Here is a 72089-nt window from a genome sequence, read left to right on the forward strand (position 1 = left end):
CGAGTATAACTAATAAAATACTGATCATGAGATCGTCATAAAATTATTAGCGTTCGAATCTGGAATTATGATCCTTGGACTTAGAAACCCTAACTCGATCAATTGATGACCAATTAATGGTTTATTGAAAATTAACCATGGAATGAAGGAGGGATCGGCTACATGGGCTCATGGGTCGACCATGCATCGCCCATATGCTCGAGTGAGCAAATACCAAGATCTCTTGAAGAGTTGGTGAAAGGATGATCAAATGCTGGTTTAATCATTTATTAAAATAATGCTCGTTTGAGCCTTAGGTGATAAAACCTAATTAATTGTGAAGAGGTGAGAGACCGACCAAGGGGTCATGAAACCAGCCATGGTTGGTCAAGGGATCGAATGACGATCATCCTATGAAATTCCAAAATTATTTGGAAGAGTTTTGGACCTTATACGTGCAATCGCGCAAATTAGGTCAAATCATGAAAATATATGGGACCGGATCCTTGCGGGCCAAAGAGCTAACCTTGGTCGGTCAAGGTAACATGCTCATGTCTTCAGGGTGTCCGTGTCTCAGTCCTGAGAAATTTGATATTTTCTGGCGTTGGTTTGAGCAACATTTTGAGAAAATATGACGAAATCAAGGTTTTTGCTGAAACTGAGGAAACTTCATGAGATGAAGGAAAATAATTATAAAATGAAGGAATCATGAAGTGTGGGACCGTCTGAGGCTAAGGAATGGCTGGCCATCCAATGACCACGGTCCCACGGTTCTTTTCCTTATTTTATATTATTTTTTCATGATTTTATGGAAATATCATGAAATCGAGGAGTTTGTTGAAATTAAGGAGTTTCCTTGAAGTGAAGAAGTTTCATGGGATCAAGGAAACAAAAATAACATTAATAATAATAAAATAAGGGCGTGTGGGACCGGCTTTGAGCATGGTAGGCCGGCTAGGGCCATGTCCCGTGCGTTTTCCTTAATTTTATGTATTATTTCATGATTTGAAGGAATTTTCATAATCTGAGAGAAATACCATGAGATCAAGGAATTTCATGGGATCAAGGAGATTTAAAAAATTATAATAATAAAATAAGGGGCATATGGGACCGGCTAGGGCATGATCGGCCGGCTGGGGCCCGGTCTCACGAGTTTCCCTAATTTTATATTATTTTTCATGGGTTTAAGAAAATACCATGAGATTAAGGAGTTTTCATGAGATTAGAGAAATATTAATAAAATAATGAGGAACCATGAGGTGTGGGGCCGATCAGGATCAAGACATAACCGGTTAGCTAATGAACGCGGTCCCACGATATTTTTCCCAATTTTATATTATTTCCTTGATGCGAAGGAAACACCATGAAACTGAGGAGTTCCTCTAATACGAAAGATATTTGTTCAAATGAAAGGGTTTTCATAAGATCAAGGAAAATAACAAAAATATGATAAAATATAAAATTGAGCGTGGGATTGGTCACGGCACGACCGGCCGGCCGGTGACTCAGTTCCCCAGCGCCTTGGTCAATATTTTATTATTTATTATTTTCTCTCCTATTTTGCATAGGTTCATCGTCTCGTCGTATTTTGAAATACTCGTTCGTGCGTTCAGGTGCTCGTTAGTGCATTGAATACACTTGCACCATTTGGTCGTGGCTTACTCGACAGTGTTCAGATGCGCGTGTGGTAAATATTTATTACTAACCCATGAAATTCTACTGGGAAGAACCACGAATTGAAGTAACGAAATATTACGAAAATATTGAATATTTTCCAGAGATTCAGTGGATGAATCTAATGATTTTAAGAATAATTAATTGATGGCTCTATACTAGTACGACCGTCTAGGAGCATTAATTATCCATGAATTGAGTGGTATGAGCTTGTCGAAGCGTCATATTTCTTTTATATAGTCAGGGAAAACTATTGTTACATCCTGAAGACATTATATTGCTCTATACTAGCAGGCAAGTTGTCTAGGAGTCGTATAATCTTGTGATTCTATATAGAAGAGATTACTGAAATTGCTCAGTATTCATGATATATGTTGTTGCCTCAGCTGAGAGACTACATATCTACATATACTTTGAGAGACAATATTCTCAGTCAGAGATTTGATGAGAGATATGAATCTCAATACTCGTCTGATTGCTGGATCAAAAATTCGTACAATTATGGGTTTACGATTTTATCCCTTGTCAAAAATCCACCATCTACACTTTGGGACGGTGTCCTCCTCTACTTCCTTTTCGATGTCGTTATTAACCACTTGTTGTTGATATTGTTGTGGTTCTTCAGTTTGCCTCCCACTTCTTAGAGTTACTGAATTAACATGCTCTCTTGGGTTCACAAAAGGTTGTGATGGCAACTTTGTCGAAGCTTGTGCTTTCATTTGATTCATCTCTGTCGCCAATTGCCCCATTTGAGTTTGTAGATCTCTAATAACATTATCAGTTTTTAACTGATTTTGTTCGGCTTTCTGTTGACTTTGTTGGAACATAGATGAAAGACCTTGCATCATGGTAATCATCTTCTCAGAGGCATCCTCCTTTGGAGATTGTGGTTGCGGTTGTGGTTGGAATTGTTGTTGGAAACCACCTTGCCTCGCATAAGGATTAGGAGCTGCAGCTTGCTTGTTTGCATAACTAAAATTATGATGATCTTTCCAACCCAGATTATAAGTGTTAGAATATGGATCATACCTTGGCCTTGGATTATGAAATAGAGAATTAACCTCGGCTTCTTCTTCATATGGTGGATCTATTACAGAAGCTATACGATGAATCGCCTTCTCAATTGTAATTAACTGGTGCTCTGTATTCGGAGACTCCCCCATCTCGCTAACCCTTTTGACATTTGAGTCATGTCTTGTATAAAACTGTTATGCATTTGAGGCCATACTCTCAATCAGACTAGTTGCTTGCGAGATTTTTTTCTCAGTGAGTGAACCACCGGCTGCTGCATCAATCAAATTCCTATGTTCTGGTAGTAATCCTTCGTAGAAGTATTGAATGATAAGTGTTGAGGATATATTGTGGTGAAGGAAACTCGCCAGTAACCTCTTGTATCTCTCCCAGTATTCATAAAGAGATTTCCCAGTAATCTGTAAAATACCACTAATCTCTTTACGAGCAGCGGCCGCCTTAGAAGCAGGAAAGTACTTCTCCAGAAATGACTTTTTCATCTGAATCCATGTTGTAACACTCCCTTAAGGAAGATAATACAACCATTATTCTTCTAAGTCTTGTAAGGAGAATGAAAAGGCTTGTAACAAAGTTGTATCCCTATCTTCTTCAGTACTTTGCCTAAGACTTGTCATCTTGTGTTGAAATACTTGAAGATGATGGTTCGGATCTTCACCAGGATGTCCCTTGAACTTCGGAAGATGATGAAGTAGATTCGGCTTCAGCTCCACTGAGTTAGTGATTGTAATGCACAGTGGTTGCAAATCTAAGCATGGAGATGTCAATTCTCCTAACTTCCTCTCCAGAGGTGGAGGTGGTGGATTAGTGCCTCCGACCATCTCTGTTGTAGACGATTCTGGTTGCAACTTCTTACTTGCTTGAAGTACCGTTCCTTTACGAGTTTGAATTCCGCACTTCTCGTAATTCCAATCCTTCGATGCCAGAGATTAAGTACCTAAAACAAAAATATAGAAAACAAAGTTAAAAAACTAAAAAATAATAATAATCCAAAAACGAAATAAAACTAAAAGAAACAACTAAAGCTACCGACTGCTCCCCGGCAGCGGCGCCTAAAATTTGATGCGTGTCGTGAGTGCAATCAAATTAAATCACTTATTTCCACACAATTAACTGGTAATATAATGGAAGCAAGGATCGTTCCCACGAAGAGCAGGGATTTTAATTGTCAAAAAGATCACAATTGGGGGGTTTTGTTTTTAGATTGTAAAAAAGTAAATAAAGCAATTGAACATTGAGTTGCAAGCAATAGGGAGATATATGATCAGGGAATCCTTCTTCGTTACTAAATAATCATCAAAGTAGCATATTCATCTATTCTTTATCATTCACAGATTATTATCAACCGTAGGAAAGTAGCTAGCGTAGTGCTATCCTCAAAATTCCTTAAGTCACTGGACACTGAAGCGCTCGAGTGCCAGATTCTATTCTATAAACCACCTAGAAGTAACGCACTCTATGTGTAATTTGGTCGAATGTTTTATATTTTTGAATTTAGGTCAATCCTAGTAGTTAAACTCTTAGCGCAAGGCTCACTTTCTAGTGTTGTTTCTACTTGCGATTGCTCCACAGAATCCCACTGCAAGGTTTCACAATTTCTGCTCGTGAAGAGAATTATTCAACAATTACGGATATCTTAATTCTCTACTAGCATTAGGTTAACTAATAAACTAGTTCAGTTGGCCACCTAAAAAATTTATCAATCAAACATAAAATTAACTATTGTAAAAAAAAAAAAAAAATCGTGTGAAGAGTTAAAATAGATTTATATGCTAAATTGAATCATATATTAGAATTTAGAATTCATCCCCAATCACTAAGAAGTTTAGCTACTCATGGGATTAGTGAAATCCATGAGATACATATGATAAAAGTAAGAGAAATAATTACGGTGATGAAAATAGCTCCAAAACCCTAGGTTTCTCCTCTTTTGTTCTTCTCCCCCAAAAGATTGATAAAAGATTAAAAGATAATTCCCAAAAATATTAGAAGAGTCTCTTATATCGGTAACCAAGTTGTAAGTGCGCCCGTGTGCCAAATCCCGGTCAAATGGTTGCCAAAACTCGCCAGAATCCCAAGTTTGGAAGTCTGGCCGTGTTAAAATCCCGGTGAAAACACAAACGGGCATGCTATAAGAATTGAGAAGTCCAGTCCATTTCAATTCTCAACTTCATTTGGCTTGTCAGTCTTCCGGAACTGACAGCCTATTCTTCTTCTCTTATTACGGCCGGAACATCCTATACGCAACTTCTCCTGTATGTTTTTCTTAAAATTCTTCTTTCCAATAACGGTTGGGACTTCCCGTACGTGAGTTCTCCCGGATGTTTCGTCAAAATTCTCTTTTCAATCACGGCTGGGTTTTCCCGTACGCAAACTCTCCTGGAAGTTTTACTATTTTTCTCTATAGTTTTGCGGCTGAAACTTTCCAGCCGTAATTTGAACTGTAACTTCTTCCCAACTTACTAACTCTACCACCCCGCTGATGTCATATTAGGGATGAAGATTAGAAAAACTTCTAATGGCTATAGTCTGAGTCAGTCTCATTATGTTGAATCCATACTTAAGAAATATAATCAGTTTGACTGTAAACCTGTTTGCACTCCATATGATTCTTCTTGCAAACTCATGAAGAATAAGGGTGTAGGTGTTAACCAACTTGAATACTCGAGAGTCATAGGAAGTCTGATGTATTTGATGAATTGTACGAGACCAGACATTGCTTATGTTGTGAGTAGGTTAAGAAGGTATACTTGTAATCCAGGGCAGAAACATTGGGATGCACTTAATAGAGTGCTAAAGTACTTGAAGTACACAATGACCTTTTGTTTGAATTACGAAGGGTATCCGGCCGTCCTTGAGGGATTTTGCGATGCGAACTGGATAGCAGACTCAGAGGAGTCTAAGTCTACGATTGGATATGTATTCACTCTAGCAGGTGCGTCTGTATCTTGGAAGAGTTCCAAACAGACATGTATAGCTCGCTCAACTATGGAGTCGGAGTTTATTGCGTTAGATAAAGCAGGAGAGGAGGCCGAATGGCTAAGAAACTTTTTAGAAGATATTCCTCTCTGGCATAGGCCTGTGCCAGCTATATCTATACATTGTGACAGCAAATCTGCAATATGATGAGTGCTAAAAAGTGCATACTTCTATATATTTTTCTTGGCATTTAACTCATCTTTTGTGCATTAATTCTACATTTTATCCCATATTCTGTGTTTTCGTTGTTTTCAAGAATAAATACTTTTCTTAATTAATTTTGCATTTTTAGGTAATAAATAAAGTCTGGATGACTTGCGGAGCGGAAAAGAGCTGAAGAGTGATGAAAAGCCGGAAGAAATTACGCAAGGAAGCCGCGAAGAACGTTGTGCACAAAACCAAGAGGCTAGGAATGGTCTTGAAGAAGAATAATTGTCCTTAAAGAAGATATGGGCTTGGCATACCCAAGGCCCAAAACCCTTACTCAAACACATTTCCACTATCCAAGCCCGTCTCGGATTTCAGCCGTCAGATCGAAGCATTTCAGCATCCTACGGTCGCTCCATCATCGCACATCAAACTCCGAAGCCCCCGCTTTACATCACAACGCCCATCTCCATCTTGGGTCGTCCGTTTTGCTACATCCCTTCATCCGACGGTCGCTCCACGCTTACCTCCGTATCGCCGTTGGATCCACCTACCATCTTCCCATCCATCGCTCCTTGTCGCAGATCATCAAAGTTCGCTACACCCGCCTCACACCCTAGCAACCGAACACCTACACCCCAAACAAACAGACCCTAATCTCATTATCCATCGAGCTCTCTTCTCCCCAAATCCTCTGCAACAACCATCCCCCAACAGAGCTCTGCTCTCTGCCTCCCCTCGAGCTTCACCACTTCCATCTTCTTCCCCGACCACAAGGACACCACCACCATCACCTCCCCTACCTCAAACCCATCGCCCTAGCCTAGTTATTTTCCCCATCTCACAACCACTGAAACCCTAGGTTTTGGGGTGAGTAAAATAACTCGAACTAGGGAACAATTAGAGCAGCAGAGGCGTCAATTGAAGGCATAGAAGGACCAGAAGAGGCAGAGAAGAAATGGGTCGGCCGTTTTGAGTGATTTGTCACATCAAATTAGGTAAAATATCTAACCCTAATTTTGAGAATTTGGGGGAAAACATTGTAAACCCTAATTGAATGTTTTGGGTATAAATAGAGATGTAGGATGAGTGTAGAAATCATCTCTGGACTAGCCAGTAGACATTTGTTCTGTTTCATTGCAATTCCAATTTCAGTTCTTCTTATGCAGTTAACAGTGAATGTGTGCATGTTGTTTTCAATTATCTTGAATGTTGAATGTTGCTTGAATTATCATACTCAATGAATGTTATTGCTAGTTACATGTTTAGCATGAGCTAAACTGCATTAGGCTGAGGCTCAGTTGAAGGCTTATGCACTGTCAAATGACAAGTTGCTAGGATAGTTAACTCCTTGCCCTGTTTTGCTTGAGCACTGGGAAGAGATTAATGCTCATAGTGCCTGTGATTGATTGTTCTGTCAAAAGACAGTCAATGCTAGGGGCAAACTAGGGAGCAAATTAGTTTTCCTCCCATTCTAGATGTATGCATAGGATTTTCAACTCAACCTAGAAATATGTTGTTTGATTAGGGCACAAGGTGGATCCTAAGCCTTGGCTTAACCACAAACCCTTTGCAATCACTTATAATTTCAGTTCTGTTTTGGTTCCATGCTAAATTTACCTTCCTTCACTGTTTTTCTTGCATTTTGAAGTTGTTGTGCACTGAAATCAGTGCACAAACTCCCCCTCCCTTGGCTTACAGCCTTGGTTCCCTGCTATTGTTATTTTATATCCTCTGCCATTTAATCTTTGATGTGCTGCCATCTTGTGTTAATTGCTTTGCTTTGCTAACTGTTTTAGTGCTATTCACTTCCTTCATCCATCACTGCTCACTGCCATAGTGCCTTGTCTCCATTGCTAGCTTAGGAAAACTTCTTGTATGCTCCCACTCCCTGTGGACTAACCCCTACTCATCCCTATACTATAAAACTTGGCCTTGTATACTTGCAAGTTCTGTGTGCAACCCCATTTTCACACCAAGTTTTTGGCGCCGCTGCCGGGGAGCTGGCTGCCATATTTTTGAAGTTTTCATTGCTGTTCTGTGGCCTTGCTGTGCTTGAAGCTGTTGTTGCCTTGCTGTGCTTGAAGCTGTCTCCTGAGATCATTGCACTCTTGTTCACTTGCAGGTGCCACTGAGTTGCTGCTGCTGCTGCTGTTGCTGGAGCTGGTGAACCAAGCCTGCTGCTGCCAAGCCAAAGCAACTGGGCTGCCAACTGAAGCTGCTGGGCTCTGCCTTCTACTGGTGGGCTTGCACTTCTCTGAACTGGGCTTCACCAACTTCAACTGAACTGGGCTTGCCAAGTGCTGCTGGGCTCTGCCTTCTTTTGTTGCTGGGCTCGTGGTCTTCTGTTGCTGGGCTTCGTTGATGCTGTTGCTGGGCTCTGTTCCACCTGTTGTTGCTGGGCTTGAGCGTGAGCTGCTAGGACGATCCTAAAGCCCAACTGGGCTGTGCAACTAAAAGGGGACTAAAAGCCTATTTTTGGGCTTCCCTCCAAAAACAAGTAAGCCTAACCCATGAGTTAACCCACTTGGGCCTCATTTAAATTCAAATTCGGGCTTGTAATAATTAATTTAATTATTTATTTGGGATTGTAATAATTTTTATTTTATTTATTTTCTTTTTTTTTTTTTATTTGGGACTGTAATTATTTTTTTTTTTTTTTTATTTTTTCTTTTTTTTTCTTTTCTTTTATGGGCTTGTCTTAATTAATTATTGTTTTTATTTTCTTTTATGAGTTGTGCTAATTTATGCTAGGTTTAGTTCAAAAAATTTTCCAAAGCCCAATTTTAAACCAAAATCCCTTGTTAGTCCAACACCCATTCAAAACCAAATCTTCATAACCCTTGTGGGCCAAATTGTTTCCGATTGCTCTGTCTGACCAACATGTTAGTTAAGGTACCTACTAGGACATGATTGTGACCTAGAGACCAACAAACAGACTTGTTAGAATTAACCCAGACGAACCTATCGAAATTCTAAGTTCTGAGGGAGACAGTCCAGATCAACCAGAAACAATGGGAGAACCCCGTACCCTCAAGGATTATATGTACCCAACTAGAGCCAGTCAACCTTCTTGTATTGTGCTACCCGAGGCTAATGGCCATTATGAGCTGAAATCAAGCACAATACAGATGCTTCCTATTTTTAGAGGTGTTGAGAATGAAAACCCGTACCACCACGTGAGAGAATTCGAGGAAATTTGTGGAACTCTGCGTTTCACTCAAATGTCCGACGAAACCCTAAAGTTAAGGCTTTTTCCTTTCTCCCTGAAAGATAAGGCAAAGGCCTGGCTCTATGCTTTACAGCCTCAATCCATCATGACATGGGATGACCTCATAAAGGAGTTTTTCAAAAAGTTTTTCCCGAACCACAAGACTGCGACAATTCGTCAAAGTCTGAATAGCTTTGTGCAATTAGAAGGTGAGACCTTAGCTAGATACTGGAGAGATTCAATGAATTATTGCTCCAATGTCCCCATCATGGTTTTGAAAAATGGAGACTTGTGCAAATTTTGTATGAAGGTCTAGATGTGTCCACCCGAACAACGGTTGAGTCGATGTGTAATGGTCTATTCGTAGACAAAACTGCTGATGCGTCTTGGGACTTCTTGATTGAAGTAGCTGAAAAGACGCAACAGTGGGAATCCATCCGTGAACCAGAAAGACTACATCCGAAGCAAAGGCTTTTAGGATTGAAGCGGATTTCGAGGGAAGAGCAAACATGGCATCAATAGTTAGGAGATTAGAAGAGTTAGAACTACATAAAAATTCAAAACCTTCCACCACTACTCTCCGAGAACATGTCGCTTCGTCTGTGTGCCGCTTGTAACGATCCCAACCATCAATTCCAAAATTGTCCCGATTTGCTTGCAGTCCAGGAATCTAGGCTTGAACAGGCACATGCCATGTTTCAAAAACCAGAGCATAACCCTTATTCACAGACCTACAATCCAGGATGGAGAAACCACCCTAACTTTTCATGGTCAAAGGACCCACTCAGGGAGGACCATCTCAACCCAATCAGAGCTATCAAAACAATCAGGGATATCAGAACAATCAAGGTTATCAACACCCGAGAAACCCTCAACAACAATCAAACTCTCAACAACAATCATATCCTCAACACAATACCGACAAGAGATTATCCACCCTAGAGGAAATGTTCCAGAGTTTGATGCAAAGTCAGAAAAATCTAGATCAAAAGATGGTCAATGATATGTGAGAGAGAAAAGGGTAAACTTCCGAGCCAACCCCAACAAAATCCAAAGAGGATATTTCAAACAGGCACAACATCCTGCACTGAAACCTCACCCGATCAAGTCCATGCCATTACCACCCTCCGAAGTGGTAAAGTCATCGAGAACAACGTGGGCGAACCAAATCTGATACAATTCCATGCCTCCACAACCCCAGAAAACCAAAGAACCTGAGCAAGTTGGAAAATCTGACAATTCTACTGCTGTGAATGTCCCTTTGCCAACTCATTCTCCTGTTGCCCCATTTCCTCAAAGATTGATCTATCAACAGAAAAGTACCCATTACAATGAGATGTTAGATCTGTTCAAGAGAGTCAACATCAACATTCCTTTTCTTGAAGCAATCAAGCAAATCCCTGCTTATGCCAAATTCCTCAAAGACTTGTGTACTCAAAAGCGCAAGCTCAATGTGCAAAACGTGCTTTCTTAGCTGAGCAGGTGAGTTCCATCATTCTGAACAAAACTCCACCCAAGTTTAGGGATCCAGGATGTCCAACAATTTCTTGCACTATAGGAGAACACACGGTCAATAAAGCGTTATTAGACCTAGGTGCAAGTGTTAACCTACTGCCATATTCTGTTTATGAGCAGTTAGGTCTTGGGGAGTTGAAACCAACATCTATCACTCTACAACTGGCAGACCGATCTGTCAAGATTCCTCGTGGAGTGGTCGAAGACGTTTTGATCAAGGTTGACAAATTCTATTTTCCCGTAGACTTCATTGTCTTAGACACTCAACCTGTACAAAACCCAGACTGTCACATTCCTGTCATCTTAGGACGTCCTTTCTTGGCTACGTCCAACGCGATCATTAATTGTAATGGAGTGTTGAAACTGTCTTTTGGCAACATGACGGTAGAATTGAATGTGTTCGATATTAGTCAACAACCTGTGAATCTTGATGATGATGATGTGCATGAAGTTAATATGATTGAAGGATTAATGCAAGATTCGTTGACTAACATTCTATCCGTCGACCCCTTTCAAGCATGTATGGAGAACTTTAACTCAGATTCCTATGATGATGCATACTGTAGTGACGTCCTATCTCTGCTCGAATCTGTACCTCAAATGGACGTCACTGAAAGGAAATATGAAGTGGAACCACCCTTACTCTCTGATTCCAAGCTTATTCCATCCATTGTTGAGCCACCCAAGCTTGAATTGAAAACATTGCCTAGTACGTTGAAGTACGCATTCCTAGGTTCTTCTGATACTTTACCTGTCATTATTTCATCATGTTTAGACACGGAACAGGAAAGTAAGCTTTTAGAAGTACTTAAGGAACACAAAGAGGCCTTAGGATGGACCATCTCAGATCTCAAAGGAATTAGTCCCACCATTTGCATGCACCACATTAACCTTGAAGAGAATGCCAAACCATCTAGGGAAATGCAAAGGAGACTTAATCCTAACATGAGAGATGTAGTCAAAGGAGAGATCCTGAAACTACTTGATGCGGGTATCATATACCCAATTGATAGCAAATGGGTTAGTCCCATTCAAGTTGTGCCTAAGAAGTCAGGCATTACTGTAGTTCAGAACGACAAGAATGAATTAGTCCCTACTCGTACAACCACAGGATGGCGAGTATGCATCGACTACAGGAAGTTGAACACAGTAACAAGGAAGGATCACTTCCCGCTCCCTTTCATTGACCAAATGCTAGAACGTGTGTCTGGACACAGTCACTACTGTTTTCTAGATGGCTTTTCCGGTTATAACCAAATTCACATTGCTCCAGAAGATCAGGAAAAAACTACATTCACGTGTCCATTTGGGACGTTTGCTTATAGACGTATGCCCTTCGGGTTGTGTAATGCACCTGCTACTTTTCAGCGTTGCATGATGAGCATTTTTTCTGACATGATAGATAGTTTTCTCGAGATCTTTATGGATGATTTCTCTGTTGGTTCCTCGTTTGACGAATGTTTGAAGCATCTTGCCCTCGTGATATCCAGATGTAAAGAAAAGAACCTTGTTCTAAATTGGGAAAAATGCCATTTTATGGTGAATTCAGGAATAGTTCTAGGACACATCATCTCAGAAAAAGGAATTGAAGTGGATAAAGCTAAAGTTGACCTCATTCAACATCTACCACAACCGCTCTGTGAAGGAGATCAGATCATTTCTAGGTCATGCTGGTTTTTACCGGCGATTCATCAAAGATTTCAGCAAAATCTCCAGACCTCTGTGCAGTCTTCTCTCCAAAGATGTTGCCTTCAATTTCGATGGCTTGTGTGAAGGCATGGGAGGAATTAAAAACCCTTCTCACCACCGCTCCTATAGTCCGACCACCCGATGGGAACTACCTTTTGAACTCATGTGTGATCCTCTGATTATGCTGTTGGTGCTGTTTTAGGACAGCGTGTTGATAGACTACCATACGTGATATACTACGCTAGCAAACCCTTAATGATACTCAACTCAATTACACAACTACCGAGAAGGAATTGCTTGCTGTCGTTTTCGCATTAGACAAGTTTAGATCTTATCTCATAGGATCTAAGATCATCATATACACTGACCATGCGGCTTTGAAGTATCTTCTTTCCAAGAAGGATGCTAAAGCTCGCCTTATTCGATGGATACTCTTATTACAGGAATTCGATCTCGAAATCCGTGATAAGAAAGGTTGTGAGAATGTGGTTGCTGATCATTTGTCTAGATTAACCATTGAGTCTATTGATGAGTCCATGCTAATCAGAGAATCATTTCCTGATGAGCAATTGATGTCTGTATCAGACCTCCTTGGTTTGCCGACATTGTTAACTACCTCTGCTACAGGTAGATGCCCTCACGTTGGTCGAGACAAGACCGCTATAAGTTCTTGGCTGAAGTTAAACATTTCCTTTGGGATGACCCATATTTGTTTAAGTACTGCCCGGACCAAATCATTAGGAGATGTGTCCCCAACACTGAACAGAAAGATGTGATATCTTTCTGTCATGACCAAGCATGTGGAGGCCATTTCAGTGCCAAGAAAACCGCTGCAAAGATCTTGCAGTGTGGATTCTATTGGCCATCATTGTTCAAGGATTGCCATGATTATTGTGTTGCTTGTGAACGCTGTCAAAAGCTAGGAAGCATTTCGAGGAGAAACATGATGCCATTGAACCCCATTTTGATTGTGGAGATTTTTGATGTTTGGGGGATCGACTTCATGGGTCCATTCCCTATTTCTGACGGTAGATTGTACATCCTAGTCGCAGTTGATTACGTTTCTAAGTGGGTAGAAGCCATAGCAACCAGAACAAATGACCACAAGGTGGTACTTTCATTTCTAAAGGAAAACATATTTGCACGTTTTGGTACCCCTAGAGCTATCATCAGTGACGGCGGTTCACATTTTCGTAACAAGTACTTTGAGTCTTTAGTACGCAAGTATGGCATAACTCACAAGGTTGCTACTCCGTACCACCCTCAGACGGTGGACAAGTAGAAGTTTCTAATAGGGAAATTAAGCACATTCTGGAAAGACGGTCAACCCGTCTAGGAAAGATTGGTCATTGAGATTGAATGATGCTTTGTGGGCCTATAGAACAGCTTATAAGACACCAATTGGCATGTCCCCCTATCGTCTAGTGTATGGAAAGCCGTGCCATCTACCTGTGGAATTAGAACATCGTGCCTACTGGGCAATCAAAGAGCTGAACTTCTCTCTGACGAAGCTGGAATTCAAAGAAACTTAACTCAACGAGTTGGAAGAATTGAGTAATGAGCTTATGATTAGTGCCAGTTATATAAGCAAAGATGAAGATTTTTCATTGATAAGCGTATTCTGCGCAAATCCTTCAACTCCTGGCAGAAAGGTTTTGCTGTATGACTCCCGGTTACATCTTTTCCGGAAAAACTGCGTTCCAGATGGAAGGGTCCGTACCTAGTACGCACAGTTTTTCCTCATGGAGCTGTAGAGCTGGAGGATGTTTCCAACAAGAACGTTTTCAAAGTCAACGGGCAGAGATTAAAACCATTCCTTGAACCATTCCCACCCGACATTGAAACAACCAACCTAGAGGACCCGGTCTATGTGGACTAAACTGGTCCACTCTTTCCCTAAATAACCAAAAAGTTTTCCAAATGTTTCCCTAAAACCCAAAATTTTTCTTTTTCCCATCAAAACCAAATGTCTCCCGACAAAACCAAATTTTTCCCAAAAAGTCCAATCCCATTAAAAACCAAATTTTCTTGTAGATAATGTGTTAGTTAAATTTCCTTTTGTATATATTTTGTGCTCATCCATTGTGACTCCGAATATGTTGGAGTTTTGCCTTGGATAACGGAGTTTTAATTCTGCTTTCGCCGAAATCGGGTATTGTCTTTCCTTTTTTCTCTACTTAGCATGTTCCTCTTCATATATTGCATTATAATTTTGTTATCTTTTGAAACATTGAGGACAATGTTTAGTTTAGGTTTGGGGGTATAGAGTAGATACCACGATAATATGTCATAATTGAAAACAAAACTCCATCTTTTTGAAAAAATTGAAAAATTCCAAAAAAATTGAAAAATCAAAATAAAAAATTAAAAAATCATAAAAATGGAGCTCATTTACCTTGAAATGTTGACTCTTGTGCAAATATGTAATTATTAGGAGTCTTAGTCTAGATATTTAGGCACCCTGATTCTAGCACAATTCACATAGTGATAAGAAATTTGCACGCGCACGATCTACCAATACATGTATAGCCTCGATCTTCAAGGTGTTTGATAGGAAGTCACGATTTCCAATCACTTTAAAATACTGAACGAAACTTGACTAGCTTGTTCTTTGGTTGGTTGGGATAGAAGGTGGAGGTTACATCAAGAAAGACAACCATCGAATTTAACTGGGTGCATCAAAAAGGGCTACCTCTTGCAAAGTGTCATGTAATTTTTTGTTTCCTTTTGTATTTGTATCAAAAGTGTTTCTTTATCAAAAAAAAAAAAAAAAAAAAAAAAAAAAAAAAAAAAAAAAAAAAAAAAAACGATGTATATATTCAGAAAAAAAAATATCAGAAAAATACAAAAAAAACAAGTATTTATCAATTCCATTCTCTCTTGTTCCAAAAAAAAAAGAGTGTAGTCAATGTAAATAAGAGTCATGTAAATAGTCATTTTGTTGTTTCATTGTAATAAGCAAGGAAGGGTGTATGCCATTGATGTACAACGCGAGTAATTGTGAAATACCTCCAACTCATTCACAATTCTCGTAAAGTCCGGACAGCTAGCTAGATTTCGACCTTGGTTATTAGCCTGAGAAACTATCTCTTGGTGATTAGTAGTCATAACATCCGATCTTTCTTTACACATGTGTAGATACACTTTACACTCTTATCACATGTCTTTATTTGTTATCAGTGCTAGGATTGTGCCTTCGATAGCTAGATTGACATCTCCATTTTGTTGTGAGCTTAAACTGTCTTGCACATGTCACATTTGATGGAATCTGAGCTTATATTTTGACCTAGAACTTTGTAGGTACGTTCTAAGCAAACCTTCACGAGACTTCAACTCGTCCACTAGGGACACTTAGTGGTTTAAAAGGCTTAGTGCATACGCTAAATGCATTCGAGAGACCAGCGACAGTGGTATAGGTAGGATTTCCTTAGTTTTGTTTTACTTGAGGACAAGTAAAATTCAGGTTTGGGGGTATTTGATGAGTGCTAAAAAGTGCATACTTCTATATATTTTTCTTGGCATTTAACTCATCTTTTGTGCATTAATTCTACATTTTATCCCATATTCTGTGTTTTCGTTGTTTTCAAGAATAAATACTTTTCTTAATTAATTTTGCATTTTTAGGTAATAAATAAAGTCTGGATGACTTGCGGAGCGGAAAAGAGCTGAAGAGTGATGAAAAGCCGGAATAAATTACGCAAGGAAGCCGCGAAGAACGTTGTGCACAAAACCAAGAGGCTAGGAATGGTCTTGAAGAAGAAGAATTGTCCTTAAAGAAGATATGGGCTTGGCATACCCAAGGCCCAAAACCCTTACTCAAACACATTTCCACTATCCAAGCCCGTCTCGGATTTCAGCCGTCAGATCGAAGCATTTCAGCATCCTACGGTCGTTCCATCATCGCACATCAAACTCCGAAGCCCCCGCTTTACATCGCAACGCCCATCTCCATCTTGGGTCGTCCGTTTTGCTACATCCCTTCATCCGACGGTCGCTCCACGCTTACCTCCGTATCGCCGTTGGATCCACCTACCATCTTCCCATCCATCGCTCCTTGTCGCAGATCATCAAAGTTCGCTACACCCGCCTCACACCCTAGCAACCGAACACCTACACCCCAAACAAACAGACCCTAATCTCATTATCCATCGAGCTCTCTTCTCCCCAAATCCTCTGCAACAACCATCCCCCAACAGAGCTCTGCTCTCTGCCTCCCCTCGAGCTTCACCACTTCCATCTTCTTCCCCGACCACAAGGACACCACCACCATCACCTCCCCTACCTCAAACCCATCGCCCTAGCCTAGTTATTTTCCCCATCTCACAACCACTGAAACCCTAGGTTTTGGGGTGAGTAAAATAACTCGAACTAGGGAACAATTAGAGCAGCAGAGGCGTCAATTGAAGGCATAGAAGGACCAGAAGAGGCAGAGAAGAAATGGGTCGGCCGTTTTGAGTGATTTGTCACATCAAATTAGGTAAAATATCTAACCCTAATTTTGAGAATTTGGGGGAAAACATTGTAAACCCTAATTGAATGTTTTGGGTATAAATAGAGATGTAGGATGAGTGTAGAAATCATCTCTGGACTAACCAGTAGACATTTGTTCTGTTTCATTGCAATTCCAATTTCAGTTCTTCTTATGCAGTTAACAGTGAATGTGTGCATGTTGTTTTCAATTATCTTGAATGTTGAATGTTGCTTGAATTATCATACTCAATGAATGTTATTGCTAGTTACATGTTTAGCATGAGCTAAACTGCATTAGGCTGAGGCTCAGTTGAAGGCTTATGCACTGTCAAATGACAAGTTGCTAGGATAGTTAACTCCTTGCCCTGTTTTGCTTGAGCATTGGGAAGAGATTAATGCTCATAGTGCCTGTGATTGATTGTTCTGTCAAAAGACAGTCAATGCTAGGGGCAAACTAGGGAGCAAATTAGTTTTCCTCCCATTCTAGATGTATGCATAGGATTTTCAACTCAACCTAGAAATATGTTGTTTGATTAGGGCACAAGGTGGATCCTAAGCCTTGGCTTAACCACAAACCCTTTGAAATCACTTATAATTTCAGTTCTGTTTTGGTTCCCTGCTAAATTTACCTTCCTTCACTGTTTTTCTTGCATTTTGAAGTTGTTGTGCACTGAAATCAGTGCACAAACTCCCCATGCCCTTGGCTTACAGCCTTGGTTCCCTGCTATTGTTATTTTATATCCTCTGCCATTTAATCTTTGCTGTGCTGCCATCTTGTGTTAATTGCTTTGCTTTGCTAACTGTTTTAGTGCTATTCACTGCCTTCATCCATCACTGCTCACTTCCATAGTGCCTTGTCTCCATTGCTAGCTTAGGAAAACTTCTTGTATGCTCCCACTCCCTGTGGACTAACCCCTACTCATCCCTATACTATAAAACTTGGCCTTGTATACTTGCAAGTTTTGTGTGCAACCCCATTTTCACACCACAATAGGTAGAGCTAAAAATAGCTTCTACAATGGAAAGTATATACATATGCGTAGAAGACATGATTCTTTGAAATTACTAATCTCAACAGGCGTTATTTCCATAGATTGGACAAGGTCGAAGGAGAATATCGCGGACCCTTTGACGAAAGGCTTGTCCAAGGAGATAGTTAGTAAAGCATCGAAGGGGATGGGGCTTAGGCTCAAATAATTAAACTTGCCATGAAGGATACTCAACCTTGCTGACTGGAGATTCCAAGATCAAGGTTTCGAATGAGACAACTAATTTGTGGTAGTTAAAGGTAAACACTATCAGATAATTTTATTATCTGTCCCTTCCCTATGGTGTTGATGTGATAGTGTGACTGCATGTGGAGGATGACTTTTAATTAAGTCTTAATGAGTTCTATAGTTTCAATTTAAGATTGAAGTGGGGTGTAGCAGTAAACACTCTTGATGGAACTCACCTATCTGAATGAGGAAGTGGGTCGCTTTCTATGAGAATGGAGCCAATTCTTTAGAGCATTCTGAGAAACAGGATATGTCCAGGGCCAAAATGGACAAAACGACACGAACTTAGCAACACTTGGAGGATATCATGCGTGGATATTATTTGAACTACACCAAACGCTAGCAGTTCAAGACATCGCGTTCACTGTTTAGCTAGTAGTTCCGGTAACTTCTCACTAAGCAAGGTTCAAGACCTCATGGACACCTTTGCCTAAATGGTATTTTCCTTACTCTGATTTTTTCGTTTTCCGACATTTCATTCATGTGGGGGATTGTTGGAGAAAATGAGTTTTAATTAAAAAGATTTTATGGTCTTGGTATGGTTTGATCTAATGACCTAAGGGTCTAAGGATACTCACTCATTTTTGGGTGAATGAAGTGGAACCTTTAGTCCGACATTGTGGAAAACTAAAGAGGAGCTCCACTATATAATCATACACTTATGTATGAATTGTAAAACGTGGGTGGAGCGGGTGGGCAAAAATACATATTTTGACCCATGCGATATACGCGTATACCATGCACCAAGTCCCTTTCCTACACGGATTTATTTTTGGGAGAATTTTTTCTTTAGGAATTTAATTCCAAAATTATTTTTTAAGAGTTTTATTTGTGGGAAATTCCTTTTACGAGTTTTACTTGTTTTTGAAGAAAACAAAAAACCTAACTTGATTTGCAAGTATCTCATCCTATAAATATGACTCGAAATTCTGTTTTAAAAACACACAAGCAGCGACTATCTCTAGGTCTACTTTTCTTCTTCTTCTTATATTTTGTGCGGCGTTTTGCTTCCATCCATGTTGCTGAGTTCAAGAGTGGGTAACTTGCGTTGTGCTAACTCAAGTTATATCGGGCAGTCTTATCCTGGACACATCTTCGCACGTTGGGGTTTAGCATTACTTCAGAGTATACCCGCGAACTAATGTGTTAAGGACAGCTTGTTGAACCTGTGATTCTGCCCTCATCAATTTGTTCGTGGTAGAGTTGTTTGATACTGTTCTTTATATTTATTGTTTGATACATCTGACGTTTCTTCAATTGTTGCAAGATTCCAACACCATTAACCTCAACAACGTCGATATTCCAAATCCTTCCCTGAAATATACGGCTCATCGACCTGTGAAGGAAGAAGATGGTTCGCCCCAAGTAAAAAGGCCTACAGTGATTAGCAGTTCCTTTGAAAATGTGTCTGCCCCTTGGTAAAGTGGATGCCCCTTAGCAATCTTCATTCCAGCTTCATTCTTGTTTCGCGCATAACTTCTTCGTATGACATCGGATTGACCCCATTCTTTTGTCGTCGGCTTCGCTTTTTCGTCCTCTCCGAGATGATAGCAAAAACTCCTATATTCGAACGAGTTCCACTTGGTCTTTGGCCCTTCTCCGCTTGTAGCTAACTTCTTTTGTTGCACAATAAAGTGCAAATACACTTTTTTTGGATGATTCACCTACTAAAACACAAATAGAGAAAAACAAACGTAATATACAATAATTTGCAAGAAAAATAAGCAATTACCTCTAGTACAAATCTTCACAAATGTCACACTTTATCACCGTGTCTATAGGCTTTTGGTCATGGATTTTTTTCACTCCAAAAATGTGGCATCAGGTGCCATCACAAAAAGATATCTTTAGAGCAAGTCTTATGGTGGAAGAATTCCATCTTCCATCTTCCATGCCACCTCAGCATTTGGAATCGTTCATGGAAGTCAAGTGTAATGGTGGAACCATAAAAACGCCAATGAAAATGGCGTTTGACGCGAATGAAAATAGCGTAAATAAAACGCCAATACGAATAGCGTATAATATATTCCGTTCTTTTTTCTGTTTTGACGAATCTGGAAATTTATCGGTGGGACCTACATGTTTTTAACCTAATTAGTACTTGAAAGTCGGATAAGGAAACACCTGTCCCATGAATTACATTGTTTTAGCTCCTGATTCCAAATGAATCCGAGTTCTTTTTTATTTAATTAAATAGATGAGTGTGGTGGCGTCATATGAATCGCTTAAAGAGATATAGCAGTATATTCAGTATTATGTAGGGAGAAGTATTATGTGGGACACGTAGAAGTTGAGCGCTGTTAACAATTAGCGCTTTTTTGTCCTTTATCACGCTATTTTGAATAGCGTACAACGCCAATAAGTTTAGCATTTTGTTGGATTCCATCGACCATTCCACGGTATCATGGAAGATGGCTTGGAAAAAGTGTGGAATACACCAACTTGGAAGCCATTAGACTTGACATTCCACAATTTTTCCATTGGAATAGGTTGGATTCCACCATAAGACCTGCTCTTATGGTTACATAAACTTTGAGTGACTATAAAATATGATTTACCATGGCCGTACCTTTATAACCGTGTCTATATGATACTCATTATTTTTTTTTGTAGTTAAGAATTTTCACTATCATCGTGGCCATAGGATCCTTATAGACACACAATTTAACTTATATGTGGCTAAATTTTACCTTAAAATCACGTGGATTTTATTTTGGACATGACCTTTGTCATCAAGTGGATACGTAAATTTGTTTTATCGTGGCCAATTAATGAGTTACAGTTACCCTAAAGTCACATGGAGTTGTTTTAAGTGTGGCCATCTTTATCATTTAGACACACAAAATCGTTTTGTTATGGCCAATGCATGACTTATGGCTACGTTAAATATGTAAGGGCCAATTACAGAATGGTTTTGTAATTCGGTCACACAATGATCATACTTTTGTAATCCATTCACAAAATGGTCTTTTTCCATCCGATTTAACACTTTTAAAAAAAAAACGGTGTTATCTTTTTCAAATATACCCTCCCTCAAGATACCCTTCCTAGTTAACTAATTGGTTGAAGTGGTGGTGATGAAGCGGTGGTGGTGGTGGTGGAAGCTTAAGAATACCTGCTAAACCCCGGAGGGGAACCGGTGTACCCTTTGGGTGAATGCGGTGTAACGATCCTGAATGCGGTATAACGAACCTGAATGTGGTTTTACGATCCTGAATGCGGTGTAACGATATGTAGGCGGCACCACCACCACCAAAAAATAGCACCACCGTCAAAAAAAAATTATAATGAAGGTAAAAGTTAAAAAATGTGTGTGGAAGGATAATATGAAGGACATATAGGTAATTTCATTAACATATTTAACTGTGAGTCACCACTTAACTCCCTTTTTAACGGAAGTATGATCATTTTGTTAATAGTTTGTAACGGTAGGATGCTTTTGTGAATCGGTCCTAATACTAGGACTGTTTTGTACATTTTCCAATATGTAATTCCATGGCTAAAAACTTTCTAAAGACACATTAAATGTTTTTAATGTAGCTATTATTTACCTTTTAGACACATGGGATTAGGTAAACCATGTACACAAAATGGATTTTAATGTGGCTAATATTAGCTTTTAGCCACTCAAAAATTGTAATTTTTATTGCTCTTATCCTTTGGCCACCTATTAAACCATGTGTAACAAAATTCATATTGATATCCACTCATACAAATTAATAAAAAATTGATCCAAAATACTTTTTATTAATCATATATAATAAACAACTCGTTTGTTTCAAAAGTTGGGCAGTAACCTTAAAGAAAACAAAGTTTCAACTGGAGATTCACAAGTTAAGACATACAGAGTCTACGGGCCATGCAACTATCTCTCTGAATAACTAGGATGCAGTCTTGGTTTCCTTGCTGGTTCTCTGGAGCTTTAATTCCCTGTTGTTCATATCAGAAGCTTTCTTCTTCTTAATCTTTTTAGTCTTTGGATCGGCACCATGTTCATCAGGATCTGAAAGCGGCTGCATTTGCAGAAGGAAAGTGGATTTACAAGGCAACCATGCTACCAATCATGATGCATAAGGTGTTCAATAGCATGAAGTTCAGAGAAACTTAGATTGGAACTCCAAAAAATTTATATACAACATCTTAAATGTTCTCCATTATGTAAATAGCATTCACATTTTCAAGAGCTTAAATACAACAAACTAAATGCTCGTAGTTATATGCTTATGTGTGAATTCTGGAAAACATATGTTGACCGGAGATAAAATATAGTTATCTCATATCTACCAATGCGGGTTTTAGGCAAAACCTATGCGTACTAAGAAGGCAGAGAATTAAGAATTGCATTCAGGTATCACACATCAGATAGCATTATAGGACATAAGCATTCAGCTACATCATAGGTCATAGCATTCATATAGTCTGTACAGAGAACATGTCTAGGAGAAATATGCTTCGCTGTATGAAAAGGATAAAACACTTACATGGCTGGGAGAAATATGCTTTCCACTAAGAATGTCAAGTAACAGAGTACCAAAGCTACACTCTCTGGCGTGACTCTTCCTGCACAATGGAGACAAGAGACTGGATTAGACAATGGTATAAGTTAGGTAATCAACATTAATTGGTACTAGTCTCACGCTCACAGATACAACATTGCAATAAGTAAGCTGCTAAGTTTATGGGAATCTAACTCCAAACTAAATGCACCGACCGTAGTGGCTCAAGTTCATTACAAACTAGATTTCCTCTCTCGATATACATAAGACACTCTTCTTTGTTGAATATCCAACAATGTAATGACAGCATATATATAGACCTTGAGAAGGAACACAACAATTTTGTTTCCCCAACGTTGGGAACTACATAAACAAATATCATTTCAGTAAAGAATAAAAGAAACTAAATCCAGCATGAATAAAAGCAAAAGCATGAGCAAATCAGCGAATGTCGCGCTTCCGAATTCAACATAAAGTTGGTAAACCCTATTTCCTAGGCTGAAACTTCATACTTATACTTTAGCTGTCAAGCCATGTGGGAAGTGTCATATCACACAACAATTATCTTCATATACTGCATATGTTCGAAAGGTAATAATATTTCTTTTATTAGTCCATTTGGATCTATTGTTTCTTGTTGTTGCTGAGATTCTATATTTGCTTCCTGTTACATATACATAATAATCTGTCACCTGTGTCACTTCCAATTTCTCTTACTTATTGCAACCTGTTTGTCTTGTAATTTGTTTAGTCACATTAATCTACTCGGATCCGTAGTGAATCAGTCGATTAGTAGCTCGCCTTGTAGATGGAAATTCATCTGAATTAAGTTTATTAGTAAGCCTACTCCGACGCATAGTTATATACTTTGGAATCTTAATTTCCTAGATATTACTAAGGAAATCAGTTCGACTGAATCTGATACTCTTATCTTGAATACTTATGTTTCCCAATGTATCTAATTCATTAGCCAGTGATCCCGAAATAGGGATTACCAAAGGCCTTTACCCTTTCAACCAAAATCAGAAAAGAAAAAAGCCTGAAGTTCTTTAACAATTGAAGACAAAGAACACACAACAACAAAGAAATATAAGACATGGGTTTATAATTTCACCTAGTTTGCTCCCTGAGTCCCTTCACAATCATCGGATGAACAGAAGTGACCACCGACAAAGCTTACCACCACTAACACTACCGACAGAAACAAGCTTCTTTCAACCTAAATGACAAAAACAAAACAATCACAACATGAGTTCCAAAAGATCTGAACATAAAAATAATTAAGTTCTAAAAAAAATGAATATGTAATACCAAAAATTAAGGGTAACTTATCTGAAATTATTTTTTCTAGGGACTCAATTGAACAACTCATCTTGCTGGATTGAGTTGTTTTCAGCAGAAACACAAGCTCAAAAAACAAGGTATAGCCAAAAGCTCGTCTTCTTCCCGGTGTAAAGCAACCAATTTCACATAGACCTCCAAGAAAAACCTAATTTTGTTCCTTCAGTTCCGAGAGAATGGGACGGAGATAATGTGGTTGTGATGATGGTAGTGAGATTGACAGAAACAAAGTGATAGCGGCGGAGTCTCTTTAGATTAGGTTTTTTTTTGGTGGAGCAATCAAGTCCCGGCGAGATTTGAGATTCGGGGAGAGAGGAAAGGGCAAAATTGAGGCCGCCATAAACTTCTTTCGGATATTGATGGGAAGTGATGGACGGTAGATCCTAGGGTGGGAGGCTAAGTCGTATGGTGTGTTAATCTAGCACCTAGATTAGCAGTCCATGTCCGCTGGGACCATCTATAAGTCCTATGGCAGTGCTAATCTAACAGCTAGATTAGCCGTCCATGTCAGCACCATCGTTTTTTGGTTCAGCGTGACCAATCTCAACCGTCAAATCAATAAATAAATCTTGATGCGCTGAACCATTCAGCGAAAAGGTAATTTTTGTGCGTTGAACCAGCCTGATTTAATTCTTTTAGGTGAGAGTGAGTTCGAAGAATGAGAATGGACCCGAAAGCTATTATCTCATTTTCAAAGCGATAGAAATTCAAAAATGTTATAGATTTCGACTATTTAGAGAGACCGTGAAGCTGTTTTTTTCTTTCTTTTTTGAAGTATGAAATTTATTTATCTATAGAAGGCTATTACAAGAGAGTATACAGTATCGAAGGCCTCGAATACATTTGGATTTGTATGCCAAGAGTTAACAACAACATGACAATGAAGCAAAATGTGAGTAACAATCTCCGGCTTAGAATTACAATGGGGGTAGGTGTTGAAATCAGTGAGGTGAGTCTGAACGAGGTTGTTAAGGGTCCGTAGGCTTTCGACGAATGCTTTCCACAAAAAAAGTTATAACACGACAAGTACATTTTCAGTTCCAAGTACATTTTCAGTGATTTTGGTCCATAAGCTGTCTTTTTCTCTGTGATTTTGGTTCACACAAAAACATTTTCGGTTCCAATATACATTTTGATTAGTCAATGAGGTCCCAGAGCAGTTTTTTGTTCAAATTGGGAGATTAAGACTTTCGATTTTGACAAACCATACTTTATTCTGTCGGAACATATCCATCATCACTAGATCATATTCAGTATCAGTGGTATTACCCACCTAATTCCATCCAAATTGTATCATTTTCTCTCACATTCATTAGATAACACTTATTTTGAATGATTATCCATAAATCTAAACTGGTATTACTTAATTTACTGAATTCCATCAAATCATACTTAAAATCACTAAATTATACCCATCATGGAAAATCATCCACCTAATTCAATCTAATTATACTCAACTTTCTTCGTAATCACCCGATTACACTTACTTTGACTGATTATCCACAAATTTGATCCAATTTACTCATATTTTCCTCTTTATCATTACATAATGTTTTCCTTGATTGGCTATCCATAAATTTAGTCTACTTTACTCCACTTTATCAAATCATATTCAAAATCACTAGATCATACTCAATATAACCGGTTATCCACCCAATTCCATCTATAACGCTTATTTTTTTTCTGATTATTCATAAGTTCAACCCAAGTTTACTCAACTTTACTTTATTCCCTCAAATTATACTCAAAATCACTATATGATACTCAGTTTAACCGATTTATCCACCTGATTCCATTTAAGTTAAACTGATTACACTCAACTTTTCTTCAACAATCACTGGGTAACGCATACTCTGACTAATTATCCACATATTTAATCCATTTTTACTAAATTTTGCCCAATTCCATCACTTCATACTTAAATCACGTGATCATACTCATACTCAATATGATAGATTATCCACATCATTGCATTTAATTCAATCCAATTATGCTCAACTTTCTTTCAAAATCACTAGATAACGCTTACTTTAACATTATCCACAAACTTAATCCAAATTTACTCAATTTTGTTGCGTACAACCTAAACATACTCAAAATCATTAGATGATACTCAGTATGACCGATTTTCCACCAATTCCATCTAGTTCAATCAAATTGTGCCCATTTTTATCTCACAGTAAATGGATAACGCTTATTCTGACTAATTATTCACAAATATAAGGATTCGATTACTGATCCACCCAACATTATAGGAACAACTTCCTGCAAGTGTTGCTCAATTTAAACATATTTCTTTTGGTATAAAAAATAAAAAACAACCAAGAAATCTGAGTTAGGTTGGAATTAGATTGCATCCAATTGAATCTAATTTTACTCAATTTTGCCGGATCATATTCACTTCGATTTCACTCAATTGCGCCCGATATTTATCAACTTTGGACTTCAAATTTCACAATCACATAATTATCAATTTGGTCTCCTATGAAATTATTATTTTACAAAATTAAACATGGACTAGTACCTATATATCGACAAATATATTTATGATGTGGGTATGTGGTACCAATCATGATTTGACATATGGTATTTAAAATTTTATACACACAAAGTATAATCTGTATGGTGTTTATCCGACCAATAGAAAATCAGAATCTTTAATCCAGCGTATGAAAATGCAAATACACAAACTTATATTGATTACCAATTTACCATCTTATGCAACAGAGGGAAAGTTGGGAATCCATGGGCGGGAACAACGAGAGTTTTGGCGCACTATTTCCCCCTAAAATTTCAGTAATTTTTATTTTCCCTCAAAGTCAAAACCCTAACCACATCTTATCATATTCCGTCCTCTCTGTTTTCTCTTTTTCTCTTTCCAATCTCGAGCCTTCCGAGAAAACCCATGAACAAGAAGATGTAGAGTATTTTTTCCCGACAAAATCAGAAAACAATACCTCTCTGAGTGATTAATCAACCATAAATCAAGACCTATCTGGTAATTTCAGATTTTCTCTTATTAAGTTATGATTTTCTTGGGATTTTGAAGATGGAGAAAAAGATGAGTATCGATTTATCTTTTTCCTATAATCTTACACTGATTTCAGGAGTAAGAAGATATGTGTTTCTTTATTAATTATGTGAATTATTATTTGATTGGATTCATGTGAATCGGTTCAAAATCAGTAAAGGTCTCTTTATTATTCTCATATTCAGTTGATGATTGGAATTTTCAGATTGTGGGTATGATTTGATTTCAAATTTGTTGCTTAATTTCTTACCTATTCGATGTTTCAAGAGATCATTTTTTCTTACTCAGAAACTTGCTGAGTAAACATATGCAATCTGGTGTCATGAGGGTTTGATTATAATTAACAGGACTTGTGCAGTGTTGAAGTTCTAAGTTCCTGCAATTAGAAGTATAAGTTGGTTGAACCCCTGTGGATAGGCCTGTCAATGGAAATCCGTTAACCGTTAGCCGAATCCGATTACCCGGTTGCAGTTACGTTTAGTTCCATTATATCCGTTACCGATAATGTAGCGGTTAATTTTATCCGACGGTGACGGCAACGAAAGACCTATTTCCGTTAGCCTTAGTTCCGTTAACCGCTAACGTGTGCCTAGCACGTGTAACATTCATCTATACCTAGGTTACTATACTCGAATGAACATCATTTTCATCTTCTTATGTTCTTCAACTCACAAACGAGAGAAGAAAAACTCACCCCTCAGTCGATTAGAAAACTAGGGTCATCTCCTTCCTTTCAATTCGAGCAAAATCATCATCTTCATTCGATTAGAAAACTAGGGTTATCTTGTACTTTTTATTTCGAGTTTAATTTCAATCCTAAAAACTAAATTTTCAATTTAGGGTTTCTGAAAATTGAAATTAGGGTTTTCAATTCGTGAAATTAATCATGACCCAAAGCGAAAGAGGAGCATCCAATTGCGTTGGTTCATCAAAAAGAAGTCATCCCTCTCAATCACTTTCAGTTGCATCTGAATTACCTTCTGCATCTCAAGTTAAACAATCAGGAATTCAATCAACACCTGCTGCTGTTGCAACAGAAGAAGCAGTAGAAGAAATAGAAGTAGATGAAGATCCAATTATAGCTGAAGCAAAGAAGAAACTGCGTGCAGTAAGGTCTGATGTTTGGGATGATTTTGAAAGGTTAACTGAAAAGAAGATGGTAAAAGGTAAGGAGATTGGTATACTTGTAGCTAAATGCAAACATTGTAATAAGAGAATAACTTCACCCAGTAGCCAAGGAACCAGCAAATTGCATTACCATGCCAAAACTTGCCAAAAAAAGCCTGCAAACAAGAAAGGACAAACAAAGATTACTACAGTCAGAACAGGTAATGCACAAACTAAGCTTGCTAATTGGAAGTATGATGCTGATGCTACTAAGATACTAGTTGCCAAAATGATTGCTAAACATGGTTATCCAATCACTATAGTTGAGCATCCATATTTTGTTGAGTTTGTGAAGTCTTTAAATCCTGCTGCTAAACTTTACACTAGGAATACAGTTAGGGAAGATATCATGAAACTAAGAACTGAGTTCAAAAAAGAATTACAAGACCAATTTGAGACAATTACATCTAAGTGTAGTTTAACAACAGATATGTGGTCATGTAAGCATACAAAGGATGGTTATTGCTGTGTGACAATGCATTACATAGATGATGATTGGAAACTGATTAAGAAAACACTTGCATATACTTTAGTTCCATCACCACATTCTGGAGAAGTTCTAGCATCTGTAGTGAAATCAGTATGTCTAGATTGGAACATAGATACTAAGATTTTTGCTGTTGCTGCTGACAATGCTAGCTCCAACAATGTTATGATGGACCATCTGAAGAAATGGCTTGATAGCAAAGACTGTTTAGTTCTTAATGGGGATATGTTCCAAATGAGGTGTAGTAATCATGTATTATACTTGATTGTAGGGTGTGGAATGAGAGTGGTTGCTTCATTTATAGATGCAGTTAGAGAGTGTGTAAAATATGTCAAAGCAAGTCAGGCTAGAAAAGAGAGATTTGAATTTTCTATTGCTCAAGTTAAGCTTCCTTCTTCAAGGTCTGTGGGTTTAGATGTGGATACCAGGTGGAACTCCACCTATAAGATGTTAAAGGATGCAATCTTTCTGAGACAAGCTTTTGTTAGGCTAGCTGATTTAGATAATGACTTCAAGATACTACCAACCTCTAAGGAGTTGGAACAAGGAGTACACATATGTGAATGTTTGGAATTGTTTGATGTCATTTCAACCAAATTTGCTGGGATTAAGTATCCCACAGCAAATTTATATTATAATGGGGTGCAAGAAGTTAATAGATGCATTAAGATATGGGAATCAAGTCAGCATGAGTACATCAGAGACATGGCCAATAATATGAGGATGAAATTTGATAGCTACTGGAAAGAAAGTAACACTTTGATGGGCATTGGGGTTGTTTTAGATCCTAGGTACAAAGCTAAATGGGTGGAGTTTGTTATGAAGAGAGTTTATGGTGTGGATCACTATAAAAGTCACTATAACAAATTTGAGCTTGCACTCAATGCTCTTTTCTGTGCTTATGAAACAAACACTACAGCTCCAGATTATTTTGATACTGCAATGCATTCAACTGCATTTGAGAGCTGTGTAGGTACAAGTACAACAACATCATATGGATTTGGTTATGATGATTTCATTATGGAAAACAATATGTTTGAGGTTGAGAAGTCAGAATTGGAGACATACTTAGCAGAACCAGTTCTTCCTAAAGGCACAGCTGCTGAAGAAATGAGGTTTGATATCTTAAGTTGGTGGAAGAATCATTCTGCTAAGTACCCAATTCTCTCAAGGATTGCAAGAGATGTATTGGCTGTTCCAGTGACAAGTGTAGCATCAGAATCCATGTTTAGTATTGGTGGCAGAGTTCTCACATCTCACAGGAGTTCATTAGCTCCAGATCTTGTTGAAGCTTTGCTTTGTTTGGGTGATTGGCTGCCAGATCCCACTCTCAGTGAGAGAAATAGTTGTGTTACTGGTAAGTTTCCTTATATCTTAATATTTTACTAGCTTTTACTGATAGTTGTGACTGCAATGACATTGCCACTTTTATTGGATTATTGCACTGACATTGCCACTTTGCCAACTTAAGTTGCTTCACTGACATCACTGTCTAACACTTTTCATTTTCCTTTCAAAATGCAGAAGTTGAGGACTAAGGAGGAATGCAGTTGGCATTGGCAGTGGAGAATTTGGAGATGGAGGAATGCATTTGCAGTTGCAGATGCAGTTGGCATCCCTTTGTCTTTTCTTTTGCAAAAACTTGGTTTTTTTCTTTTGATAGAACATGTGATGATCTGAACATGTAATTTGGTTTAGAACATGAACATCTGTATGTTTTTTTTCTGTGTGTCATGGATTTAGAACTTGTTTGCTTGGATTTAGAACTATTCTATGTAATTGGTTTGTGTTTTAAACCTGCTTTTGTGTTGTCCTGTGACATACCGGTTAATACCGGAAAATTAACCGTTAGCCGATAAGTCCGACGTAACGGCAATGGTTTTGGATTTTACAATTCCGTCGGCATTTAACGGATAACGGTTAACCTTTAATTTAAACGGCAAAGGTAGCGGCAGAGCCATTATTTGTTACGTTAAGTGCCGTTGACAGGCCTACCTGTGGAATTGTTGGGCGCAATTAGTGAATCATTGCATTTTTGGAAATGTTATTGGAAGGATAGGATTAAAAACATGAGGGAAGGGAAACAAGAAAGACAATAAGAACGATAGCTCTTCCAAGTCGATTTCCAGGGTTTAACGAAACTCCTATCCCAGAATATCCATGAGCTGGATGTTTCAATTTGGGTTTTTTTTTTGTCTTCATGAGTTTTAAACTGTTTTGATTGTATATTCTCTAACCGATTTTGCCTTGGTGTCTCATGCCATTCAATTTTTACTGAAATTAGGGAAATCTGTCATTAGAAAAAAAGAAAAATAAATTGATACTTTGAATTTATGTGATTGTGAGAGTCCCCGTTCAGAAGCTCTTTGACTACTAGAAGTTCTATATTTGTATGTAATTGTAGTTATAACCTAATTCCTTAGTTTCCTAAGACCAGCATTAGAATTAACCTTCAAGTGTGTCTTTCTTATTTGTTTTGTGTGAATGCAGAATCCTGTGTAGATTTATTCCATTTATTATGGAGTTTCAACTCATTTTGATAATATCAATGTGATTTCAGGATCATTTGTTGATATCATTATATGTATCCATTTTGCTGGGCTGGCATAGCTTCTTGAAAAAACAGGTGAAGGGGAAGCACATCAATTTTCAAGATGAAGAAAAGAAGGTATATTAATTCACCTTGTTCCCTGTAATTCACACTTTGATTTAGGGGATGTATTAATTTGAGCATTTTTTTCTTTTAAATTAATTTCAGGGTTTCCTAAGTTATCTAATTTGATTTGGTGAGTGCTTTGCTTCAGGAGTTTACGATGATGCAGGCAACTACAAAAATCGTTCTAACAATGTTGAGAACAAGACCTCTAGTGAAGAAGCTGTGGAAGCTACTTTAGAATGTATACTGAATGCATTCCGGCCAAATATTGCTAGCAATCATGGGGTTCGTGACATTAGGGTATATGGTCTAACTCATTGTATTATCTTTTATCCTGTAGATATTAATGGTTGGTTCAGAATTGATGAAAATGTGCTGCAGTGACCATCTTGTTTCCTAATTATTTTTGGTGTATTATCATGATATCCTGAAGAAAAACTTGAGTAATTACTATAGAGATATTTTTGAGCATGTGATTGCTACTGTTCAGTCTTCCCTTGAACACAATTAAAAAAATTTGTGTTGTCATCTGACTTATGTTTTCGATGGTAAATTCTGACGTGCATCTATCATTTTCTGTGTCTTACAATATAACCTAATATGTGGTTACCTCAAAATAGGTCTTTGATCGACAAAATCGGACAATAAATCATACTTCTCTCAAAAAGTCCATCACATATAATTTGTTATCTCTAGTTCTTTACTGATTTTGGTTTATTTGCATTTTAATCTTCTTAAGTTACAAATTTCTACATTTTGAAACTATATGCATTAAATATTATTTTTGTCGAACAAATGTCCATGTTTTGCACCTATTTTCTTTATCTAGGTATTTAGCAGCAAATCAGTAATAATAGACAATAAACTGGTTCAATAATATTGGCGGTACAATAAGTGATTTTTATAATGTGGTTGGAGTGATCATGTAAAGCATAAGATATATAAATTGGATTTCGTTGAGTTCGTTCATACTTCAAGACTACTCGAATTTCTCTTAGCAAGTTACTATGGATGAATTTGGACAATGAACGTGTAGCTATTCTGGTGCATAATGCTTCTTTTCCATTCTATTTATTTATAGATGTCCTAAAATCACCACTGACTGGATTAGCTAGATTTTCATTCTTTATTTGTATTCTCAGAAATTTAAGAACCCACGATTATGGTTGATGGAATCAGTATTTTAACTAGTTCATGTTTCGTTTTATGTGTATGTTTAGATTTCCCAAGACATTGCGTAGCTGATTTTTTTATTCTCAGTTTAACAAAATGTGAATGATGTTGAAGATGTTTATCATCTATTCTGGTGCTTACCTTTGTGATGTTTTTGGCTTTGTTTTCAGATGTCGTGTCAAATCCCAAGAGAAATGAGAACTTCCATCTCCTTTACGACATCAAGGTATTTTCAGACTACACTCAATCAAGGATGAAGAAGAAAAGGTCACTCATTCTGTTTTGTTATTTTCACAGTTGTAGGGGATATAATAGAACCTTTTCACTTTGTAGCCTAATCAACACACTCTATATGTGTAATAATTTAAAATAAGTTGTCTTATGGGAGTTCATAGACTTACATTTTACTAAGACTTTATAATTCACACAACATTTTGATGTTGCAGTTCAAGCTTTGCAAGGTCCGTAATGTGCATTTTGGAATAAAGGGTATCCCATACATCAACTCATTTAAAGGTCGCATTATCCGCTACCCAGGTCCCCCCATCAAGGCCAATGACACCATTAGGCTTTATGTTGAGAGCAACAAGATCGTTGATTTCATCAAATTTGACATTGGTAACGTTGTCATGGTTATTAGAGGAAGAAACAGAGGCTGTGTTGGTGTCATTAAGAACAAGAGAAAAGCATAAGGGAAGTTTTGATACCCTTCACATCCAGGATAACACCGGTCATGAATTTCCCACCCATCTGGAAAACGTCTTCACCATTGATAAAGGTCGAAGACTCGAAGCCATGATGACCCTACCAAAGGAAGGGTATCAAGTTAACCATCATCGAATTGGCAAGGTAGCGTCTCGCAGCACAAGGAGCCTCTACCGCTTGAGTTTGCTACTGCTTAAGTTTTATTATGGTGATAAAATTCTGATATGTTTCTGGTATTTTATTAAAGAATTTCTTTGGATTGCTCTATTTTCTTATTTCGAAGTATTTCTCCAATGTGAGCTTAAGAACTTGTGTTATGGCACTGTATAGGACAAGATTGTTTACCTACCATATTCAGTTTAGACCTTTATTGTCACCAATTCCTAATTCTTTTGGAATGGGAAGAAGTAAATGTTGTCTTGTAGTAACTAGTATCGTGGATTTCTTAAATTATTGGTTTACTGGATTTTTCGGTGCAACCTTTTTTCGCATTGTATAATTCTGTGGACTTGAATTTTGTTATCTAGAATAGTCAATGGTACTGAATGTTTGTTTGTTCTTTTTGCTTGTGAAGTCGATAAGTTAGTTAAAGATGGGTGTGTTTTCATATAGGGATCTGTGAATGAATTTTAGTGTAAAGAATTTTATCAACTTTTTGTGTTTAATTTATTCCGAGAAGATGTTAGTGTTTGTGTTTAACATTGACATGTCTAACGAACAATATATTTTGGACACATAAAAATATCAAAGTGGCTAAATGAATTCGCTTTTGGTCTCGGCTGAATAGGCGTGTCTAATGCCACCTTACGTATTAGACACACACACAATAAGTTAATGTGACCATACACTTGCCTATGGCTACAGGTCATGGGTCTACATTTAAACCCATGGCCAAATAATATCCTATGGCTACATGAAAGTGATCGACGTGGCCACAACACCAATACATGCATGTGGCCACGGAAAAGTATTTTGGTGTGGCTAGGCTTTTGATCTGAAAACGTGGCCTATGTGATGATTTGTACTAGTGTACTAGCATGGATTCCACACTAAATATATGCAAAATATGCACTTAACGGCACCCAGGTCGTGATATGATGATCCGTGTTTTAAAAAACTCACACGGACGTCCTTTCTTTCGAGTGAAAATTAAATTGGGAAAAAAGACAGTTACAATGCAAAGTAACAGCGTCTGCCAGCCATTTCCATCTAAAGCAACTGATGGGCAACCCCTCTCTCATTCTACTTCGTGGACTTTGTCAAAAGCACACTCACTTATTTTGCAATGTGAAAATGCGGGGGGTCTAACAACCATACCCAACAATTCATTTGGCAATTTGAGAGGATTTACTCCAATACACTTTTTAGAGAATCAACTAGACAGTCAGACTCAATCTAGAGTAAAATATATCAAAGAGTTTTAATATCTCTGTTTCACAATGTAATCGGCAAACAAACAGATGGAAATCCGCGAGCCTGATTATTATGTGAAACAACTTGAACGGTACCAAAGACCAATATTCAAGTGTCAATCAATGTAAATCAACAACCAAATGTTGGATATTCTAATTGATTGATCTTGACGCACAACCTGCGATATTTCAATTATATAACAAAATATAATGCGAAAAAGAAATAACACAGACACCAAAATTTTGTTAGCGAGGAAACCGCAAATGCAGAAAAACCCCGGGACCTAGTCCAGATTGAACACCACATTGTATTAAGCCGCTACAGAGACTAGCCTACTACCAATTAACTTCGGACTGGACTGTAGTTGAACCCTAATCAATCTCACATTGATTCAAGGTACAGTTGCGCTCCTTACGTCTCTGATCTCAGCAGGATACTACACACTTGATTCCCTTAGTTGATCTCACCCACAACCAAGAGTTGCTACGACCCAAAGTCGAAGACTTAATAAACAAATCTGTCTCACACAAGAAAGTCTATAGGATTGAATAAATCTGTCTCCCACAGAAATACCCAAGAGTTTTTGTTCCGTATTTTGATAAATCAAGGTGAAAATGAACCAATTGATAAACCAGACTTATATTCCCGAAGAACAACCTAGTATTATCAATCACCTCACAATAATCTTAACCGACAAGCGAAACAAGATATTGTGGAATCACAAACGATGAGACGAAGATGTTTGTGATTACTTTCCTATCAGAGAAATTAATCTCGAGTCAATTATTTCAATTGTACTCAATACGATAGAATCGGGCAAGATCAGAACACGGAACTACTAGAGAATAGTTGGGTCTGTCTTCACAATCCCAATGAAGTCTTTGAAGTCGTTAACCTACAGGGTCTCGATTCGAAACATAAGGTTAAAGGAGAATCGACTCTAGTTATGAAACTAGTAACACACAGGAAGTGTGGGATTAGATTTCCCAGTTGCTAGAGTTCTCCTTTCTATAGTTTTCAAATCAGGGTTTGCAATCTAAGTTACATTGGTAACAAAGCATTTAATATTCACCCTTAGATGAAAAACCTGATTCAACCAAGCTAATATCTTTCAACAGTTAGATCGAACTTAGCTTGTTATACACAAATGAAATGTACCCTCATTTAGGTTTATGTAACCGTACCTAAACGTGTACACCATGTTGGTTCACAAATAGTTAACCGAGGTTAGCCATAAGATTACTCTCATATCAACCTTATTCATCTTAACCATAACTAGTTCACATGACTCAAATGAAACTAGTTAAAGAGCCGTTAAATTACTATATTTTCATAGAAGTATACAAGAACACAATTGAAGCAAAATCGGTTTGATTCGCTCGAATAAATACATGAACATTATAGCCACGGTTTGCAAAGATTGCATTCCTAATTTTATAAATGTTTAGGTTCATGTACAAAACCGATTTTAGAAAATAACCACTTATGTATGCGTATGGGTATGCGTACTTAAGTAACCAGATTTGAGTTTGTTTTGGTTTTCAAACTCAGCAGAAATTCACGGATGTAAACTTTCCGCAGTATGTGTACGGGTACGCATACTTTGGTAACTGGTTTGAGTTGGTTTTGATTTCCAAACTCAGCAGAAATTCACGGACGTGAAATTCCACCAGTATGCGTACAGGGTACGCATACTTAGCCAGTCTCCATCAACTAATTAGTACACACAAGTATGTATACATTTGGTTCCCAGTTTTGGATTATACACAAATGTGAGAACACACTATATGCTTATATCCAAAGATGGTTACATGATTCTAAGATCTATATTTCAATCATTGAAACATTCTTAGAGGATGCCAATAGCCGTTTTCACACACTATTAACATCAAAGCAATTTTTAAGATATTGAAATAATCACCGTCGAAACATTCCAAGTCTTACACCAAATGATTGTATCACACAAATCATGTAAGATGTTACTAGACAATTTTCTCATGATATAAGATGAACTTGGTCGAAGCGAAAGCTTGCCAACACATATTTCGAGAAATATGTAAGCGAGATAAACTCAGCTCGAAATCTCAAATGTGTATATAAAAAACTATATCGTTTATGTCTCAATATAGGAGATAAAGTAGAAATAGACTTTCCAAGTGATAGATGAGTTCAAGTCTCCACATACCTTTTGTTGATGAAGTTCCACAAGCTCCTCTTAGTAGTTCTTCGTCTTCAAATGATGAACGTCGTGAAAACTAAGCTCAACTACATAATCTATATCCTAGTCCGAGACATCTATAACTAGGATAAAAATCAAGACTTATAGTTTTGATCACTAACATTGACAAACATGCTTGAGATAGCAACGCATGCGAGTTCGACCGAGCAGTGCTTTAACACAAAGCTTGTTCTTTAGCAAAGACAAGAGTGATACCATCCTATGCTAAAGATACAAAACAAAACATTCCATTTTTTACAAAGAATACAAGGTGATATTGTGGACCTATACATCCAGAGTGCGGACCATTCATGTATTTTATGGTTCTGGTAGATGCTTAGACCCGTTGGTCACACGTTGTATTATTGTCCAAAAGAAATGCTGCCTTTGCAAAGCTCCTAGCACAAATTATACGTTTGAGGGCTCACCACCCCGATTATCCAATCAAGTCTATCAGACTTGATAATGCTGGAGAATTTACATCTAAAGGATTTGATGATCTCTGTATATCTAACGGAATTGACGTAGAACACCTTGTACCCCACGTACACACTCAAAATGTTCTCGCAGAAGCTACCATCAAAAGGTTACATATGATAGCTAGGGCATTGGTTATGCGTTCCAACCTTCCTATTACTGCATGGGGGTACGCCATATTGAATGCAGCATTACTTATTCTCTTTAGACCCATTATTATCCAACCATTTTCTGCGTACCAGTTGGTAACTGGATATGAGCCTGGTATTTCACACTTACACATTTTTGGTTGTGCTGTATACGTGCCTATTACGCCCCCAAAATGTACTAAGATAGGTCCCCAAAGACGATTAAGTATTTATGTTGGATATGAATCCCCAACAATTATCCGTTATTTGGAACCTTTGTTAGGCGATCTCTTTGCCGCTATATATGCAGACTGTCACTTTGATGACACAACCTTCCCGTCGTTCAGGGAGGTATGGAAAAGGATTTCCTAAGGGAACGACAAGAATTTTCGTGGTGTATCCCCATTTTTTCTCATCTTGATCCCCGCACCACACAATGTGAAAGTGAAGTGAAAAGAATTATTGATCTTCAGAATGTGGCAAACTCAATGCCTGATGCATTCACTGATATTCCTAAAGTGACGAGATCATACATACCAGCTGCAAACGTGCCTGCAAGGTTAGAAATCCCTAATACGGGAAAAGGCACCCTATATATATAGAGGTGTGAAACCTACACTTGGTGGAAGTGTAGCTGAGGCCGTGGCCCCGTAAAGGAATAGGGGAAGACCACCTGGTTCGATGGACACTGACCCAAGGAATAAAGGAGTGAGTAAGGCACAACCCGATCCATTTATTATTAATACAGATAATCCCTCTCGTGAAATTGTCCCTGATTACAGTTATGTCCATGAATCAATACTGGAGTACACTCTGATGTTTGAAATGATTCCAGAGAGCAAAGAAATCTCTATGGATTATGAGAGTGTATATGTGTTGATGGAAAGATCCTCCAAGAAGATTGATGATGTATTTGCATACACCGTTGCTCAAGAGTTCATTGAGCACAATGACATCGAACCACGCTCTATTGCATAATGTCGAAGAATAGTAGACTGGCCTAAATGGGAAGCTGCAATCCAGGGCGAATTAAATTCACTGGCAAAAAGACAGGTATTTGGTGCGGTAGTGCTAACCCCACTAGGTGTCAAGCCCGTAGGACATAAATGGGTATTTGTCAGAAAGCGTAATGAGAAGAATGAAGTCTTGAGGTATAAGTCTCGCCTTGTGGCGCAAGGTTTCTCACAACGCCATGGAATTGATTATGAGGAAACATACTCTCCCGTAATGGACGTCATAACGTTCCGCTACTTAGTTAGCTTGGTGGTTTCAGAAGGACTTGAAATGCAACTTATGGATGCGGTTACAACATATCTCTATGGGGATCTTGATTCAGAGTTATACATGAAAGTGCCCGATGGCCTTCCATTGCCTGAATCAAGTAAATGTAAAGCACGAAGTTTGCTTTCAATTAAGTTGAAACGCTCACTTTACGGATTAAATCAATCAAGGCGGATGTGGTATACCCGTCTAAGTGATTATTTAATTGGGAAGGGATATACGAATAATTAGTTATGCCCCTGGGTTTTTATAAATAAAAACGAGTTCCGTATTTGCAATTATAGTTGTTTATGTTGATGATATGAACATAATAGGTACTCTTGATGAAATAAGAGAAACCGCAAGCTATCTGAAATCTGAATTTGAGATGAAAGATCTTGGGAAAATTCGGTTTTGTCTAGGACTTGAACTAGAACACCGAGCCTGTGGAATATTAATCCACCATAAGGTGCACCCTGCTAGCACTCCATGATTGGTCGAAGTTTAGATGTACAAAAGGATCCATTTCATCCCAAGGAAGATGACGAAGAGGTATTGGGAGATAAAATTCCCTACCTAAGTGTAATAGGCGCATTATTGTACTTAGCGCAAGGTACTCGACCCGATATATCATTCTCAGTGAACTTGTTAGCTAGATACAGCTCAGCGCCTACTCGGCGTCATTGGAATGATATAAAGAATATTTTCAGATACATAAAAGGAACCATTGATATGGGTTTATTTTACCCCTATGAAGAAGTAAGAAGGACTACTAATGGAAATTCAAATCCATACACTGAAATCCCAAATAATGTTTTGGTTGGTTTTGTTGATGCTGGGTACCTCTCCGACCCACATAAAGGTCGATCACAAACTGGTTATGTGTTTACTATCGGAAGCACAAGGATATCTTGGAGATCGACCAAGCATACTCTTGTGGATACCTCCACGAACCACTGTGAGACCATTTCCTTACACGAGGCGGTTCGTGAGTGTGTATGGTTATGGTCTATCATTACACACATTCGAGGGACATCTGGTACGAGTTCTACCACTGATGAGCCAACTTGCATTTGTGAGGATAATGCAACTTGCATCGAAAAGATGAAGCAAGGTTACATTAAGGGAGATAATATGAAACACATATCACCAAAGTTCTTTTACAATCAACAACAACAGTCTCTTCTGAAAATTCAAGTCAGTCAAGTAAAATCTGATGAGAATACGACAGACCTATTTACTAAGTCATTTCCTAAATCAACTTTTGAAAAGCATGTCAAAGGTATCATACTAAGGAAATTGTCCGAACTCCCTTGATTGTAATCAGGGGGAGTATCTAATGATATGATGTTGACATCAGGGGGAGTGTCTGTTGAACTCTTTTCCCCTTCACAGAGTTTACTTTGTCCCAATGGGTTTTGTTACTCGGCAAGGTTTTTAATGAGACAACAACAACACTAGGTTTATGACTCCCCTATTGAGATTATCTTTTTCCCATAGGGTTTTTATATTTTAGGTTTTTCTGAAGAGAAGTGGCCAGCTTTATTAACACGTTGTATTATTTTCCATTCGTCAAAGTTTTGTCCCATTGGGTATTCCTTGCCAAGGTTTTAATGAGGCAACACATTTGAAGTTCTTCTTTTGAACCGCACAAGGAGTAGTGTTGTAGGGCCTATTGCCCATGGATGTGCGGTCCATTAGTATACTAGGGTTTTTCCTTTTACTCTTGTATAAATAGAATGTTATACCTATGTAATGTGTTGTCTTCTCTGGTTAATGAAATGTTCTTCTCTCTCTATTATTCTTACTCCAAAATGACATCTATTTTTTTAATTTCATTATTTTTGAAAATTTCTTTAATATAAAAATTCATGTGCAAAGGTTCCTTTGTTATAAGGTTATACGTTTTATGAATAGTACCAATTCATCTATATAATCTTTTTCTTTTTGTTGTATCATATTACAAATTATGTGGTTCTTGGTATTGAAATTTTTAACTTTCAATTGGCAACAACAAGACATATTATGGGTAGTCTAAGGATAATTTTTTCAACTGGACATAAATAATTGAACTGAAGGAGTATTTGATCACGAATATAAATAATTGAACGAGATGAGTATTTAATAAGGCTCGCATTGATTATATTCATGCTAGATAAGGGTCTCACCGCAAAATATATTTTAATTAATTTTTATGAAACAGATACAATAAAATAAGTTAGAGCAAGCATTATGGATAACCAAGGCGTGCCATAATTAGGGCATCTAACCAAGCCCTGGCTATGAAAAACACAACCAATATGAGGTCCAATTTTCTTTGGTTGTATATTGGCGGGATACTCAGTAATTGTCCAAATTTTAAATTGGAGCCAAAACCAACATTTGTTAAATCAAAATATATGTGAGCGAGCATATTATCCGTATCCTTCTGTGCCGTAATCGACATGCCAAGATTTTTTAATAGAACGCTACACATGTGTAACATTCTATAGCAAACGTTGGTATCTACCACAATGTAAAGAATTTGAGCAACATAATGGTTGTTCTTCTTTACATTTTGGTCACCTTAGTGTTCGCTCTTATTTTACACATATTTAGGGTCCCACTAATTTACTGCTTTAAAAGAGAAATTGCACGCGTGCAACACAAATATCTTTGGAAACATTGATAATGTTAGAGACACGACACTTGCCAAGTTTGAAAGAACTGGAAGATCTAGACTATGGCATGGGTCGTACCAAAGTTAAAGGAGACATGCTTGTGAAGGGTAAAGCGAAGTTTCATGTGGCTCATCATCGTCAAAAGATAATGATGGGACAAAAGTCGTGAATCAGATATACTCGAGATGAATATAGAAACACAAAAAGAAATAATCGAGCGGTGAAGGGTCATAGGTGGTTGACAGACGGAACCAAATAATAAATCAAGAAGGGTATTGCAAATGATTTTGAGTTAGCGTCCAAAGAAGTTTTCAATAATCGCACAAGAACCAGTAATATGTGCCTAAGTCTTATATATGAAAACACAAAATATGGTTGCAGAGGCCTTTTAATGCGAAGATGTCAAGAATGAAATTAAGGATTTGAGTGAAACTTTTTCAAAAAGATTTACTTTCGAAATAGGAAAACACTATCTGGAGGAGGCACGCTAACTTTCATCAATAGTGTTTCGGCTAGTTTATCCATTTACTATCTTTCCATTTATCAAGAGAAATTCTCATGGGATGCAGACTCTATCAAGAACATGATTCATAATATTTGTTGGACATAGTTTCAAAATCAAAAGAGAAGGGGGGTCTTGGTATTTAACTGGTATAAGGTAGTTAGTAATGTCTTGACAAAGATTCTCACAGAATATACCAAGCGAAGTCTTACCTATATAAAATCATATTTCTTCAATCTTTATACAAGAAGTTGTTATTGGATAGTCAAGTTTGGGTAGGAAGAGGGTGGAATTAAAGACGAAGATGATTAAGGTGAACCGACCTATCCAATCGACGTTGTTTGGAGTTGTGATTACCCTTGCAAAACCAACTTATTTCTTATGATCAGGTAATGACGACGGATAAACTTTAAAGAAGGTGTATGAATATCTTTAGTATATGTTGTTCTCGTGAGGAATATAATGAATCTAGCTTGCACTTGTTCTATGAACGTTGGAGAATTTGATGAATGTATGATCACTTTGTTGAAGGATGTCATTTTCCGATGAACTTATGAGTCTAGTGTCACTACATTTATGCAAGCTTGGAAATTTGATTTGGGAGATAAAAGACTAAGTCGAATACGAAATAACATCCCGATCGCAATATGGCGATGATTTAGAAAGAGGGAAATTCAAGAATTTTCCATAACGAAAGGAGAACTGTGGCATGCCTTAAAATATTAAATTATAAATTTACAATGTTCTTTTAGGACGACATAAAGGCAAGAATGTTTGCACTAATGATAATTTAGATGATTGCTTTATTGGATTCTTTATACCGACCTCCATGATTTAGTTGTGTTTTTCTGGAGTAGCTTCAATTTCCCTTTACTTTTGGGGGTATTCATCGTGTTGGGTACTGTTCTCCGACTTATATTCATCGTGTTGGGTATGCTCTCAAAGTCCATGGCACATATTTGCCCATCCACATGCGCCGCGCAATAAATATGGGAATACATAGTACCATTGCAACCACCCCGAGGTTGGCATTTTGATGTGTGGCCCTTGGAACAAAGCCATTGTCAGCTGGTCTAGAACGGGTAAGATAGAACCTAGTTCACTCGGTTAATCCAACGCTTAATACAAACCCACCCAGCTGCATCCTAAACCCTTAGTTCTCCCCTCTCTGAACTTCTATCAACCTCTCTCTACACCGCACGCCTAAACCCTTTCTTTCCATCATCATCATCACCCCAAGAAGAGGCAGATCAGGTATGTGGAAATCCTTTTTTCTTTTCTTTTTTCATTTCAATTTAGGGTTTCGTTTTGTGTTGAAACCCTTTCCATGTTTTGATTGTTTTTGGTCCATTTTTGTCCTTTTTTTTACAGTGCAAGGAGAAGTGAAGAAGATGCAGGCATACAGTGGAGCTGCAATAATGGGTGCTGCTGTACAACAACCCGATCTTTTTACTAAAGGTTCTTCCACTTTTTTTCCCAAGTTGAGTGCTACTAAGGATAGATTTCCTTCTCAAGTTAGGTTTAATCCAGTGAAGACTTGTAAAGCGGCCTCTTCTTCAATCGAAGGGAGCTTGGTTACAGGAAGACCACCATCTTCTGTATCAGTTCCTATTCCTAAAATGGGAGGTAATCAAAAAAAAAAGAAAAATTGAATGATTTTTTCCTTTGTACCATTTGTTGTTATTTGAATTTTAGAATGAGTTGTTATAGCACTTGCAAGCATTTGTGAGACGCCGGTTTTCTGTATGTAATCTGAATGCTTAAGCATTTGTAAATGATAATCTAGTGTCATACCATTAGTTGTTGTTGTAATTGGAATGCGTAAGCTTGACGGTTGTTGATTGTTCTTTCATTTTACCCTTCTTTTATGTTTTGGTCTATGGATTAGATTGGTTATCTATTATCAAAGCTAGTGCTAATTTGATTTGAGTGGGCTTCAAAAGCTTAACGATAGCCTGGGTTGTTCGGTAGATACCAAAGTCAACGAATAAGAATTATGTGTTGTACCTTCAGTTGTTGGCTGGCAGAAATGCCTGACGAGTTTTATGCTTGACGTATTTTTGTATTTTGTTGTATTAGGTAATGGAAGGGGTTTGATAGACCGTAATCTGAGTGAGGCAGACCCTGAGGTACGTTCAATAATTGATAGTGAGAAGAATCGTCAGTTTAACAGCTTGGAGCTCATTGCTTCGGAGAATTTTACATCTCGCGCAGTGATGGAAGCTGTGGGTTCTTGTCTCACAAACAAGTATTCAGAAGGGCTTCCTGGTAAAAGGTAAAGATGGTTCTTAATGTTGTATATTCACTGTATTTGTATTGAAATGCATTTGATCATTTCATTCCGCGATTTAGGTATTATGGTGGCAATGAGTACATTGATGAGCTAGAGACACTTTGTCAACAAAGGGCTTTGGCTGCATTTCACTTAGACCCAAAGAAATGGGGAGTTAATGTCCAACCTTTGTCTGGTTCTCCTGCAAACTTTGAAGTTTACACTGCACTTCTCAACCCACATGACCGTATTATGGTAAGTTGAGGTCTCTCTCTGTTTCTCTCCAATTTTTTGTAATCATTTTTGAACCCCTAAGGGATGTAATCAACTCTCCTTTCAAAATATGGGGCAGTATTAATTTGTTCATGCAACTGGCACAGGGTTTGGATCTTCCTCATGGAGGTCACTTGTCACATGGATTTATGACTCCTAAAAGACGGGTATCTGGGACTTCGATTTATTTTGAATCGATGCCCTACCGTCTTGATGAATCAACAGGTGCTGCTCTGTATTCTTATATTGTGTAATGACTATGTGATCTATTGTTGTTCATTTATAATTCGTTGTTAATTTGCATATATTACCAAATTCACTTGCAGGCCTTATTGATTATGATATGCTTGAGAAAACTGCCACCCTCTTTCGACCAAAACTCATCATTGTTGGTGCTAGTGCTTATCCTCGTGATTTCGATTATCCTCGAATGAGAAAGGTATGCACATATCTTTTGATTGTCAACATTAGTGATTCTAAGTGATCAGAGAATCAGAAAAGTTAATCCATTATGCACGCCTAATTGCCTTGCCTGCTATGTTTCTTGAAGATTGCAGATTCTGTTGGGGCTTTTCTCATGATGGATATGGCTCACATAAGTGGTCTCGTTGCTGCAAATGTACTTGCCGACCCATTTGAATACTGTGATGTTGTAACAACCACCACTCACAAGGTACACCTAGTCCCATTCACAAAGTCCGCAAGACTGCAACTATTGACACCAACACAAGAAGCATTTGTTTTTATTGGTTTTAGGTTCAAGGGACATTTGTTGTTTACTATGTCTTCTGTTTCACTTTGCAGTCATTACGAGGTCCCAGAGGTGGCATGATTTTCTTCAAGAAAGATCCTGTGCTTGGGGTTGATATGGAATCTACGATTAACAATGCTGTTTTCCCAGGGTTACAGGTAACTAAAACTGTAGCAGTTGTTTGTGATTTGTCTTTGGTTCAACATTATAACGTTTTCCTTTCAGGGAGGTCCTCATAATCACACAATTGGAGGGTTGGCCGTGTGCCTAAAGCATGCTCAGAGCCCAGAGTTTAAGGCTTATCAATTCCAGGTAATTACTGCCAGAGTTTGTTTAGAAGGGTGGTTAAAATTACACATGCAAATCATGGTTATATCTTGATTTATGTCGATTAATGCCGTGGTCCGTGGCTCCTTTTTATGCAGGTTGTCTCCAATTGTCGAGCACTTGCCAGCCGGTTGACTGAATTGGGGTACGAACTGGTTTCTGGGGGTAGCGATAATCATCTTGTTTTGGTAGATCTGAGAAAAGCGGTAAGTATTTGCTGGTGTGTCATAGTTCGTATTGGTGCGACTTACTATGTAGTATCTATAGAATTAGCGCATCCATAATGGTGTATGCTAAAAGCTAAACATGCCATAGTAATTTAGCATATACACCACTTTCCCACAATGGATACAGAACTTAGTTGATAGCTCGCAGGGTTTAAAACCCATCCTTGCACTGGCGGTATTTGAAACTTGGGTAAATTTATTGTCAAATTATTGGGATTTGGGCGGGGTTTTAGACTTGGCCAAAACTTAAGGGGTCCCACTTTTAATTTGTTAGGCGGTGTTTTAAACCCATCCAAAATCTGAGTGGGGTTTTAAAGTTAAACTCTTCCCAAATTTTGAAACTGAGTGGAGATTGAAACTGCGCCCCAGTTTCAAACAACGTAAGTTAAATTTGAGAATTGCTAAATCTGTAGGGTATTAATAACTTTATACCATATCCATTACCGCCCCATTATGGTATATTTACCATATTAATTTCATGACTGTGGATGCTCTAAATGAACCCATATGGCTGGTCAGCAACTTAAACCAATACCATATTTTTCTTCGTTATTCAACCAGTAACGCACAGTCAGTACAATGTTTAATATTTATCCAGCTTATCGGGTTCTCTTACTGCTCAATTATATTGATATTGCCTAATTCACTTTTGTGTCCCTCCGATGAAAGGGTCTTGATGGTGCACGAGTGGAGAAAATCCTAGACTTGGCTTCTATCACCCTCAACAAGAACTCTGTTCCAGGCAAGTACTCCCCTATAGTCTTTCTTCTTCCATCCGCTGTGTTCAGCCATTCTTAAACATATTTGTATGAATCTGAATCCACAGGCGATAAAAGTGCCCTAGTTCCTGGAGGAATTCGAATCGGTGCACCAGCCATGACTACCCGAGGATTCACCGAGAAAGAATTCGTTGAAACTGCAAATCTCATTCACGAGGGCATTCAACTAACTGCCAAAGCAAAAAAATCTGTTCAAGGATCAAAGCTGCAAGACTTCATGAAGTTCGTCGAATCTCCTGAATTTCCCCTCAAGGATGCTGTTGCAGATTTGAGAAAGAGAGTCGAAGCTTTAACAACCCAGTTTCCTATTCCTGGATTGTAACATATTTATTAGGTCACGAGTTCTGTTCCCTAGACCCTATATGACATATGTATCTAAATGAGCAAAAGACCGTGAGAGCATATTAAAAAAGCTAATGAAATCCCACTTTTGTTCCTAGTAATTGCTTTTTGAGCTCATCCGGACCTCCTGGTCAGTACCCAATGTTTAACTTTCTTTAATGCTCAGGTGCCCCTAAGTTTGTGCCGAAGCAAGTTCGGCCATTCCAGGAGTTTCGGTGATGTACGCTGGAGTGATTTGTCACTAGTAAATTCGGTTCCTGGGTAAAAAGCATGAACTCATATTTGGAGGCAAAAACAGTCGCACTGGCTTCAAAATTCATGCCATTCATTGGTTTGTTTTTCTGTGAGACGATTAATCCGAATGGACCAGTTTTTTTAAAGGATAGAAATCTAAAATATGTATGATCGAGCATGGTGCAGATCCTAGCTGCATTTTCTCAATATTGGTTAGGATGAAGACAAGGTATAGTTTAGGCCGCTGACTAATTTTGGGCCATAAGGAAGATTCTTTCCGAGTCACTTGCAAATTTGGAGCACATGGTATCTACTGGATACTACCACAAGATCACCCTCACATCGGATGGTATCAAGTCGGCATTTGCACAATGCCAATACAGAATATTGAGCCTAACACACTTGGACTGTCATGTTTATAAACCTTAAAAAAGAAAAAACAATTTCCATCTCTAACATTACTCCTAACCGTCAGGGCTATGATGACGATTCTTTCATGTTCTACTGACTGTTTTTCGTTTATCTGTTGGGACTAAAGGTGGCGGGCATGCTTCTGACAACCAAATGTTATAGGGCAACTAATGACAATGCAGAGTCTACAACAATGCACGCTATCGACAAGATAATATTGATGCAAATTAAATTTATTTATGCAAATTAAGATGAACATCATCCTTAAAAAACAAAAATCACTGACCAAATATTACCAGACCAGAGCAACATGCTGCTAACTTGCTACAAACACCCGCTAACAGAAACCTAGTTTAAGTAAAGCAACAACCTAAATACCAGACCAAGTCAATTTATTGATGCAAATTTAGATGGACTCCTTGCCTGCGTAGCTTTCTTTCACTAACTTATGAGGTTCGCCTTGTAATATGAGCTAATCAACCTTCGAACAGGAGTACCAGTACCATTTAAGAGAATAGCATATGGTTCAGAATCTATTTATTGGTGCCAGCTTCGTCACTTCTTCCCCAAGTGCTTTCAGAGAAACAAAGGTGTTCACATGTGGAATCGCTTCAAAACGGTTCCAAACCTTATCAAGCATCCAATTGTTTCTTGGAGTTGCACTTTTCAGGTCATAAGAAGCGATTGTCTTCCCAGAATAGAACTTGAATAAAATTTCACCCCTTTTAGTAAGGGCAAACGGCATCGCAGTCCTTGTATTCTTTCTATACAACTCCCAACTGACAATTGATGGAAGCGGACACTCTTTCACCCAAATGTCTTCTTTCCCTTTCACTTCATTCTTCCTTAGCACCCATATACCTGGAATACCAGTAATACTCAATGGTTGTTGAAAAATGCACAGACATCCCCCCAGCGTGCAAAGTTTATTGCTGTAAACATTGTTATATTCATCCATAGAAGGTGGTGGTGAAATCAACTGGAACTCCGCACTTGCGAAATCAAAAGCTACAATCATCCCTGTCGAATCTAACCAGAAACAAACTCCATTCAAATAAACACTCCTTGATCCTCGAATAAACGAATGATGAGTTTCTCCTTTGTCTCTCCATCCACCACCACTGCCAAGAGTGTAAACCTGTAGATGTCCAGCAACATATCCACCTTGTGCAGCAATCATCTCATCGCCATAGTATCGAATTCTAACAACTTTATACTCATTCTTCAAACGACAATACCCAAATCCAGATAATATTTCCAAAATCTTTCTATCCTCCTTCTCCTCTTTGTCCTTGATGAATCTCACACATTCTTTTGTGATTGGATTACATACAAAAACAGGGTTAAGAATGCTAAAATCGCTTGTCTCAGCCAAACAACTAAACCATTGTAAGAACCAATCATTTCCCATGAACCCTTAGGGAGAACCATGTTAATCCTTGTAATTTCCTCATAAGATTGATCATCAAACCCTAATGTGTATAGATTTTTCATTAAACCTACGAAAATAAAACTCAAATTGAGACTAGATGAAGAATTGACCTGAACATCACCACCGTGAAGAACATGCTGCTGTAGATGCATATCGTTGAAGTATTTGTCATTGAAGACGATTAGAGATCTCAAATTTCTGCAAACGCGTCTGCAATTTAATACATATTCCACTGGTAATCGAGATACGATGTTTAAGATGATTTCTGGCGGAATTACAAGCATGTTCGACATGATTATTGGTTGATTGCTTCAAACCGGAGTAAGAAATTCCGATCAACAGAGAGAGAATTGGGGAAAACGAATTCAATGGCGCTGCTTTAATCTGTTCGGAGAAGGGGATCCGTTGCCTTTAAATAGTGATTTGGGAAAGTCGCTTTATTTTTAAGCTATTTGGATAATCGCGTTTGAAAGCTTTGGGTTATTTTAGGAATGTCGCGTTATTTGTACGCTTTGGGCTGTTCCGGTAGTCGGATTTGCGGAGTTCCAAACGGACCGGGAAAAATATGATTCCGTTATTGAGATCGGAGATTTATGTTCCTAAATGGACCTTGTTTGTTTGGATATGATTCAGGATTTGTATCTGACTCGGAGTCTGATTCGGTCTGAATCAGATGCTAGATTATTTGTTTTTTCATTTTGCGAATGCGTGGAAGGTGGTTGTTTCTATGGACTTGTTATGTTGTTTCTATTGGTATGGCAAATCAAAAAGTTTTGAACCGACAATGGAACTGGCAAACATACTGGGTGAAGTGGCAAACTTGTCACTTTGCCCATCGAGGTAGAGTCTCGACCAGTGGGTAGAGTCTACTACCTAGTTTTGATCGCTCGGCGATATCTACGACACTCAGTGTTTACTGCTTTAAATCAAGATGTTTTTTCGTTCAGTTTTCTCTGTGAATATTTAATTTCTCGTACAATTCAACTCACTCTTTCTCTACACCTTTCGTTCGAAATGATTCGCCCTTGCTTCATTCGGAAGAAGATGTCGGTCTAATTCGAGTTTGGATATCAGTTGCAAGTAATGGAGGTATAAATCTTGCCAGTTTTAATTTGTGGGATAATGTGTTTCAAATTAAGATTTGAGGCATTAGACGATAACAAAAATTCAAGAACCAGGAAGAACCTTGAAGTTATATTTCCATCATCAAGGATCATGTGAGAAATTATGCGGAAATTTTGTGGATGGCTAACCAAGATCATCTTGGATTCTCGAGTAAGTATCGTAATAATTTTTAATTAATCTTTTAGACCGACTCAATTTTTATTAAATCAAAATCATATCAACTCATTATTTATCTCTATTTTTAGAAAATTCTGGCACATACCATTTTTTTTTTGAAGTCAGCGCCAGAGAATCTAGTTATGATGAATATTATGAACACTTAAGATTCATGTGTCTGCATTCAATGTAGATTAAATGCTATGTAACGATAAAATGTAAATACCGTCTGGATTTGGACATTATTATAAGAACTTTCATTAATAAAAAGGGAACGGTTACATCAAGTACTTGAAAGTAAATTACAATTATAAATTACTAATTTTGTTGATTATCCAAACCATTAAAGATATGACCGACAAGGTTTGTGGATCAAGAATGATGTTTAATATAATAAAGAACTTACTAGTTTGAGTGTGAGTTGGTGGTTGAGTGGAATCAACTGAATCATTTCCAAAACCTTGAAAAATAACCTTAGGGGATCATCCGTGTGGAAGGGAACACGACTGAAATCTTGATATGGGTGAAATGCTGATGCGGTTAAGGAAATTGGGATACAAATACTACATTGTCGAGATGCTTCAATGTTCAAGCCACCACCAGAAGTTTGTTACTGAAATGCATCAATGTTGAAGCCACCACTAGGAGTTCATAGCCGAGTTATTTCAATGTCAAAGCTCCATCATCGAGTGATATTTTGGGGGATAAAGCGATGACTTATTTGACTTCCGTGGCTTCTTATACTTCTTTGCCTGTCATAAGTTGAACCAGAAGGAGCACCTCCGCCACCACCAAAATAATAACATGCACCGTTACTTTGATGCTCATCAATTGTTTCATATAGAATGACAGGTTTGTTCAACACAACTATTAAATCATATGAACTAGGGAAACGTTTTGACCATAACCAATCTGACCTGACACCCAATTCTTCTTGGTACTTCTGAATGACTGGAAAAAGATATTTTTGTTGCGAGTAAGGGTTCATTAACGCATAAGTAAGGATGCAACAAATACCTGAAAATAGTAAAAATGTATTAGTAAATAAAAATAAAAATAAATAAATGATGGAAATGAATTATGGTTTTTACCTCCAAAGCTTGAAAAAAACCATTTAGGTTTTTGGAGGTCGGGCATTCACCGAGGCTTGTATTCAGTTCAGTTAGAGTTGCGTATTCCCAGCCTAATATTGGTGGTCGCTCTAAATCTTTTAAGAAAGGATCATTTTCTTTTCTTACATGTATCTATAACATGACAGAGTTCAAGAAGAGTGGACCTATACGCATCCTAAGAAGATCAAAGACAATGCAAATGTTGATGACCTCCAAGCTAATATGAACATCTCTTCAACATTTAATGTCAATGATATCTTCCCTTATTTCCCCGTCAATGACGTTTTTCTTACAACATCAAATACGAGGTCGAATTTTGTTCAAGAAGGGTGTCATGTTGTAGGATATCTAGCTAACCAAGTCACCCCTATCTGACATGAATCAAACCTCTTTTTATTTATAGTTTCTTTCTTAATTTAGGATATATTTTTTTCTAGTTCTAATTGGCGTTTTAGTTTAGTTTGTTTTCCTTTGTCTAGTTATTTTTTTTCTTCTAGTTATAATGCTTTTAGGATATAGTAAAACCTATATAAGATGGCTGAATATTGTAGAATTCTCCACATCCAATACTATTATTGATTTATGAAAGTTATTTTCTTAGTTATTATTCTTTAGTTTTGGTATTACTTTTGTGAATAGTTTTCATTATTTATTGAGTATTTGATCCAAACTCATACACTTATGCTGTGTTATTTCCTCCTTGCTCGGCAATAATTGCTTGAGAAGCAGAAGAATATCTAATTTCCAAATCCCTATATCCCATAATGCAAAGAATACAAACTCACCAGACAATGAAAGAGTACGTTTTCACATGAATTTCTCATGTTCGTCGATAAATATGAGATTTCTTTAGTAACTAAAATTTTCGTGTTGCCTTTAGCAAAGTAAGCTCATATAAACGGTACTCAATCTAAATACACTCAAGCGAACATAAAATAAGCTCTGCAAGGAAAATGAGAGTCTTTAGTATAAGACATGTTCTTACATCATGCATTCAAAATAAAACAAATTATAATACTTGTAATTTGCTCATATCACCAGCAGTTATAATCAGGATGCCTTTAACATGCAAAGAAAAATGCTAATATTGATAAACCCTGCAAATCTAAGATTATCATCCAAATAACAAACAACAACAACGATTTCTTTAAGTCTCCATAATATGTCAAAGACCCATATAATATTTTTAACTAGTCATACAGAAAATGCAAAACAAAGTTAAACCGTGAGTATATAAAAGTAAACTAAATTGCATCAATAAGTACGAACCAAATGGTATAACAGGTATAAAGATGGCTCTTTGATAACATAAATATTAATATCTAGTGTTTGAATATCAAAGTTACCGAACACATCTTGACCAAAAAAATGATATTAAGAGTTAAAAAAAACTTTATCATCTATTGAAATTACCACCAAATAGTTTTCTACTTCGGAAGAGAAAACTTCACAATTGTTAGACCCATAGTGATTGAGCTAACGACAGACGCATAATAAGTAACTTCAGACTTCTTAATTGCCGAAAAAGTTCTTGAAATGCATGAGGAATTGTAGATGTTCAACCTTTCATTTAATTCACGATATTTCTACTTGGCTAGATGCCTACATTTTGTTTCACTGAGTCTCCTGAAAAAGTTCACTACAACAATGTAGTTATGACCACCCAAAAATCAAAATTTCTTTCTCAACAAGGTGTTCGACATCTTACTCGGTAGTTAGCAAATTCATCATTAAAATTAGGATGTTACTGGTTGAATCTTCTTATGGATTTCAATGTCCATAAAGCTTGCACAACCTTCTCAAAACACCTTAAGGTTCAAGTGAACCGGAGGAATGCCCAAGATATTTTACCTCAGATGTTGGGGAAAACGGTGAAGGTACTCACTCGAGGTGGGAGTGGTTGGAGGAGCCTCACAAGATCTTCCATGAATGTGACGTTTCCGGGAATCATTCAAGTGAATAGCATCTCAATTGGATGCAAAGGTATTTGACTTCTTATTAATTGGTTGAAGAGGTCAGTTCCAACATGTATAAATTCCCCTATAGTAAAAAATTGAGGTATATTGCCGTCCATTTCCTCTTGATTTCATGATTGGTTCTAGAATAGAGAGACAATTATGAGTGAGTTTGCAGAAAAGACATTCATAAGCTGACAGATAGACTTATAACTCCGAAGAGATTTATCTCAAAACTATCATATATATGTGTAGGCCCTAATAATTGGAAAATCACGAATTTCTTTTGAATTACGAATATAGATTGTCTTTGAATAAGATTAAACAGTATCTTTCATATCATATCATCATCGCTAATACGTGGTGAAGAGATGTACCTTTATACTAAGGAAATATACCAAATGTTACACTAGTGTTTAATTTGTATATACAATTTTGTATTTTTTTTTCATATAATCATTAACAAATGTTACCCTTTTCAAGTATAAGTTTTTCTTTATGATATGAAATTTCTTTTTATGCATATGATTGTTTGATAGTCGTACATGTGTGATCATTTAAGTTTTCAAAAAAAAAATTCTCAAAAATAATCATGCCAAAATCTGATAATCCATTTATATTGTTGTTTGGTGTATTTAATATTAAGTTCATTGTAGACGTATGTTTATGTGCTACAAATAAAATGTATTGCAAAGCATTCGGAAAAATAATTAAAAATATATTGAAACTTAAAAGAAAAACTAATTCCATAAGATATGGGATATATGAGGACGAAAATTAAATGATGTTTCATTAAAAAACACCTATTTTGGATTATATTATCTGGTCTTGTGAAATAATCAAACGTAATTGTGTAAACCATTTTCTTCACCCAAAATAGAGCTGTTTTCTTTGTCTACTCTATCCGATGTCGATAATTTCAACTCTTTTAGGTTAAGCACGTACAATCTAACCTGTAGTGGTTTAATCTGATAGAAGACTTAAATAAGATCATGGCATAAAGTTTGAATTAGAAAAAAGTGAACTTTTCTACCTAATCACCTAGATAGTAAGAGAACAAAAGAAGGTTGCTCTCAACCGGTGGTCACCTCGGTTTTTTCTTCTTATCAGACATCTTAAATAACTAGTAATATCTTCACCATTTTTACAAATTTACTACAATTAGCTCTATATATTTTCTACTTCTGAACTAGGGTTGTTGCTTTGATTTATCCTTTCTGTTATTAGATGTAATAATAATGTTGAGAAGGTAGAAAGAGTTAACAAAGTCGCTTTACTTTTTTAGGGATTCTAGTTAATACATGATATTTTCTTTTAGAGTTAGTATAGTAATACATAATATTTTTTATCAGATATTATTTAATTTTCGTCTGCGAATTGGTGACTCTGTAGTATATTTAATATGATTCTTCTTGTTGTGTTCTCATTAGAACTGAATCAGTAGTGTCTGAGACATGCTTCTAGGAACCCGTATTTGCATCCGTAACCTGATATGGTAAAAAAAACAAGGTTAAAGAGTAATAAATACTTCTCCATAACAATGGGAAAGTATTTTCTTTTTAGGAAGGTGAAGTCATAGGCACTAGCAAATGATATATTCATATTTACGATGGAAGCAAGATAGAAGCTATAACAATAACAATAGAAAATAAAACAAGATAGAAGCTTTAGAATTTAAGATGTATGTTATCAAGTCTCTAAACTCTCCATAATCCTCCATTTATATTTATAGCCCAAAATTCCATGTTATTTGCAATGTGTAACTTTTTAATCGGAGAAGTCCTCCATCTAAAGCAGGATGGCGGCTATCAATATTAGATTTTTGTTGTGGAAATGAGTTTATCCTACTTATTTTCCAATCCAAATATCATGTTGTAAATTAACATCTCAAAACTTTGAGTTCTAAATATGCATCACTGGCTTCCAAGCACTGTCCTGGTATAAGGAATGCCTTGGACTTGTGCATACATCATTGTAAGCCTAACTCTACCTTCCCTACTTAACTTAGGCATATCTAAAAGCATGCATTGATCTTGCTCGTGCCAAGGGTGCATCAATCAGTCTCATGTCGTACTTTTTTTAGGATTATGCAATCTCTGTTAACTTACATACTGATATTTCTTACTTTCCTGGCCATGCCCAATGCGCCATTGGTGTATGCCTATGTCCAACGCCTTGATAGGGAGTATAAGCACTCAAGGAATGGAATATAACTCTCCATATCAAGTATGCACACAATCATCTCTTGCATCACATTACCAAGCTAGATGATATGAGAGGCCAATATGTCGCAATCATCAGTTAAATGATATGGGAGAAAATATGCTGGACCGGAAATGTTGCAACTCATTGCGACTTCCTACGTTCCCTTCCCTACTACAAAAGGATCAAGCACTTACCGGAGTTCATTCTCGAAGGGACAAGAACCTTAAGCTAACTTGTGTTGCAAGGCCGTGGCCAAGCAACAATGTCCTAGTTCGTATAGGATATTCCATCAAAAATGCATCAAGGTAATGCATTACTTATTTGGCAACATGGCATAGTGATGCATTCGCATCATATTCCCCATTCACAAGGCTACTCAACTCTAAATGAGTCCTATGAATAATTTATGCTTTCCGTCTAAGATATGGAGCTTACTTTGTGCATTGTCTGCATATGCACCTCTAACCAACTACCCATCTCAATATGTATTAAGGACATTTTTACAACTTAAACTTGCGGACCACTTTGACATATTTTCTTCACTATTCATAGCAATTTCCATGTATTTTTGGATAACTGATCATGATGGTTGTGTTTTATTCTGGCCCTTAAGCCAATTCATCCATGATGGTTCTACATTATCTTGGCCAGCCTGCTCTGTCTTAATGCACCACTGTGTTACAATATTGGTCATAGGACAATGACCTGCGTAATGCGCTATGGTAGCGCTACTTTACTCAAGGTCATCCTCCCTACTGGTCTGATGCACCATTTGGTACTATATTGGCCCTTGGCCAATATACACATAATGCACCATTTGACACGTTCTTTTCCCTTGGCCAATATCCCTTTGTAATGCGCCATATTGTCTCTAGGCCAATGTTCCTCTTAACGTGTACCGTAAGCTTGAGATGAAACCATTAACGCATTTTTGAGCATGCGTCATGCGAAAAATGCGAGTATTACAATAGAGAATATGAACATATAATATATAGATAAAGGGATAGAGGGTCACCTTGTCTCAGGCCTCTCTCAGGGTTGATTAGCCTAGATAGAACACCATTCTATAAGATCTAGTAGACAGACATTGGTTGATCAACTTAATCCAATAAGTGAACAAGTCCATTTTTAAAAGGACTTTTTATAAAAAAGACCATTCCAGCTTGTTATAAGCTTTGGACATATGAAGTTTAATATAAGCTATACCCTCTTTCCACTTATGAAGGTTAAGTGTATAAATGACCTCATTAGCAAGAAGGATATAATTATCAAATATACTTGTATTGGGGATAAAAGCGCTCTGGTTTGGTGAGATAAAATTATCCATGAAAGTTTTAATGTGTTGGCCAAAGTTTTAGACAAGATTTTATAAATGAAGTTACATAATCCTATGGGTATATATTGGGCCACAAGTTCATCTAAAGGAACTTTAGGAATCAAAGCAATATTATTATGATTAGAAACTTTCACAATGTGACAAGTTCCGAAGTAAGTCAGTGTCATATCAACCACGGCTTCTCCAACAATATCCCAACGCTTCTGATATACAAAAGATACCTGTAAAACCATCAGTCCCCGGAGCTTTCTTTCCCAAAATCTGGAAGACAGTATTTTGTATTTCCTCAGCATTCAACTAGGCATTTAGATGATTGTTATCTTCTAAGAAAAACTTTGCAGGAAGCTCCTGCATAATTTCATCTTGAAATTGTTGGGTTGAGAAGAATGAAGGTTTTTTAACCTGACATTTTTAGGGGAGACCCCAAAAGAATTAGGGGCGATACTAAAAGATAAAAAAGGTCACACAAACGTAAATCTAAGCTAACCGTTATCTTCGATTTTTAGAAATGGCCAATATTCCTTTATATAATCGGGAGCCTACACCATAATCGGTAGGTTAGAGGTGAATCGGTAGATTAAATTGAAACACTACCTACCGATTATTGTGTAGATACTTCGGTTAATAATCCTGTTTATAATCGGTAGCTTATTCAACTTGTATGACTACCGATTATAAGGAGACCCATATTCAACCTTGGCCAAATTCCATAGGTTTTGAGGGGTGCAGAGCCAACAGTAACCACTTGGTTCGTGTTTTGGATGTAGCTGTAATCGGAAGCTAAATAGGTTACAAACCCTCCGATTATAGGTTGCCCCAAAATGATTTTTTTCTAAAATCCTTCATGTAATGAATTTTGAAATCTGCTATAATCGGTAGTGTATCCAAATCATATACCTACCGATTATAACGAGCCCTAGATTCAACCTTTGGCATATTCCATAGGTTTTGAGGGGTGCAGAGCCAGCCATAACCACTTGGTTCGTGTTTTGGATGTAGCTGTAATCGGAAGCTAAATAGGTTACAAATCCTCCGATTATAGGTTGCCCCAAAATGAGTTTTTTCTAAACTCCTTCATGTAATGAATTTTGAAATCTGCTATAATCGGTAGAGTATCCAACTCATATACCTACCGATTATAAGGAGCCCCAAATCGAACCCTTGGCCATATTCCATAGGTTTTGAGTGTACAGAGCCAGGCATAACCATGTGGTGTTTTGTATGTAGTTGTAATCAGAAGTTAAATAGGTTACAAACACTCAGATTATAGGTTGCCCCAAAATGAGTTTTTTCTAAAATCCTTCATGTAATGAATTTTGAAATCTGCTATAATCGGTAGTGTATCTAACTCATATACCTAACGATTATAAGTAATCGGAAGCAAACTTTGTAATCGGTAGTCTGGGGTCTGTATATTAGTGTTTGGAAATTGTTTTCGGGTCATTGTGAGATAACTTCCGATTGGATGAGAGAAGAACAAGAAAAAAAAAAGAAGTGGGTATATGTTGCCAACTTCCGATTGTTGCCAACTTCCATAAACATGGATGAGTATGAAGAAGAACGTGAAGTTGTTGAAGTTCAAGGTTCGCTACCGTTTAGAGATGACGATTTGGGGTATATGTTGAATGATCCAAACTTTAATGGAGATGAAACCCTAGACGACGCTTTCATGGAAGAAAATGGAGAATCACCCGAGATCGAAGCTAACGATGCATCAAACGTACAAGTATGTTGTTAACAAACTCTAATACCCATGTTATCAATGTTATGTGCGTTTGTGTGTGTTTTTGAACGTGAAAATTTGATTTCTGCATGCATTGAATGCCATGAACGACTTTTAGTCGGTAGGTTATTCGAGTACAATATCTACCGATTGTCGACAATCTGATATCTGTTGATGTATTAAACTGCCGAATATGAAAAAAAAACCCAAATTGAAAGCTTCAATTTCCCACAATCGGAAGTTAAATACATCAACAAATGTCCGATTGTAAAACGTCGCCCCAAATACGAATTTCTCCAAAAATGAAATATTCATAAATCTTGATATTTCATAATCGGTTGTTTATGAATTAATTTTTCCTCCGATTATTGAAGTTTTCTATACAGAACAATTGTACATTTGTCTATTTCGTTAATCGGTAGCTTATGGTCGTACTAGGCTACCGATTAAGGTATAATCAGTTTGGTTTTATCCTAATTGATTCCCGATTAATTTATAATCGGGTGTTTGGTATATAAAATTGCTTCTGATTTCTAATGCATAAGTTGTTGTTATGGTGTGTAGGCAGTTGTAGCGGTTGATGACGACTATTATTTGAGACATGATACTTACCAATACTATGCAAACGATTTGGCATGGTCATGAATTATCTTTTCTTTTTCCAATCATGTATGTTAGATGGTTATGCTTATTATTTTTGTTTTGTTATATGCGCATTTAGATACTTGGAAGTAAGAAGGAGGCCAAGGAATGGCTTATGAACAAGGCTAAAGAGAACATGTGCGTGGTAGTTCAGAACCATTGCGTTAAGAAGATTCGGTTTGAAATGATATGTGAGTGAGGTGGGGTGAACACGAGTCACGAGTGAAAGAATAGTAAGTATGTAAGGAAGACGGAGAGAAAGAAATACCGAACTCATACAAAGAAGATTGGATGCCCATTTAAGATTGTCTTTTATAAGCCCAATGGTAAGGAAAGTAAAGAGTGGAAAATGTCTAAAGTTGCTAATGGTTGTCACAACCACGATGATCCGGATACTCTTATTAGACATGTAATGGTTGCGAAGTTAAAACCACATGAAATAGAGTGGTGGGTCTCAAAGATATTATATTTAAATGCAAAATGGTCCCCGGCAGCGGCGCCAAAAACTTGGTGGGCCCGGGAAAGCGTATAAAATTGAAGCGAAATGAAAACGGGCCTACAGTAATACCGCAAGTGCACGGTCGTCGGTTGTAGCTCGTGCAAGTACGGGTCGATCCACAGAGACTGGGTGTGTTTGGAGTTCTCTAGCTATTTTGGGCTCCTAAATTGTTGTTGGGTTTTGAATGGTCAATGGCTTTTGAATACCAAAAGGGATATGGGTACCAATGAATTATGGGCTTACTTGGAATCAGAGTAACTTAGCCTTGATTTAGCTTTGGGCTTTGATTAAGCTTTGGGCTCAACTTCACCCTAACAGTGAAGTGGGCTTGGTACTTGAAATGAACTGAGCTGAGCCTGAAATGAACTGAGCCTTGGGCTCAGTTGGCTAGGTGCTGAAATGATCTAGGCTTGTGGTTTAATTGGCTGGGCCTCTGCCCCAAGAGTGAATTGGGCCTTTGGCCAAGCAGTTAACTGGGCTTATGGTCCTTGAACAATCAATGGGCTCTTGGCCTTTTAACCTGGACTGGGCTTATGCTGTGAGCCAAGCTCAGTTGCAGCAGCAGCAGTGGAAACCAGGTTGCAGCAGCAGCAGCAAGGAAAAGAAAGCAGCAGCAGCAGCAGCAGTACTGCACAGCAGGGGAAAGAAAGCAGCAGCAGCAGCAGCAAGGAAAAGGCAGCAAGCCAAGGGGAAGAAAACAAGGCAGTAGCAAGTAGTAAAAGCAGTGAAGCAAAGGTAACAGTGACAGAACAATGAAACTAAACGAGAACAATGGAAGTAAACCAAGGCCTAAGCCAAGGGCAGGGGTGCGAAGAAGACAGTGAAGTAAAAAAAAGGAAGGAAAAAAAAACAAAGCCAAGGCAATGGCTTTAGGCATTCATCTAGAGTGGGAAGAGAACCAGCTTGCTCACAGTCACTAGTGAGCACTAGTTTCTCCCCACTGCTCAATCAACTCAATGCTCTAAGGCTCTAACCCAACATTGACACACAACAGTAAACTAATCCTAACATTTGAGAAGCTAACATTTGACAAAACAAGAGAGCCTAGGCATACAACTAGAGTGGGAAGAGAACTAGTTTGCTCACAGTCACTAGTGAGGACTAGTTTCTCCCCACTGCTCAATCAATCCAATGCTTCACAGGCTTTAGCCTAACATTCACACAAAACAGTAAACAAGAGTGATGAAAGAACACTAGGATGTTGAATCCACCATTAACCTAAGGGATATTCTACTCACAGCTAAAATAGTTACCAAAGTACTAATTGTCTGATTAAAGTACAACTAGTCTAAGGGCTTAACAACATTGGACAAGAGCTGCACATGATGAAGACTATCTTATTGATTCATGGTTTCATCTAGTCCTAGCATTTGAGGTTTAGAACATACATAACAAGAACATTACAGAACATGATACAAACATTACAGAAACATAACATAACAGGAATATGGGAGTGACAGCAAAGAACAAACATAACACAACAGTGGAGTTCATAACAGGAACAACACATAACAACATCACAGTGACATAAAATGGAGAAAATCAAAACATTAAAATGGATAAACAGTGAACAGCAAAATGAACATTTAACAGAACTAAGTTCTGGACACTGGCTATTCCAGCATATCCTCTCACACACACCCTCCAGTTCTATTTATACCCAAAACATCAAATTAGGGTTATCACCCATTTTCCCAAAATCCCAAAATAAAACAGTACAATTAGGTTTACTGTTTTTCTAATGTCATGGGTCTAATTGAGCCCATTTCCCTACTCTAATCCTCTCCTGGTACGGTCCCAACATGAATTAGGGTTTCTAGAGAAACCCCCAAATTACTGAGAAATTAGGGTTAGTGATACTCACCCAAATCGAGGAAATTTCTTCCATGTAGTCTCGACCCATGCTTCCTCTGACCTTCCTGCTCTTCTCGGCTGCTTCAATTTCTGTCTCTAACCTCACCTATTTCATCAACTTCTAAACTGGGGTTTTCGGGTTGAGAAGTTGATGTAATAGATGGCTAGAGAAGAAGGGGACGTGATGGTGGTATCTGCTACGGTCGGGGAAGAAGTGATGGTGGTGGAGAAGGCGAGGTAGTGACAGTTTGCAGAGACAGGGCATGGAGGTGGTGGTGGTTCTGCAACTGATTTTGGGAGAAGGGGAAGGAGCTCGACTGTTTTGGGAGAAAGGAAGTGTTTGTTTGGGTATAGGGTATCGGGTTCTACGGTGTGAAGCGGGGATAGCGAGGTTTGATGATCTGCGACAAGGAGCGATGGATGGGAAGATGGTAGGTGGATCCAACGGCGATACGGAGGTAAGCGTGGAGCGACCGTCGGATGAAGGGATGTAGCAAAACGGACGACCCAAGATGGAGATGGGCGTTGCGATGTAAAGCGGGGGCTTCGGAGTTTGATGTGCGATGATGGAGCGACCGTAGGATGCTGAGATGCTTCGATCTGACGGCTGAAATCCGAGACGGGCTTGGATAGTGGAAATGTGTTTGAGTAAGGGTTTTGGGCCTTGGGTATGCCAAGCCCATATCTTCTTTAAGGACAATTCTTCTTCTTCAAGCCCACTTCTATCCTTTTGGTCTTGTGCACAACATTCTTCGCGGCTTCCTTGTGTAATTTCTCCCGGCTTTTCACTACTTTTCTGCTCTTTTCCGCTCTGCTATTCATCCAAACTTTATTTATTACCTAAAAATGCAAAATTAAGTAAGAAAAATATTTATTCTTGAAAACAATGAAAATACAGAATATGGGATAAAATGTAGAATTAATGCACAAAAGATGAGTTAAATGCCAACAAAAAGGGATAAATATATACAATATTTGGCACTCATCATGGAGACGGTGAGGTCTATGCGGATCCAAATGGCGAGTGCAATCTTAAGTAAAATAAAGGCGGACGACCCCGACAACTTGTCTTCTTTGTCTACAATTAAGTCGGCCCTAAATACGATCAAAAGGACGGAATGGGATGGTAGAACGGTGATGCAACAATCGCAGTGGTTAGATGAGTTACACGACTACACGTTGAGAATGGAAGAAAAGGATGGTAAAGTGATACGTATTTTCTTGGAACATCCCGAAATGATCAAATTGGCTTAGTGTTTTCATCAAATTTTGTTGATAGATGCCACTTACAAGATAAAAAAATATAACATGCCATCGATGAACATTGCTTGTCACACTTTGGACAAAAACACGTTTACGATTGCATGGGGTTTAATGGATCATGAGAACAACGTGAGTTTCATTTGGATGTTGGAGACATTGAGGTCTATTTATAATGACGATGATTTTCCAAGGGTTATTGTAACGGATAACGATCAAGCCTTAATGCATACAATAGCGGTAGTGTTTCCTGAAGCCCGAAACTTGCAATGTACGTGGCACATTAAAGGCAACCTCAAAAACAATTTCCATCACCATTTCCAAGCTAAAAAACCAAGGAAGGGTACCAAGAGGTCGAAGGAAGAGGATGAGCGCATTAGTAAATTAACCTTGGAAGAACGAGAAGAAGAGAAGAGGTTATTTGATGAAAAATGGAAGGAAGATGAAATGATTTGGAGAGCGTTCATGAAAGCATGGGACAAGATCGTTTGGTCAATGACCGAGGAAATTTACGAAAGAAACTTGAAGAAATTTGAGGATGAATATGGAAAGGACTACCTAAAACCCGTTGAGTATTGTAAAACACAATGGTTACCGATTAAGGAGAGGTTTGTGTATGCATGGACATATGAATACCGTAACTACAAGAACGAGGCGACAAGCATTGCGGAGGGGTCTCATGGCCGATTAAAGAAAATACTTCTAGGTAGTCAAAATGGAGTTATGTCGATCCAAGAAGCAATCCATGAATTCACCAATCGTGATCTCGTACAGATTAAGGATTCTATGCAATTTAGTGTACATAAATTTCCTACGGAACATGAAAGGGAAAGATTACTTCTAAGGGGCATTGTTCATAAAGTTTCAAAATGGGAAATAAATCACATGATGGACAATTGAAGTTATATAAAGCTTAGGATGACGAGAATACGGTTTGTGTTTGCAAGGATATGACAGGTATTGGTCTCCCATGTCGTCATAAAATGGGTAGGTACGTCGAAGTGCTTGAAATCAATGATATTCAAACATTTTGGAAGCAATTAAATTTCACTCCAAGCACCCTCGTAGTTGATGGTCCGTCGTTCATGGAGTCGGAATTGTGTGCACGAATAGCCGAGCGTTATGCTACAACAAATGGCGCCAAGAAGCAAATATTGATGCATGATTTGGAGCAAGCTCTTCACCCTCGTTTAAGGGAGGTTGATGAACCTATTAAGCAAAAGGGGGCGGGTATGCCAAACACCGAAGTGTCAAGGACCATTGAAAGAAAATAATTAAAGGAGTATTTGTCTAATAAAAGAATATTGTGTGGGCATGAGCGTTCAGAAGCCGAATTTGAAGAACGGCCGCAACTCAAGAAAAGAGGACGTCCAAGAAAAGATCAAAGTGGACCAACCGCCCGACAAGTGAGGCCAAAGGTCTCTACGGAGCCTTCTCAAGTAAGTCAATTCGAGGCGGTGGAAGAAGTTGTGCTAGTGAAGACCCAAACTAGGTCCATAGTTATTGATCAAATGAGCGACTCTCAACAAACACAATCAACGGAAATGGTGACTATAAGAGAGAAGTATGGTACTCTTCGTTGTCCTAGGGATTTTCATGAAAGACCAACACGATCAAGGTATACGATTATAGAAGAGTATATGAAACAACTCCCTCCACTCATTGTTCCATTTGTTTTGTCCACCGAAGAGGTTGATCGGGATGGCAATTGTGGGTTTCACGTCGCTACGGAACAAATTGGTTACTTTGGAGAGGTGGTGAACGAAGATGTCACCCAATGGAAATATTTAAGAACTAAGATGGCGGTACGACTAATAAAGGACAAGGATTTATATATGGGGATGATGAAGCAAGGAGATAGACACGACAAAGAACTAGAGTTCAAAGACTTAGTTGCGCATGTAAAGTGCCTAAAGATATTGAGGAAAATCGGATCCAAGTATTGGATGACAATGCCTAAATGTGGATATCTCTTAGAGTACGCTTTGAATTGCGTGGTAGTTGGACGGATTAGTTCCCAACGAATCATTGTAAGGATTGGTTGAAACAATATGAGAGCAACATGTTGGATTGGGATCGCATCATGAAGGAAAACTTTCCGGACGGCCTACTCGAATTGGTTCCCTCGGATGATGAAGATGAATGATCGTTACTTTTGAAAGATGTATTTTTTGGAATTTTTTGGAAATGTTGTGAAGTATAAAGCTATAATAGGTAGGTATATTTTTAATATATCAACCGATTATACAAGCATTTGTAAACAGACTCAATCAATATTATAATCGGTTGTTTACTTTTAGAATTTAGCTTCCGATTTTAAGTCTGACAAAAATACTGAAATTGTTTTCCAATAATCGGTAGATAACATATTACATAAACATCCGATTGTCATCAAACTCTGATAAAAAAAAACTGAAATTTTTTCCCAGAATCGGTAGACAACATATTACATATACTTCTGATTGTCACCAAACTCTGACAAAAAAGCTGAAAATCTTCCCAGAATCGGTAGACAAAATATTACATATACTTCCGATTGTAACCAAACTCTGACAAAAAAATTGAAAATCTTCCCAGAATCGGTAGACAACATATTACATATACTTCCTATTGTCACCAAACTCTGACAAAAAAGATGAAAATTTTCCCAGAATCGGTAGACAATATAAAATCTTAACTTCTGATTGTAACAACCAATCAATATTTATATTGTTTCCACGGACTTCAGGAATTCATAACTTCCATCATAAGTGAATTCTTCACCCTTTTCCACTAAGTACTGTCTTTTTGCGAGTGTCTCCTACATAAAAAAACAAAAATAATGTCAACTTCGTTTTAGTAAGAAAGATTAGACACCCGGTGTTATTTAAAAGAAGTATGCAAATACTTAAAAATTGTTGGATCGACAAGCTTAAGTGGCTAGTGTTAAACATCCTCTTTTGTATTGTTATGTAATCATTTACCCCTTTTTGGACAAGTCGGAAACAATCATGAACTTGTTGGAGTGATCTTTGCTTTGGATTTCCATACTCTCGCACAAATTGGCTATATACCCTCGCCCAAAAGACTTTGGGTGTTAACCTTCCTGCTATGACATCTTCACGTCTTGTTTCATGATACCATGTTTTCACAATGACCAAATCTTCAGTTGCGTCAAACGTTGCCATGCTTGTAAGTTGAGATATAGAATGAATTCACAAGAGTAGACGATGGAAAATCTATTTGTAGAATACACGATGTTGTATATGTGTTGTTTGGTGCATAAATAAGAAGAGTTTACACTTCTTATATAGATGAGAGTCCCAACGTCTCTTTTTTTTGAAAATATGGCAGTTGATGCGTACTTTTACAAGACTGTACTGAAATTACGTACAATTATTCCATACAATCGGAAGGCAGTGGTTGAACCAAGGCAACCGATTATGTATAGTTGGAAGCTGAGGACAGTTGTTTACTACCGATTATAGACTGTTTTGTCAACAAAGTTCTCAGTTTCATTCGAGTATTATAATCGGAGGTTTATCACTATTATTATCAACCGATTGTGTGTGGTTTTCGAGGCACAACTAGTTTCTTTTGAACGAAATATCCGTTGGAGTATAATCGGTAGTTAGGTAAAGAATTAAAACTTCCGATTTTCATAAATATTTTGAAATTCTTAACAATATCACCTACACATCATCATAATTTTACATTGAACTTCCACAATTCTATTACAAGGTATTGCGATTAGCATCGTGGACGTGTTGGACGAGTCCTAAACGGATCAAATCTTTCCATCGCCTTAAGGATTCCAAAATGAGCTTCATAACGGAAGCTTGATCTTTTCCATCTCCGCCATTCCCCGAGAGATCGTTCTATAACCTCATCATTGGTTTCACCCCTCAATCGATATTGATTCACAAGATAAGTTAAATGGACGAATTCTTCGACGTGTCCGTTTATTGAACCAATTCGGCAGAAAAGATCTGCGGAGTGACGGTTGTTTGGGTTACCGGTGTCGGCGCAGAATTTTTCGTGAATTCTCCCCAAATAACTCATACACATTATTCCTCCTTGCCTACGTTCTTCTCCTCGTCTTGAATATAATTGAACATAGCGCCTACATAAAGATAAATCTTCTTCAATCGTGAACACCGTAGGATTAATGAATGGTTGGGCCATTATGTTGAAGATAATGTTGGAGAGAGTTTAAAAGTATTTGTGTTCCATAGAGGGTAAAAGGATACAATCCTTATATAGAGTTTAGAGTTCGAACGACTCTATTTTGTTGGGGCAACTGTAAAATCGTTAGTCAAATAAGGTATGTTCACTTCCGATTATACAGTTGCCCAAAATTTTATTTTTGCAGAAATCTCATTTCTTTCGAATTTGGGAACTACAATAATCGGTAGTTGATATGAATTCCGATTATAAAGTTGCCCCAAATTTCTTCTTCGCCGAAATCATCAATTTTGGGAATTTAAGAGCTACTATAATCGGTAGTCTCGTGAGGTTCTTGGTCCTACCGATTGTTATAAAAGCCAGATACGCGTTTGGCACAAAATCGATAATAATCGGTAGTATAATATCGTCACTAAGCTTCCGATCTATTATAATAATCGGGAACAAAATAACTTCTGATTATTTAAGGGCATTAACGTATTCTCCGCGTTTTTGGACATCCCTTAACGTTGTGTATGGGTTGGGAATAAAAAAGTCGCCCCTAATTCTTTTGGGGTCGCCCCTAAAAATGTCAGGTTTTTTAAATAGTCAACAAAAGAATTGCCAATACTATCTCAATCAGTTAGAATAGTACCAGTAGAGTCCTTTATCCAACTGATGGCTTTCCTCGTTCTCCCCAAAAGAGTAACTCTACGAAAATATGGAGTATTTGTATATCCTTCCATAAGACACATTTCTCGATATTTTTCCTTCCAATATAACTCTTCCAGTTTATATAAGTAAGATAATATATAACTCTCAGTCTAGAGATGAAGTTAGATTCCGTAGGACCAGAAGCTTGAATTTCATCTAATTCATCCTAGTGTTAGATATGATGGTTTAAATATTACCAAAAGAAGGTTTATTCCAGTCCCTAAGGCCTGTTTTAGTAGTCATTAATTTAACTATAAGTTTAAAGGATGGAGAATCCACAACAATTAACAGACCAAGAGTTAGCTATAATATCTCTACAAGCACGATCCTCAATCCACATAACCATAAAGTGAAAAGGTTTAGCCGCAACAATCTTCAAAGTTAAAACCAATACGCATTAGACAATGATCAGAAAAATCTCTAGACAACTTATTAACATACATCTAGTTTATAAGACACCTATCTAGTCTTTTTAGAATATGATTTGGGTCATGTTGCATATTAATTAGACCAAGTAAACCTAAGTCAGAAAAATCAGGATCATGAAGATTAAAAGTATTGTACATATTCCTAAGGTTTTTAAATGGGTATTATTATCAACCTCTAAGACATAATTCTCATCCTCAGTTCCAAATAGAGCATTAAAATCTCCTACAAAAAGAAAACTGGTTCATCATAGGGATAAGGTGGGAGACTTCATTTACTATCCCAAAAGGCTTGTTTAATGCTATTATTTAGTTCTCCATAAGTAAAGTGGATATGATATAGCTTATAATGTATATATAATATGAGTGGATGTAACATATATGCCTATAATATCGGAGGATAAGATGTTTAGAACAATTCCTTGTTTCCACACACAAGGCATATTGAAAGTGCTTGGGAAACCTATGTTTCTTAGTTTTTTTAGCAACAGAGTCCTTCTTCATTTTAGTCTCAGTACGGAAAACAACAAAACTCTTTATCATCAATTTTTTCCTTAGACCACGAACATTCCAGCATAGCATGTTGACATTATTAACATGATGAATAGAGGGGGAAACTGTGGATAAATTATCAGGCACAATATAGGGAAAGGGATTTACCTGACTGAAGGAATTAGAACCACCATTAGGATGAGTATTAGCTTTATCCCCACCAAATTGAGAACCTTGGACACCATTCAGATCCATATTGTATTCAATTTTACAACATTATGTTTACTTTTATTATGAAAAAAGTACAAAGGCCTACATTACGGTTCCACCTTGCAACATCCTCAGCATGTCCCACAAGATAACCAAAAATTGTGGTTGTTTTTACACATAATCACTAAGGATTTCTTCTAATTTTCCCTTTCTCCATTCAATTATATGGTTATCGGATGGACAAGGTTATTTGCTGTCATTTTATTAAAGCAATCAATTGGTCTTTGACTTTTTGTTATGTCAGTCGGCATTGGCGGAACCAGGATTGGAGACTGGGGTGGGGGGTGAAGGGGGGATTATGTGCACTTTAAATTTTTTTTCGCGATGAAGTATTAAAATAAGACGACTTACTAAAAAGTTATAATTATTTAATGAATAATCCAAGATGTCCACTATAAGATCACTCACCAGCATCTTCTTGTTCAGATATGATAGATTAAAAGAATATATATATTATTCACTGAAGGAGTATTAGCTAATTCCCTCTAGTTGAATTGAAAAGATCAGATATTTTCATTACCAAATAAATAAGAGATTAGAAAGGTTCATATACCAGACAGAGTTAACGGTAACACACTCATTAAACAGAGACAAACATCCACATAGAGGAACACACGTGGACTCTGTTAGTTACAGTTAGAATAACTAACTCAGATGAGCTGAGTAAGACTAATAGTTACAAACAAAAAAAAAAAACTCCTCAATTACTCTCCCTCAAGCAAAGGGGGATTTCACACCTGAATCTTGTCCTTAAAAAATTCAAATCTTGGAGTAGTCAAACCTTTTGTAAGAATATCAGTTACCTGGGCATCAGTAGAGATGTACTTGACCTGCAAAGTATCATTATGCACAAAATCTCTGAAAAAATGAAAATCAATGGCCAAGTGTTGCATGCGGCTGTGAGATATGGGATTAAAAGCAAGTGCAACAGAACTCTTGTTGTCACACATATAAGAGGTGCATCTGAAAGGAAATGTTTAAATCTCTCAAAAGTTGACAGAGCCAAACAATCTCAGCTGCAGCTGAAGCTAAGGATATGTATTCAAACTCAGTGCTAGGTCTAGAAATACTGGCTTGTTTTTTGGACGACCAGGACACATGATTTCCTCCAAAAGAGATACACTTGTTCATCTTCTAGTAGTATGATCTCCAGTTCAGTCAACATCAACATATCCTTGAAGAGCTTGAAACTTTTTCCAAAAATTAAGCCATGACCCAAAGTGACTTTAATGTATCTGAGGATTCTCTTAGCAACAAGAAGATGAAAACTAGTAGGACAATGCATAAAATGACGTACTTGATTTACTGCAAACCAAATCTCAGGTCTTGTCCATGTTAGGTATTGAATAACACCAACAATCGAGCTAAACTCAGTTTTATTTGACAATAACTATACATCATCTTTACTGAGTTTGAAAGATGCAGGGAAATAAGTGGAACAAGGTTTAAACCCAAAAATATTAGGTGTTTTAGAGCATACTTAATTAGTCTAAGAAAGAAATAAACCTTCCCCAAATCTCTTTACTTCTAGACCAAGAAAATAATGTAAATTTCCTAAGTCTTTGAGTGGAAATTTGGCTTGTAATTGAGACATAACTGAGTTGCAGAAAGAAGTGGAACTACCAGTGATAATAATTTCATCAACATAGACTAAGATGAAAGTAAGCTGATTATCAACATAGTGAATAAAAAGAGAGTAATAAGCCAAACAAGGAATGACATTTAGTTTAAGAAGAACATCAACTAACCTCTCATACCAAGCTCTGGGAGTTTGATTTAGACCATAAAGTTATTTTTGTACTTTGCAAACATAATCTGGATATTATACATTAATGAAACCAGGAGGTTGATTCATAAACACATCTTCTTTGAGAGAGCCATGTAAGAAGGAATTGCTCACATCCAGTTGTTTGAGAATTCTAGTCATTGTTAACATCTACAGAAAGAGCAAGCCTAATTTGTGGTTGGTTTCACCACATGACTGGAGGTATCATTATAATCAAGGCCTTCTAGTTGAATAAATCCTTTAAACACCAACCTAGATTTAAACCTCCCAATGGTGCTATCAACATTTTCCTTTACTTTAAACACCCACTTACATCCTACAACATTTTGAGAAGGATCAGGAGGAACTAAAATCCAAGTCCCAGCATCTTTCAAAGCTTGATTTTTATTCTTGAGAGTAACTTGCCATTTTGGATGTTTATTTTCCTAAGCAAAAGTTGTAGGGACTGAAGTACTAAGAATATCCAACTAAGTTGCAGGAAGAGGATGTTTTGTAGCAAGAAAAACTTTGTGTTTATAAAGACCATGTTGTGACCTGGTTGTCATATTATGAGTATAAGTAATAGCTAAAGTATGCATATTGACAATACAAATATCACCAGAAGTATCAGTTGTAGCATAATTTGAAGTAGTGATGGAAGAAACCATCAATGTAGAATGTATATCAGATGCTGAAGTAGGAGTGACAGATGATGTGCAACAAATATTGAAGTACAAGTCTTGTCAGGGAGAATAACGTCATGAGATTTGTTTGAGTACGTAGAGTACATGGAGAAGACAAGCCAGTAGATAAGAATGGAAACTGCTGCTCATTATATTCCACATGTTTTGGATACATAAATCTTACTAGAGTCCATGTTTAAGAACTTATATCCCTTTTGGTGATCACTGTAACCAACAAAGACACATGCTTTGCTTTTTGGTCCAAGTTTATTGTGAGTATAGGGTCTAAGACATGGAAAACATAGAAAACCAAAGGTTCTTAAGAAATTATAATATGGTGTCTTTTGAAATTATTCAAAAGGAGAAACTATTTCGAGAGATGCAGGAAGTCTATTAATCACATAGTTGGCTGCAGTCAAAGCTTCTACCTAAAACTTGTCAGGAACACTAGATTGAATCAAAAAAGCCCTTGTAATTTCTATCAAATGTCCGTGTGTAGAGTCTGCTACACCATTCTACTCAGGTGTATGAGGACGAGTTAGCTCATGACCAATTCCATGTTCTAGTAGAAAACTTCTTAATTCATTATTGATAAATTCTCCACCTCCATCAGTTCTTAGCAATTTTATTTTGGTTGAGAATAAGTTTTCAATAAAATCCTTAAAATGAAAGAAGATAATCTTGAAATCTGATTTAGTAACAAAAGGATAAAACCAACAGAATTTGGTAGACCATCCATTATATTAACATAAAATATGTAACCAGAGACAGATACAGTTGGTGCAGGACCCATACATCCAAATGAAGCAATTGTAAATGTGCAGTACTAACAGAACTTGAAAGTATAAAGGGTTGCTTATGACTTGTATCAAGTTTACGGTCATTAGAAAATAAAGGTTCATGTAGAGAAACATGTAATGGTAAATTCTTACAAAATTTATTCATAGTATGAAAAAAAAGGATGTCCTAATCTTCTATGCCAAATAGAAGCTGACACA

At 37.5% G+C, this 72089-nt stretch overlaps 3 protein-coding genes, 1 long non-coding RNA gene and 1 pseudogene across 4 annotated transcripts; 3 read left to right on the forward strand and 2 right to left on the reverse strand.

Annotated features, from left to right (window-relative positions):
* Positions 1-21690: 21690 nt before the first annotated feature.
* On the reverse strand, positions 21691-24165 carry LOC113309266 (serine/threonine-protein kinase BSK3-like). The gene is made up of 3 exons (XM_026557686.1): positions 23581-24165; positions 22452-22530; positions 21691-21983 (listed from the first exon to the last, which is right to left on the reverse strand). The coding sequence occupies exons 1-3, from the start codon at positions 23610-23612 to the stop codon at positions 21852-21854; spliced, it is 243 nt and encodes an 80-aa protein (XP_026413471.1). The 5' UTR covers positions 23613-24165; the 3' UTR covers positions 21691-21851.
* A 2512-nt stretch (positions 24166-26677) lies between these two features.
* LOC113308378 lies at positions 26678-31442 on the forward strand. Its single transcript, XR_003339717.1, has 3 exons — positions 26678-26805; positions 31053-31160; positions 31297-31442. It is a non-coding gene; the product is annotated as an uncharacterized LOC113308378 (long non-coding RNA).
* Positions 31443-32310: 868 nt separating this feature from the next.
* Positions 32311-33459, forward strand: LOC113312110 (annotated as a pseudogene).
* A 9318-nt stretch (positions 33460-42777) lies between these two features.
* Positions 42778-46756, forward strand: LOC113310470 (serine hydroxymethyltransferase 3, chloroplastic-like). Its single transcript, XM_026559161.1, has 12 exons — positions 42778-42938; positions 43056-43310; positions 43764-43959; positions 44037-44211; positions 44337-44454; positions 44556-44668; positions 44780-44902; positions 45034-45138; positions 45206-45292; positions 45406-45513; positions 46204-46276; positions 46361-46756. The coding sequence occupies exons 2-12, from the start codon at positions 43076-43078 to the stop codon at positions 46633-46635; spliced, it is 1608 nt and encodes a 535-aa protein (XP_026414946.1). The 5' UTR covers positions 42778-42938; positions 43056-43075; the 3' UTR covers positions 46636-46756.
* A 1070-nt stretch (positions 46757-47826) lies between these two features.
* Positions 47827-48711, reverse strand: LOC113312114. Its single transcript, XM_026560872.1, has one exon. The coding sequence runs from the start codon at positions 48709-48711 to the stop codon at positions 47827-47829; it is 885 nt and encodes a 294-aa protein (XP_026416657.1).
* Positions 48712-72089: the final 23378 nt, after the last annotated feature.

Source organism: Papaver somniferum, chromosome 9, assembly GCF_003573695.1.
Source record: "Papaver somniferum cultivar HN1 chromosome 9, ASM357369v1, whole genome shotgun sequence".
NCBI classification, from domain to species: Eukaryota; Viridiplantae; Streptophyta; class Magnoliopsida; order Ranunculales; family Papaveraceae; genus Papaver; species Papaver somniferum.

Bases quoted from the DNA above. Each gene is read 5' to 3' on its own strand.
- LOC113312114 (XM_026560872.1), bottom strand. From the start codon at position 48,711: ATGGGAAATGATTGGTTCTTACAATGGTTTAGTTGTTTGGCTGAGACA.
- LOC113310470 (XM_026559161.1), top strand. From the start codon at position 43,076: ATGCAGGCATACAGTGGAGCTGCAATAATGGGTGCTGCTGTACAACAA. The intron at 44,212-44,336 runs GTAAGTTGAGGT...CAACTGGCACAG, and splicing joins ACCCACATGACCGTATTATG to GGTTTGGATCTTCCTCATGG. The intron at 44,903-45,033 runs GTACACCTAGTC...TTCACTTTGCAG, and splicing joins TAACAACCACCACTCACAAG to TCATTACGAGGTCCCAGAGG.
- LOC113309266 (XM_026557686.1), bottom strand. From the start codon at position 23,612: ATGATTGTGAAGGGACTCAGGGAGCAAACTAG. The intron at 22,531-23,580 runs GTGAAATTATAA...TCCATTGTGCAG, and splicing joins GGACTCAGGGAGCAAACTAG to GAAGAGTCACGCCAGAGAGT. The intron at 21,984-22,451 runs GTAAGTGTTTTA...CTGCAAATGCAG, and splicing joins AGCATATTTCTCCCAGCCAT to CCGCTTTCAGATCCTGATGA.